At 36.0% G+C, this 72,089-nt stretch overlaps 1 protein-coding gene across 4 annotated transcripts; it reads left to right on the plus strand.

The window, feature by feature from the left end:
* Positions 1-46,460: 46,460 nt before the first annotated feature.
* LOC107954140 (uncharacterized) lies at positions 46,461-49,949 on the plus strand. 4 transcript variants are annotated; one of them, XM_016889614.2, is made up of 6 exons: positions 46,461-46,926; positions 47,211-47,840; positions 47,907-48,160; positions 48,694-48,905; positions 49,039-49,306; positions 49,539-49,949. In XM_016889614.2, exons 2-6 carry the CDS (start codon positions 47,825-47,827, stop codon positions 49,827-49,829), a joined length of 1,041 nt encoding a protein of 346 aa, XP_016745103.2. In that variant the 5' UTR covers positions 46,461-46,926; positions 47,211-47,824; the 3' UTR covers positions 49,830-49,949. The 4 variants fall into 4 exon arrangements, with proteins under 4 accessions (XP_016745103.2, XP_040953525.1, XP_016745102.2 ...); XM_041097591.1 differs by having other exon boundaries at positions 47,211-47,381; XM_016889613.2 differs by having other exon boundaries at positions 47,211-48,160.
* Positions 49,950-72,089: the final 22,140 nt, after the last annotated feature.

A 72,089-nucleotide genomic window follows, 5' to 3' on the forward strand; every position in this document is an offset into this window, starting at 1 on the left:
ATTCTTTGCCTTCTTTGCAGGAGAAGATCCAATTTCTTTTGATGATGCATATCAAGAAGAAATATGGAGGAAAGCCATGAAAGAAGAGATTTGCTCAATTGAAAACAATGATACATGAGAGCTCACAGATTTGTCGCCACACAAGAATTCAATTGGAGTCAAATGAGTGTACAAGACAAAGATGAATCCGAATGGCTCTATCAACAATTACAAGGCAAGACTGGTTGCAAAAGGATACAAGCAAAAGGAAGGAGAAGATTTTATAGAGGTATTTGCTCCAGTTTCAAGACTTGAGACAGTTCGGTTACTTATTTCTCTTGCTGCCCAAAACAATTGGAAAATGTTCCAAATGGACGTAAAATCTGCGTTTTTGAATGGTGTTCTCAAAGAAGAAGTCTATGTTAATCAACCACCAGGGTTTGTCAAGAAAAGGAGAAGAAGAAAAAGTTTACAAGTTGAAGAAAGCTTTGTACGGGTTGAAGCAATCACCTCGAGCTTGGTACAACCGCATCGATTCTTATTTTCAGAAGTGTGGATTCCAGAAATCTCCATATGAGAATACTCTCTACATCAAAGGCAATTTTCAAGGAAGATTCATGGTTGTAAGTGTCTACGTTGATGATCTTATTTTCACACGAAACGATGTGAAGATGTTGAAAGAATTTCAGCACTCAATGATAGTAGAATTTAAGATGACAAATTTGGGAGAACTTCATGATTTTCTTGGCATTGAAGTTCATCAATCCGAGAAAGGAATTTTTATTTCACAAGAGAGCTACGCAAAGGAAGTTCTAAAAAAGTTCATGATGGAAAATGCGAATCCAGTCTCTACTCCATGCATTACAGGTCTGAAGTTATCTAAAGAGGGTGAAGGAAAGCTTGTCAATTCCACCATATTCAGAAGTTTGGTTAGGAAGTTGATGTATCTGACTTCGACAAGGCCTGACATCGTGTATGCTGTTAGCTTGGTGAGTAGATTCATGGAGAAACCTTACTCCAATCACTAGGAGGCTACCAAGAGAATATTGAGATATGTGAAGGGAACCATTGATTATGGAATTTTCTATAAAGTTAATACATTAGTTGATCGCATTGGTTATACGGATAGTGATTTAGCAGGAAGCATTGATGATAGCAGAAGCACTTCTGGTTATGTTTTTCACCTTGGTAGTGGTGCAGTTTCATGGAGCTCAAAGAAACAATCAGTTGTGGCGCTTTTAACTACAAAAGCTGAATATATCACTGCATCTTATGCAGGATGCCAATTGATTTGGTTACGTGGAATTTTGGAGAGTCTTAAGCAGAAGCAGAGCAAGTCAACGATTTTTTTTGTGACAATAGTTTTACTATTTCGGTCACAAAAATCCAGTTCTTCATAGAAGGACGAAACACATTCGCATTTGGTATCACTTCTTGAGGGAACTAGTGAATAATGGTGATCTTCAAGTTGAATATTGCAAGACAAAAGATCAGATGGCTGATATCTTCACAAAGCCTCTAAGTGGACAAGTCTTTAAGAAAAATGTTGAAAGGTTGGGAGTTCGAAGCAAGTTTAATTTAAAGGAGGCATTGTTGGCACATAATTAAATTAATCTTGCACAAATAAATTATGAAAAGTTATGAAGAGTGAAGAGACTTGAAGATAAAAAGTTATACACATGAATAGTTACAACTCCTATACCATTTAAGTTATGTAAATGAATAGTCACAACTCCTTATGTAGATGAATAGTCACTTACAACTCCTATATAAAGAGTTGTATGTGATGAAGAATTTTTAAGTGTGAGTGAAATAAAAATTTATTAGAAAGGGTGTTTTCTTTCTTCCATTAAAAATTATTTCTCTTTTCATTATATTCTTTATCATTTTATTTGTTTTATTTCTCCAAATATTGATCAATTTTCTACAATTATAGAGTAATCCATAGATTTTTAGGATAAAGTTAGCTGATGGTTAGGGGTTACAATATTGTTTTTCCTCTCTTTTTTCTTATTAAAAGTGTATAAATTGCCTATAAATTCTACTCATTGAAATGATCAAGTGAGAAATTCTTCACAATTCTTCTATCCTACTGTTGTCCACTTTGATTTTAACATGGAATCAAAGAAAAAAAATTTCAAATTTTCTCATTTTTTCCAAAAATATCATAAACCCTATATTTAGATTTTATTAATTACCACTTCGACCCATTTTTTTCTCACCGTCCACACTAAGGAGGTCGGAACGTCATCGTTAGTGAAACCTTCCAATCTGATGCCCAGGAGACCTATGCGTGAGCCTCACACGCCTCTCTAAGCTTTTATGAGTCTCCTATGTGCTAGTGCGTGTAAGTTACTCTGCCGGGGTTCCTTTCGACCCTCCTCATTTGTCCCTAGTGTTATTTAGGGCTAGTTAGAATTTTTTTTCCTTAGCTTGTTGGGTAAATTTTGTTTTTGGTTATTAACGGCCCAAAGTTTCTTTTAAGGAATCTTCTTGGTTTTTTCCCCTTCTCTTGCACTTATAAAATGGTAGACAATAAAAAATTGTTGATTCTGGTTCTGATAACCCTTCATTACAGATTAGCCCCATGAACTTGATGAGAACATCTATCTTGCACGGTCTTCATCATGTTTATTATTCAGCAAAGCTAGAGGAATGCAAGGTTACATCACTAGTGATTTGAAAACACCAGAGCCATATAGTCTCACTTTTACTTGATGGGACTTGGAGAACTGCCATGTTATGGCTTAGCTCATTAATTCTATACAACTCATGATTTCCAAAACATATTTGTTGCTCGACACTATAGTAAAAATATGGAATGCAATTCTCTCTTAGTAACAATGCTAAGATTTTTTTAAATCCAAAATAAGTTTTATATTATTAAGCAAAGTGAGAAGACAATTTTTCAATATTTTTGAACTAAACAGCTTATGGTAGAAGCTAGACTATTATTAAGACTTTTAAGCAGATTGTACCAAAGATGTGATGGGTGTGGAATCCATTAAAAATAAATTCTTACTCTTAAGCAGAATATGAACTAGCAATATAAGGAGTAAGGTCAATCCCACAAGGATTGAAGTATCTAAATTTGCTATTCTTTTTTACCAGAATATGTGGTGTAATGACTCAATTCTCGTCGGTGTCGAAAAATTCAATTTCAAGACCAAATTTCTTAAATCGAGTTAGTCAAAACTTTTAATCGAGTGATTACTAGATGTATACGAAATTATAAGATCGAATTACTAAGTGATTAAATTAGATAAATTATTATGTTTAGTATAGGGACTGAATTAGAAGGTTCGTCATTAATGAATAAGGTTAAATTGCAAGTAGTTAGAACTAGATAAATTAGGTTAGTGTTTTAACAACGTCCTTAGTAGATAATAAACCATAATTATAATCTAAATAGTGGATAGGGGTGAGGAAAATCCAATTCGATTCAAAAAAATTGATAAAAAAATTCAAATTTTGAATTAAATATTACAGTTATTCGGATCAACTCGAATAAAAATTTAAAATTTTTAGTTTAACTCGAATATGAATTACACAATTTGAGTTATCTGGAAACCCGAATAAGAAAAGGAAAAACTACGTCGTTTTGATAAATGATTACCTTTTCTAAAGTTAAAAGGCAAAACTACGTCGTTTTGATAAATGTTTACCTTTTCTAAAGTTAAAAGGAAAAACCATTATACTGTTTATATAGTTAAATAATATTGTACTTCGTCTACTAGTTAAATAACATGTCCATGTAAACGTAACATTGAGTATAAATAATTGGATTCTTTAACTCGACTCAATTTGACTGAGAAATTTTTTACTCAATTTGAAAAAATTTTAAATTGAATTCGGTTGCTAAAATAGGAATCGTCAACTCGACTAACTTAAAATTTTTTTACTCGATTCGACTCGACTCGACTTAATTAAATACTCACCCTTAATAATGGATTAGGTTGATCCTATCCATCATTTTCCATCATTTGTTACCAAGTTTATTCCTAACCATTAGATTTAAGTTTAATTAACATTAACTAAAAAATGAAAATTGATAAAAAGATGAATATGTAAGTGTTCTTTTCATTTCTTCCTTCTTCAAAAGGTAAAACCAAAAGGAAGAAAGGAATCTTGCACGCTCTTCTCCCTTATAATGTGAGCCATTTTTAAGGTTAGTGAAGCTTTCTTTTTAATTTTTATTAGATTATTAGTATAAAATATAGTTAAGTACCCATTTTTTAGAATTAGAAATCTGTAAGTGTTGTTTGGATTACCATTGATGAAGGTTTAGAGAAAGGAAGCTTTGAACCATGAATGTTTAGTTGCTTTAAGCTTGAACTAGGGTAAAACCAACTTAGGAATAAAGTGGGTTGTGTAGGGACAAGGTTTGATTCCTCTCATAAGAGTGAAATGTGATCATTCAATTTTGACTGGAAAAAATGAAAATCACATATCAAAAATAAAAACATTTGAAATTAAAAAAATGAAAAAATGGAACATTCTCATGAAAGACATGTAGATGCATGAAATTGTCAAAGCTCAACGTGAATGTGATGATTGATGTTATGTAACGCCCTAAAAATCCCTTATACATTTATTTTTGTAGGTTTGTGACACAAATATATGTCAGATTCAGTGGTTATATGTTTTGGGAGTGTTTAAGAAGTCTTGGGTTCAAGCCTTGACTTGGACAAAAATTTTAGTTTTAATTGAATAAAACCTCTATCACTAACCAATAGGCTTATAAATAAATGTTGGTGAAGTATGTTAGAATGGTTCTGCTGGTCTGATGGTTAAGTGGAGGGAAAATGAGCATGAGGTTAGGAGTTTGAGTACTTGTGCAAACAATGGGATTTATTTTTACTGTTTGTGTCGTGTGGGTGTTGTAGTTTGACCGAAATTCTGAAGAGTTTGAGTGAGGTGTGAATTCGGTGGTTGAGGGGTTTGTGATGGAGTGATTTGGGGAGAAAAATAAGGGTGGAAGGAGGTTGAATAGAACCGAAATTGGTTGTGGCAAATTCGGCTGCTCTCTCTTATTCTTTCAGTTTTCTGACCGTTCTCCCTTCTTTACTTTTCGGTTCTCTCTGCCGATTTTTCCCTTTTGTTGCTATCAAATTCCTTTGGTTCTTGCTTAAATTTTGAACGTTTTTCTTACTCTCTTTTTCTTAGTCGAATCGTATTTGATCTTCTTTCCAAAATTTGGCTTCTTCTTTTCTCTACTAGGACACCCATTCCTGAAATGCTATCGAGATTTTGTGTTGTTTTTGTGGGTGCCGAATTGTTCCTCTTTGCTTTTTATCTTTTCCCCCTCTCGAATTATCTCTCCATTCCATGGTAATAGTGTTTCTTGCCTCTATCTTTGGCAGTTTTGTACGTGTGGTTTCGGTAAGCGAGTTCTTGGTTTTTTTTGGCAAATGGTTGTCGTTAGAGTTCTAATTTTTATTTTCTTTATCTTGTTGGACAGTATCGAATTTTGGAGGAAGAAACCAAATGCAAGTGGAACCTTAGTCGATCATTCTAGAGTCGTGGGTAAGTTTGAAGGTTGCGTATTATAATGAGTTATTCGTTCCTATTCAGTTTGAATGCGTTTCAAGGAATTAATCTGGTGATTTTCAATCAATTGATAGGTATTAGAGTGCTCCATTATACAAACGCATTAAAAATTGTTCAAGTGTAAACACAACTTTGAAAACAGAAATCGGCGAAAAGTCAAAAAATGTAATTGTCGATGCCGTACGGGTGTATGGCCACCCTTATGGTAGGCCGTGTGATCGAATATAGGCGTGTGATCAACGAGGCTAGCCATGTGTGAACCATGGGTCGGATCGAATTGGGTCGTGTGGGCCATACGGGCTCGTGAGCCCCACACAGGTTAACCACACGAGCATGTGAGAATATTAGGCCAGACCGCATAAACCACACGATCAAGGCCATGTTGGGCCGTGTGGGCCACACGAGCGTGTGGGCCTACTTGGGCTTGCAATATGGGCCTGTGGGCCCATTTTTACTGTTTGACTACTAAGGTTCACAGTCGACTTGGGCGATCTCCACATGACTGTGAACCTATTGAAGGTTCGGTAAGTTTACTTAAACCCCTAATTGACTGAAATGACTGAAAGATTGTTATATGCCTATATGAGATAGATATGTATGTTTGTACTTTGAGCATGCTATATACTCTATTATGCTTATACATGATACCATGACATGACTATATGATGCATTGCATTGGGTTGGATATTGATATTGATTGGAAGAAGTGTACTGAAAGGCCTCGAGCCTAACTTACTGGCAGCTCAACTGCAACTACTGTCTAGCGCCGCATTTGGTACTACTTTGGAGTGTAGGGTTAGGTGGGTTAATTATATCTCCACATGGAGTGTAGGGTTGGACGGAGATAGAGTGTAGAGGCTGGCTGGGTAGGACCTGTATATTGATTATTGTTACTGTAATGGGCCAAGGCCCAAACACATGATTGCTTTTGTGCTGAGATGGGCTAAAGCCCAAACTGGTATTGTTTCTGACACTGAAAAGGCTTAAGACCAGACTGTGATTGCTTTCTATTTGTTTGCTTTATATGGGATTACACACTGAGTTTTTGTAAACTTTCCCTTCTGATTTGACTGTACAGGTAATCCCAGACATAGGCGGATCGGTGCGACGGAGGACTCAACGGTGGCCACACGACCTATTTAATTTTAACCTAGTACTTAATTATAATTTTGATTTTATTTTGGGGGTATTTTACGGTAATAATGACCTCTTTGGATTTTTATTTTGAATATAGGATTTATATTGTTTTGGTTTATAACTGTTAGTGATAAGAATAATCGAGTTTCCAAAATGAATCAAACGTTTTAACAAAATATACACAAATACGCAAACTGCCTTAAAAGCTTCCGCATAGATTAAACATTTTGAAAATTTTTTACTGATTAATTAACACGACTTTAGAATTAATAAGAAATTCTTAAAAGTTTCTAAGTGGAAATTGTTTTAAGCAAAGTTACGGTTTTCCAACACAACCTACGATTTTCAAACACACTACCATGTGACATCGCTAGATTCGGCCATAACATCCAGGCCGGGTTTGGGGTGTTTCATGTTATGTGTTATTGTATTCCTTTTTATGCTTTAAAGAACTAGTTTTGAGGTCCTTTGAGGTTCGTTTGTGCTTTAAAGACATAGTTTTTCAAGTTTCATTTTACTTTAAAGACCTAGTTTTGAGGTCCAAATTTGTTTTAAAAGCCTAGTTGTAATGTCCTTGTTTTTTTAGAGGCCTAGTTGTGAGGTTTGTTTTCTGTTATAAAGACCTAAATTTGAGGTCTTTTTATGTTCCAATTTTATTTTAGAGGTCTAGTTGTGAGGTCCGTTTATATCTGAAACACCTAGTCTTGAGGTCCATTTAGGTTTGTTTATGCTTTAGATATTTAGTTTTGTGGTCCATTTAGATCCAATTTCATTTTACAAGTCTAGTTTTCAAGTCTAATTTCATTTTAGAGGACCATTTTTAAGGTTTGTTTTTGTTTTAAAGGCCTAATTTTGAGGTCCATTTATTTTTCAGTTTTGTTTTAAAGGCCTAGATATAAGGTTCATTTTTCTTGAATACTTGATTTTGAGGTCCATTTATTTTCCAACTTTGTTTTAAAGACTTAGTTGTGAGAACCGGTAACACTCCAATTCTGGTGGATCTAAAATTTTGGGTGTATATTAGTAAACAGTCTGTCTAGCATGGTGTTATCCGCCCAAATGATCATTTTGACAAATACGTGTGGGCGTATAGTAACCACCACTTGAGTTAGTAAGATTTTGATTTCATGATATTCTGCTATATTAAGGATATGTTCGTGTTAAGGGATAAAAGGGAAATATGAGATGAGTATTCGCTAAAGGTATAGTACGCCTAGTTTGTATAGATATTGTGTTAGTTAGACTTTAAGTAATCTGGTTAGAAACCAACTATATAGTTTAGCCTGATAAGTCTGATGAAAGGAACTTATTTATATTTTTCTCAAAAATTGTAGGTCAATAAAAGGCAAGTTTTGATACGTATGAAAATTGTTAAATTCCACTAAGCAAGATGAGTCATATTTATATGTGAAAGTGTGTTATGAAAGGGGTTCTTTTTCCTTACTCTTCCTCTTTCTTAAGTGGAAATTACTGATACCTTCCTTAAGTCTTGATGTATATCTTTATCTATAATCTAAAAGCTAAGGTTATGTTATGATTAGTGGCTATTCCATTGATAGGTAAGTATTACTATTATGCATGTTAAATTCTGAAAGAGTAAGTCTATAAAAGGTGCATGAACAATAAGTTGTAAGTATAAGGCTTTGCATAGGAATTTTCATTGCTCAAATTGATGGTAAATTGTATACGAATGAGTCTTAATAATGTTCTTATGTTCTGAAAACAGTGGTTGTTGCTAGTTCGATATAGATATTCGGATCTGGAGTTTTGTTAAACTAAGCCTTATTGGATAATATGTTTTGATATAACAAATTAAAGTGTTTTTGAATAAAAGTAAAGTTGAGCAATTTGATAAAATCAAGTTGAAATGGTTTCAATTGAGTCAAACATTTTCAAATATGTTTTAACCATTTTCAAACAAGTTAGAATTCCTTCAGGACTTGTCTAAGTATTGATATTTTACAAGATATCGATACCCCTCTGATAATCGAAACCAAATTGACATTCTGTTTCTTTCAAACCTTGGTAGGTATCGATCCGGTATCAGTATTTTTTTAAGGTATCGATATATTTTCCTAAGGGATCGATATTCCTACTCCAACATTCATTAAAATCTGCATTAATTACAAAAAAATATCAATACCCCTTAGTATTTCATCTCATTGCTGCATTAATTACTCATTGCTGCAGGTGAAGTTAAAGACCTGGTATTTCATCTCCAACGGCTATATTCACTTCTACAACAACTATAATAGTTGGAAATCAATTAGAGGGTATAAATACCATCTTCCAAAGGTTTAGCAATAACAAGAGCAATGTGAAAAGCTTAAAAATCAATCAAAACAACCTAGAGCTTAATTCTTTAATACCTTTCCTTGTAAACACTTGTGAGCTTTCATTATATTCATTTAGCTTAAGTGTTCTTCTTTGTATTTATGCTTAATTGGCAAACATTTTGATCTTGTGAGGATTGTTTTCTTTGTTTGCTTATTTGTCTTTCTTTGAGAGAGGGTTTATTCTTAAGGTTTGGGTAGAAACTTTAAGGGAGTTGTATCTTAAGATTTTAGTGTATAAGTCTTAAGAGATGTTGAAGCCATTTTTTTGATGAAAACGGGGTCGACTTGGATTTTGAAAACTCAAACGAAAAAAAGGAGTCACCACCAATCTTTTTTTGATGTGGTGTGATCGGGTCACCTCGTTAAAATGGTTGTTTTTAACAATTTAATTTTATTAAAACAATGAGTTTAGTGCACGAAATTCAGAAAAACGAGTTCGGGAGTCGGTTACGTACGAGAAAGGGTTAGCACCCTCGTAACGCCCAAAATTGGTACCTAGCTGATTAATTAATGTCTTAATGTCGAAAATTGAAAACTTTGAAGAAATTTTTTAAAAAAAATACGATCCTTAAAAACTTGAATAACATGGATTAAGATGTAAGAGGATATTTAGCTATTCGGTCCGATGAGAAATTGAAACCCAGCACATTAGGGCACGTTTTCTCAAATTTCCAAACGCAAAACATTGCCTTATTTTAAAATTTTAAAAGGATATTTGGCTATTTGGTCGAACGAGAAAATCAAAACCCAGCACATTAGGGCACATTTTCTCGAATTTCCAAATGCAAAACATTGCCTTATTTTAAAATTTTAAAAGGATATTTGGTTATTTAGTCGAACGAAAAAATCGAAACCCAGCACATTAGGGCACGTTTCCTCGAATTTCCAAACACAAAACATTGCCTTGAAAAAAAAATTAAAAAGGATATTAATATGCGTAATAAAATGTTAATGAATGCAATAATGCGAGCATAGATAATGCAAACAATAGCAACAAAGTAAAATAAAAAGGACAAATAAATAGCATACATGAAAGGATAAATGAATAAACAAATAGGACTACAATGCCTTTCAAGATAATAATGAACACATAGATAAATAAACATCAAATAAGACAACAACAACAACAATAATGAGAATAAATAAAAATAATAAAATAATAAAATATATATAATAAAATAAAAATAATAATAATAGAAAACATAAAATAATAAAATCTATGTATATGTATAACAAAATTTGAAAATAGTAAATAAAATATATATATAAATAATTAAGTAAATAATGATAATGCATATATATGTTTGTGAATATATATTTTTTAAAATATATGTATACGTATATACAAGTTATACAGTTTCAAAAAGTAAAACTAAATAAGAAATATCAATTCATAAAAAATAGAAAATATATAGATATATGGACATGTATGTAAATTACAAAGTATAAGAAATATATATATAAATGTGTATGTATATTTAAGTTATAAAATATGTATCTGCACATATATATTATGAAAATGTACTTATGTATATATTAATAATAAAGATATTCAAAGTTAATTAGTTTAATAACCCAAACACAACAAAAAATAGGACTAATTTGAAACTAGGACAAAGATTCGGGTCCAAAATTCACATAAAATGAAAGAGAAAGAACATTCTGAAAACGCGCGTAATGTAAAGGGACCGAAAGAGTAAATTTCCCTTTTACCAAAGTGACGTCGTTCAGACGATGGCCCAAACGAAAACGCGACAAATCTTAGGGCCGACTTAAAAAATAGGAAGAACTTAATTAATAAAACATAAAAACAACGGAAGGGCTAAACTTGCAATTAGCCCTCCCAACAAAAACACGCGGATCCTCCTTGCGGGTCGGGTCGTTTCTCGGGTCGGCTATAAAACGACGTCGTTTTGTGCTTGAGGGGCTTGGCCCGAAACGACGTCGTTTTGGGGGCCAATAATAACTAAGATTTTTAGAAAAAAAACATTTGGTCTTGTTGTTTCAAAAAAAAAGTTTACAATTCTCTCCCCCTCCCCTCTTTCATCCCAAACTCTAGCCTAAGGTCCGGCTTAATCGCCGCCGTGCCGGTCGCTGCTCACCGGCGCCGACATCGCCGTAGGCTACGGTCAAAAGGCGAAAAGTCAGTTTTTAACATCGTTTCAAAGGCCGTTCGAAGATCGAGCTTTCACGACCCTAAAGTCGAGGTACGAAACCCTAAAGGCCCCCTTCCTCTTCCGTTCTCAGTGACTCGAAGGACTCTGAGGTTGCCACGACCGCGACGACTTAGGTACGTTTTCTTATATTACTTTATTTATTTCGTATATGAAGGAAAGAAAAAAGAAATAACAGAAATGAACCGAAGAAAAGAAAAAAATAAAAAAGTCACCTTTAAAACTTTTTTTCCTTTTTTATTTTTCCAGTATTCGTCAAAGAAAATCAGAACCCCTTTTATAATTATCTATTCTTGGCTTTATAGTCGATTTACATGAGTTTTTTAATCTATTTCCTTTGCTTGTCATGTCTTCCTTGATTTGTTTGCAGGGATCGGCGCAAGTGGATGGAGATGACAGTGGCAGTATGCGGTGGTTGCTGGCAGAGTAGGTGAGCAAAAGACCGAGGGTCAGAAGACCCTAGGTGCGGCGCCTAGGGTTCCTCTGTTTTCTACTAGGGTTTTTCTTGTTTTGGGTTTTGGGCTGAGGTTAGGCTATTGGGCCTATTTAGGTGGGTTTAGTTTGGGTATTTCGGTAATGGGCTTTGGGTATTAGGCCGTTTGGGCCCGGGCAAAATTAGGTTGTATAGCTGCCCCTCTTTGCTCATTGTTGTGTGACGAGAATAGATGAAAGACTAAGAAAGACTAATTTTGCCCGGCCTCGTCAAGCTTTCACCTTTTTTATGCTTCTCTTTTCAAGTAGCTTCATTCTAATCCACTGTGTCTTTTTGCTTCGATCCACTCCACTACAACTTTAGGGAGATACGACTTGTATCTTCAATCCACTCTACTGTAACTTCAGGGTCGAGGTTTATGGTTTAAATTTACTTCCCTACTACCTTGAGAAGATAAGATTCACCATCTATGATCTGTTCCACTACTGCTTAGGGTGACAGAATCTGCAATCTTCAACCTACTCCACTACTGCTTAGGGAGATAGGACTAACGGCTTAAATCTGCTTTTCCACTATCTTGGGAAGATAAGATTCACCATCTTCGATCTGCTCTACTACTGCTTAGGGTGACAAAATCTGCAATCTTCAACCTACTCCACTACTCCTTAGGGAGATAGGACTAATGGCTTAAATCTGCTTCTCTACTATCTTGAGAAGATAAGATTCACTATCTTCGATCTGCTCCATTACTGCTTAGGGTGACAGAATCTGCAGTCTTCAACCTACTCCACTACTGCTTAGGGATATAGGACTAATGGCTTAAATCTGCTTCTCCACTATCTTGGGAAGATAAGATTCACCGTCAGTACAGGAAGGCAAGATCTGCTATCTTCAGTCTGCTCCACTGTCAGTACAAGAAGGCAAGGCTGGTGTCTTTGATCTGCTTTGCTGCTAGTACAGGAAGGCAAGATCTGCTATCTTCAGTCTGCTCCGCTGTCAATACAGGAAGGCAAGGCTGATGTCTTCGATCTGCTTCGCTGACAGTACAGGAAGGCATGATCTGCTATCTTCACCGATCTGTTCTCTGGGGAACATGACCTGTATATTCTATTTTATGAACCTAATTGTGCCTAGTGATTAGGATGACACGATCAGAATGAATCAAATGCTCCTAACTAGAAACGTATGAATGACATTTGAATGAATGTAGAATGTCATGAAAATGATCCCTCAATGTTTGAGTTGTTATTTCTCGTTCTTCATCAAGGCTTCATTACCAATACGTCTGAATGCTATCTTCTTCAACTGGTAATGTTCATATCTTACTTAACCAGATTGCCCCACTATAATCTTTAAGGTTCAATCCACCGTAACCTTTAAGGTTCAATCCACTGCACCTTTGGGACATAAAATTTGAATCATCCTCCTCCTACTGTAATTTAGGAGTATAAGATCTGATTCTCTCAATCCTCTCCTACTGCAATTCAAGGATACATTATCTGAATCTCTTTGGCCTTACACCATTCCCAAGGTGTTGTACCAAATGTTTATGTACAATTGTAAAACTTTCTCTTTCGAGAAACCTCTCCTTATCACTCGATGATAATTGCTTGTTTGTTCATTGAAGCTTTATCACCAACACGACATCCTGTCATTTTTGTTCAATCAATGTTTGGACAACCAAAATCCGAAAGGATAGTCTTAATTTAAACCTTTCCTTCTTAGATATTTCAACTTTTAAACTTGGTATGTTCTAAACAATAGTCCTGTTTCAAGTTCTTGTATTATTTAGAAACTTCTAGAGTAATATGCAAAACTTCCCTTGTGAAAGTATTATTAGTCCATTAATCATTATTCTAATGCAACATGCTTGCAAAAGATCATAACGATGGATAAAAATGGAATTGATTTGGGAGCCTAGTTCGAAATAACTTATCAAAGATAGCAAGAATAACAGAGGAATTGATTGGAACACGTATCTTGAAAAAGAATGAAGTATTCCAAGAACAAAAAATTCAAAATAAATAGTATAAAGATTAGGTGCCCCAGATATCGCAGCTTGAACTTCTCTGTACAAACTCTTTGAAAGACCATTTTGAGTTTGACATGTGTTTAGGAGATCTACAGGGCTTTGTCGATAACCCAAGATGTCGCTTACCCTTTCCTGTTGATTCAGGTATAACAAGATCACCACATGCCCCAATTTGATCAAAATTTGAGCTGCTCTGATCACCTCATGCCCCATTCTGGTCAAAATTTCAGCCGTCCTTTACGGGTTTTTAACTCAAATCCCCTTTGGTCTCAATGCGCCCTTTGTGGGTTTTCACATTGGCCTCTCCTTTTCGTTTTCTTTTCTTCTTCTTTTTTTTTTCTTTTTCCTTTTTTTTTCTTTTTTTCTTCCTTGTTATTAACAATTTTTATTGAATCTGAACTCATAGGATTAGGCATGTCCTTTTAATCCTTTTCGATTAAGATCAACGCTTTTTCAGATAAGGCCTTCCACCTAAGGTCATTCCCAGTTTGTCATGTAGTTCTTTTTATATGGGAAGGGTCCTCTTCAATACCAGGTCCCTCTCGTGGAATTCTCTAGGGCAAACATTCTCTGGTGAGCCTACATCATTTGCATTTGACCACGACGAATAACTTTGAACTTTTCTTTTCAATCGAGGTCGGGTCCAAAACTCAGAGAGAAGGAATCTTGACCTCAATGAGCAAAACTATGATAAGCCAAGGCGTTGCCCCGGTAGAGGTTTTTTTTTTCACGCCGTTCATTTTGGGGCGACATTGTGTTAATCTTGAACAGACTGCAAACTTTTGATTGTTGTTTCAAATTTAGTGCATGGTCAAATATGATCCTTTTTGGCATTCTATATTGACATATGATTTTTCAAGAATTTGCTGGCTGTCGACTTTGTGACATTGGCATATGAAGCGGCTTCTACCTACGAAGATAAATCGATGACCGCTAGAAGCTTTTGGCGATATTGACCTAATGACCTTTATGCCCCACATCACGAATTCCATTGATTCTTTGTAGGGTAGGATTTGTTTTCCATCTTGTTCTACCATCCTCAATAAGTCAGAAAATAGGCTACAATCTATGTCATCTTCAAAGTCATGAGATCCCTCTAAACACATGTCTCACTCAAAAGGAGATTCTAAGTCTGTAGCAGCGTCATTCATGTCGTTGATATTCAGGAACCTATTGTAGGTGCAAAGAATGTACGAATTTAAGAATAATTATATGTACAGTATGATTATGAATGAAAGATTGATTTGGAAGAAAATACAAAAGAATGAAAGACTAAAAAATAATTATTCGTAAAGAATGAAAGAATATTGGCTCAAAAATGATCGTAAAGATGCATTTCATTAAAATAATGACGTTCAGACATGAGCCTATTCCACGAAAGAGTTCTTATTGCCTCTAGGCTAAAAGCAACAAGTGTGTTCTGAATATTACTCTAAGTAAGCTCTAAATACTATAAGGATCTCTTCTGTAGTCTGATTATTCAGATCACTCCTAAGTTTATAAGGGTGGATATCTTACAAGGTCCATCTTCAGTTATCTTTATGTATGGCATTGATGTGAATGTTTCCCAACACTTTTTCATCCATCACATTCACCCCATTATCAATCATGATTGGGTAGCGGATTCCTTACTACGTTTGGTCCTGATGGGTCACCAACTTTTACAATCCCTATCTTAATAAATCTTTCAACCAACTTCTTGAACGTAGTACAATTTTCAATCAAGTGCCCAGTAATTCCAGCATGATACTCGCATTGGGCATTCGCGTTATACCATTTAGGATATGGAGGTTGTATGGGTTTTGGATAGGAGGGAGATACCACATGTGCATCATATAAGTTTTGGTACAGCTCTCTATACGTCATTGGGATGGGTGTGAATTGGGGTCTTTCTTCATTTGGCCTTGGATTGGATTCTAACCTTAGAGAACCTTGATGGTTAGTGGTTACTGCTCTTGCTTGTCCCACCGTGATTGATTTAGAATAGCCTTTGTTAAACACACTTGCATTTTTTATCTCGTGCTCTTTCTTCCTTGGGGCTGACCTCTTGGCGCTTTCTCTCGCTTCTATCTTGCCACATCTTATGGCGTTCTCTATTATTTCTCCAGACATCACTATGTCTGAAAAGCTTTTAGTGGCGCTGCCTAACGTGTGATTGATAAATGGAGCCTTCAAAGTATTAATAAAAAGCATGGATGTCTCTTTTTCCAGAACTAGTGGTTGAACTTGCGTTGCCACTTCTCTCTATCTTTGGGCGTACTATCTGAAGCTCTCACTAGGCTTTTTTTCCATGTTCTGCAATGTGATTCGATCAGGTGTTATATCCATCACGTGTCTGTACTGCTTCATAAAGGCCTGCCCCAAATCCTTCCATAAGTGGATGTTGGCCCGACTCAATTGGTTGTACCATCTAGCCACTGAACCGATCAAACTATCTTGGAAGCAGTGAATCAACAATCGATCATTGTTGATGTATCCCGTCATTCTTCGGCAGAACATAGTGATATGAGCTTCGGGACAACTTATCTCATTATACTTCTTAAACTCCGGCATCTTAAATTTGGAAGGGAGGACCAAATCGAGTACCGAGCTCAAATCTTTAGCGTCCATTCCTCGATGGTAATCAGCATTTTCCATGGCTTTAAACTTCTCCTCTAGCCATTTACACATGTCTTCTAGTTGTTTTGGTAGATTCACTCTTGCTTTCTCTATTTTTGCTACGTCGTCGAGATAAGGAACCATGGGATTGGTAAGATTATCCCCGGGATTAGAACCCGAGCCTGTTTGAAAGTTCATCGACGCTGGGGCACCAACTTGGTATTGGGATCTAATGGTGACAGGTACCCTTTGTGGATGTACCCCTTGCTACGCCTGGATATTAGTTGGGGCAAAACTCGGAGGATAGAGAGGGTCTTCGTGATTATCTCCAGAATTTACCACAGGGCTCTTCCCCTTATCATGCCCCCCAACCACTAACTGCTTTAAATGACTCAATAAATCTCTTTGGGATTCTTCCATGTCTTGCTGTATTTTTGCTAGTTTTTCTTGCATCTGATCCTGCATCTCCTTTTGCAGCTGTTCCAATCTCTCTAATCTCTGATCCATTGCTTTTGTTTTGCGATGGGTACCGTAGTGATATCTAATTGGTAGATCTTTGTTGGTTTCCTGGGTAACTGTCGTAATTTTTTAATTAATTAGGGCTCTTTTTTTTGAAACTTTAATGTATATGATAAAATGCAATGCAGATGAATGGATGCAGAAAGAGACATTGATTCTAATTCAATTTCATTAGAAAAACTCGACTAGAAAACAAATTTCTTTTACATAAAGTGGATTACATATATGGCTTTGCCTTTATGCTCAAAGCCTTAACTCTCCTAAGGAGCCAAGCTAACTCTCGACCCCGATTTGATTCCGATTCATATTTCAAACTCAATAAATCGGCTTGAACAGCTAAGGTTTGCAAATGATCAGCCACTTCCCGCACTTGAGTCACAGCTTCGCCCATAATGTAATCTCTATCTCTAATTTGACTTTGAAAATGATGGAGCTGCTCTTGGCACTGTCCATTACGTCTTTCAAGAAGTTCTACTCGTAATTCAGAATTTTGCAATGCGTCTTCAAGCTCTCCTATCTTTTCCTTCAATTCTTCAATCTTACTCAAACTTGCTCTTAGCTCGATCATAGAGTTACGACTACAGCACAGGTGTAGCGACCTTTCTAACTCCACTACCCGAGCTTTTAATTTTGCTTCTTCATTTCAGCATTCTAACAAATTTTTCTCTAAAGTGTTCTCTCGAGCTCGGGCTTCTTAAAATTTCTTTTCTAACTGATCAGCTTTGGTCTTTTCTTCTTTGATCTCCTGTCGCCATTGCTCCGATGTTTTACCCAACCCTACAGTTCTCATTGACAACTGCAGCTTCTTTTAATCCGTTTTCAGACTGTCTAAATCCTCTTCAGCCTTGTTCTTCCCTTTCCTTAACTTTTCAGCTTCCAACTTGTAGATATCAATATCTAATCCCAAATGCATCTTCTCCTCTTCTAGCTGCTCTACCTTCTTTCCGAACTCCGAACTTCTTTTTTCGAAGTCTTATTTGATGATCTCTAATTCTGATGGAACTAGCGCAAATGCTCCTCTATGGATCGAACGCGTTCTTCTCTTGGCTTAGGGATGTTATCATTGATCCTCTGACTCCGCCACCCATGATATTCGGGAGTTGTCATTACTTCTATGGCAATTCTTTTCATCCGGTGAGTTTGTTTCCAAGCATTAGACATTTCTCGAATCTTTCCCCTGTAGTTATTACCTTTATAAGAAAACTCACACTCGGCCAGTCCTTGCGTTGCCGGTATGAATTGTCTTGATCTATATTGTCTTAACACGAGCAGAGGGGCATATCCAACAGCTCCCCAAATTTCAAGTAAAGGGACCCAGTCGAAGTCCCCACATCGGTATAAAATCTCGTTGGGCACCATCCAAGGAGCTCTCCATTCAATATCTTCATCTTGGAGATTTTGAAGGATCGTCAACCACCTTTCCCCTGTAATGTCATCACGCCTCGGTGTAGCTGCAAATTTTTTCAAAGGAGGATAATTTTCTGAGAAAACTTGATAAGAAATCTTATCCACATTCCAGAAGTGGCTGTGGAACCAAAGTAACAGGAGCTGTGCACAACCAATGAATCTTCCCTCTCCTGTTCTTCGACACGCACTCAAAGATCTGAACGTTTCAGCCAAAATTGTTGGGACGGGTGTGACCCTTCTCTCAAGCTGATCGAACAAATCTGTAACTACTTCGTCAATATGCCCTAACGCTTTAGGAAAAATAACCAGCCCCGTAGATACTCAAAGCAAAAACATCGACTTTCTTCTTCGTATCAGGGTGTGCCAAAATCTGATCTCGCAAACCTTTTCAAGGGATACATCTATTTTTTCCTTTTGGTTTGATTCATGCCGTGACCCATTGCTCGCTTATTCCGGTGATTTTTGTTAACTTCTTTGTAAAAGTCATAACATTGGCAGTTCTAGAATAAATTTTATCCACTTGGATTCTCAGACAACGAAGCAAAGTTGTATACTCCTCCATCGTAGGCACCATGTCTACCTCTCCAAAGGTGAAGCAGCTATAAGCAGAATCCCAAAATTGGGCCAGAGCTCGAAATAAATGCTCATCCACCTTGATGTCGAACAAGTAGGGCAAATCACCATAATTACAGTAAAACAACTGTTTGGCTTCATCATCCCACTGAGCCCAAATTTCTTTCAACTCCAGGAGATTATTCTGAGTTACGTTAACAATAGTGAAATCCCATAATTCTGATGTATACCCCCTCGTCAGACTATCGCCTTTCTCGAGTTATGTTTTTTCTGACCATATTTGGATAACCGCATTATCTTCCACTTTATCAAGAAATTCACTTTCCATGATTGGTTTTTCTATCTAGTAACCGAATGTGAATCAAAGCCTTCCAAAATGAAATGCCATGCAGTCAAAATGCCATGCAGTCAAAACAAAATAACAAGTTAGTACCGAAATAAAATCCAATATAAACAAGAAATAATAAAACACTTATTTGGGTATCTACTACGGGTTTGAAGTAGTTCTACCTAGGGTGGGTTCCTAAGTTCACTATATGTGGTTTAGTTCTAAAGCAAAGGTACCCAACCCAGCAGATTCCTCAATCCTCACCCATTATAGGCTCATATGGACCGAGTTTGGTTCAGGGGAATACATTTCCTATGGATGCACGGAGATGAAAATCTCACGAAGACATAGGTACGGATGTATCCCGAAAGTGATCCACTATCCTGCACGGAGGTGAAAACCTCACGAAGGAGTAGCTTCTCGCTCCCACTTAAAGGATGTGACCAACGGTCATGCAATGCAATGCAAAAAGATACAAAACTTGAATTAACACAACAATTATAAACCACAACGATGAAATTTGTAATAAAATTTGATGAAATGCAATGAAAGGATAATAGATTTAAACCAAGTTTTCATTTTTCGACGAAAAGACAAAAAATAATCAACTCGTGGCTTGACTCTCTTATTTTGTCCCCAGTGGAGTCGCCAAGTTGTTGACACCATTTTTTTGATGAAAACAGAGTCGACTTGGATTTTGAAAACTCAAACGAAAAAACGGGGGTCGCCACCAATCTTTTTTTGATGAGGTGTGATCAGGTCACCTAGTTAAAATGGTTGTTTTTAATAATTTAATTTTATTAAAACAACGAGTTTGGTTCACGAAATTCAAAAAAATGATTTCAGGAGTCGGTTACGTATGAGGAAGGGTTAGCACCCTCGTAACGCCCAAAATTGGTACCTAGCTAATTAATTAATGTCTTAATGTCGAAAATTCAAAACTTTGAAGAATTTTTTTAAAAAAAACACGATCCTTAAAAACTTGAATAACATGGATTAAAATGTAAGAGGATATTTACCTATTCGGTCCAACGAGAAACCGAAACCCAGCACATTAGGGCACGTTTTCTCAAATTTCCAAACGTAAAACATTGCCTTATTTTAAAATTTTAAAAGGATATTTGGCTATTTTGTCGAACGAGAAAATCGAAACCCAGCACATTAGGGCACGTTTTCTTAAATTTCCAAATGCAAAACATTGCCTTATTTTAAAATTTTAAAAGGATATTTGGCTATTTTGTCGAACGAGAAAATCGAAACCCAGCACATTAGGGCATGTTTCCTCGAATTTCCAAACGCAAAACATTGCCTTGAAAAAAAAATTAAAAAGGATATTAATATGCGTAATAAAATGTTAATGAACGTAATAATGCGAGCATAGATAATGCAAACAATATCAACAAAGTAAAATAAAAAGGACAAATAAATAGCATACATGAACCGATAAATGAATAAACAAGTAGGGCTACAATGCCTTTCAAGATAATAATGAACACATAGATAAATAAACATCAAATAAGACAACAACAACAATAATGAGAATAAATAAAAATAATAAAATAATAAAATATATAAAAAATAAAATAAAAAATAAAAAATTAAAAAATAATCATAGAAAACATAAAATAATAAAATCTATGTATATGTATAACAAGATTTGAAAATAGTAAATAATATATATAATTAAGTAAATAATGATAATGCATATATATGTTTGTGAATATATATTTTTTAAAATATATGTATACGTATATACAAGTTATACAGTTTCAAAAAGTAAAACTAAATAAGAAATATCAATTCATAAAAAATAGAAAATATATAGATATATGGACATGTATGTAAATTACAAAGTATAAGAAATATATATATATAAATGCGTATGTATATTTAAGTTATAAAATATGTATCTGTACATATATATTATGAAAATGTACTTATGTATATATTAAGAATAAAGATATTGAAAGTTAATTAGTTTAATAACCCAAACATAACAAAAAATGGGACTAATTTGAAACTAGGACAAAGATTCGGGGCCAAAATTCAAATAAAATAAAATAGAAAGAACATTCTGAAAATGCGCATAAGGTAAAGGGACCGAAAGAGTAAATTTCCCTTTTACCAAAGCGATGTCGTTCAGACGAGAGCCCAAATGAAAACGCGACAAATCTTAGGGCCGAATTAAAAAATAGGAAGAACTTAATTAATAAAACATAAAAACAACGGAAGGGCTAAACTTGCAATTAGCCCTTCCAACAAAAGCAGGTGGATCCTCCTTGTGGGTCGGGTCGGTTCTCGGGTCGGCTATAAAACGACGCCGTTTTGTGCCTGAGGGGCTTGCCCCAAAACGGCGTCGTTTTAGGGGCCTACAAAAAGTAAGTTTTTTAGAAAAAAAAACATTTGGTCTTCTTGTTTCAAAAAAAAAGTTTACAATTCTCTCCCCCTCCCGTCTTTCATCCCAAACTCCGGCCTAAGGTCCGGCCAATCACCGCTGTGCCGGTCGCCGCTAATCGGCGCCGGCGTCGCCTGCGGTCAAAAGGTGAAAAGTCAGTTTTTAACCCCGTTTCAAAGATCGTTCGAAGATCGGGCTTTCACGACCCTAAAGCCAAGGTACGAAACCCCAAAAGCCCCCTTCCACATTCTTTCTCAGTGACTCGAAGGACTCTGGGGTTGCCACGACCGTGACGACTCAGGTACGTTTTCTTATATTACTCTATTTATTTCGTATGTGAAGGAAAGAAAAAAAAGAAATAATAGAAATGAACCGAAGAAAAGAAAAAATAAAAAAAGTCACCTTTAAAACTTTTTTTCCTTTTTTATTTTTCCAGTATTCGTCAAAGAAAATTAGAACCCCTTTTATAATTATCTATTCTTGGCTTTATAGTGGATTTACATGAGTTTTTTAATCTATTTCCTTTGCTTGTCATGTCTTCCTTGATTTGTCTGCAAGGATCGGCGCAAGTGGATGGAGATGACAGTGGCAGTATGCGGTGGTTGCTGGCAGAGTAGGTGAGCAAAAGACCGAGGGTCAGAAGACCCTAGGTGCGGCGCCTAGGGTTCCTCTGTTTTCTACTAGGGTTTTTCTTGTTTTGGGTTTTGGGCTGAGGTTAGGCTATTGGGCCTGTTTAGGTGGGTTTAGTTTGGGTATTTCGGTAATGGGCTTTGGGTATTAGACCGTTTGGGCCCGGGCAAAATTAGGTTGTACAAGAGAGATTGTAAGGTTAAGCCTTGTCCCCAAAGGTTTCCAAATTAGTGAATTTGGAAAATCCTTAGTTGTGGTAAGCTGAGGTAGTAGAGTAGACAATTAGGGCCAAACCACTATAAATCATTGTGTTCTTTGTTACAGATTTTTCATTACTTTCGTCACAATTTCGCAAAGGCCAATTCAACCTCCTTATCGACGATCTTGATTTGACCTTTCCGAGCTAACAATTTTGAATTGCCGTTAGTGAGAATTAGGTGAGTTCTATGCTGACTTCTGCATATATACTGTTCATATCGAGAGATACCTGTAGGAAATTGATTGAACTATAATTCTGAAACTATGAAAAGTATAGTATGTATATAGGTAGTGAATATGATAATTTCAAGTATGTGATGATTGATGTACAAGTATTGTGTAACACCCTAAAACTCAACCTAGAAGTTTAGACTGAATCTCGGAGGCCACATTGATCACCGAAGTGATCGGAAAGCTAATCACAAACGATTTGTCAAAATCTCATTCAAACGCAGCTCCGTTTAATATTTTAGAATTTAATATAGAAAACTTCAAAATACGTTAAAATGTTTGGAAATATAAACCCGTAAAATCAAAAATTCATTCCGAGACAAAACTCAACTTATGGAATTCCAAAATTTAATTTATACCACAGTCCCTTTTTAGTAAGCATAGTCCAAAACAGTTCGAAATTAAAAAGAGAAGACTAATTATTTTGTTTAAAATTGTGACACTTCCGATACCTCCGGTATGCCAAGTCCAGCTTTAGATTACGAGAGTACCTGAAAGGGAAAACTAAGGGGGTGAGCTACACGAGCTCAATGTGAGTTCAAAACTAAACGTAAGAAGCAAAAGACGAAGAAACAAACCAGAATGCTCTCAAAATATTACATGAACAACCGATCAGAAATAAAAAATACGAATATACAATTCACAATCCGCGTTTACAAAATTCCAATCACACACAATACTCAACTACACAATACTAAGTACTTTAGTAGATACAAAATAGTACATGCACCCCATTTTCAGACCAACAACCTGTAAACAGATACAAATGGTATGTAACAAGTCAGAAAATAATCCCACCCATCTAGCCAAACACCTCTCCGTCCCCTGTTCATACCATGAATGAGCTATAAGAAGGTCAACCAACCATGCACACCACATAGGACCTCGAAAGGCCCATCCAACCTTACACACCACGTATGTGGACAAGGCCACTCAGATGATGATATGCAGCAGAGCTGACATATGCATAGTATAGTGTGGTAAACCGTAGTATTGATGAGTTGCAGTTACAACTGCCAAAACAGAACAGATCAAACTTTCTTCTCTTCGCAACCAAACCCAAAATTATAATGCAAATGCAAATGCAAAAATGCACACCATTTGAAGGCAGACATGCATAAACAGAATACAGAATTAGAAATTTTATGCGAATGCTTGAATGCAAATAGATTATTAACTGACTTATAGAAATAATACACACAACTTACTAACAGTTATGCTTTAGTCAAACTGAATCAATGTACACAACTTACAGAAAATCAGGCAGAATTAAAGTGTACAGATTTAATCGACCAAATTCAAAATCAGTTCTAACAGTACTTAACACTTAGACAATCATTAAATTAGAGCAATGATCACAATATAGCATAAGATCGAGCCAAAACAGAGTTTCAACCACCCTTACTAAGGCCTAGCCAAGGTTTGGAACTAGAGGTGATCATGGGTCGGGTCGAGCTGAGTTCGGTTCGGGTTCGAGCCGGGCCCAAACAAAATTTTAGGCTCGTTTTCTAGGTCTGGGCCTGGCCCAGCCCATATTAAATTTTACAACACCAAAATAGCAAATTTTAAAAAGAAAATAGCATATTAAAATTTAAAAAGTATATTTGATTGAAAATAAAAAATATATATTTAATATATAATTCGAGCCGGGCTGGACCCGGGCTAAAAAATTTTTACCCGAAGCCCGACTCATTTTTTAAACGAGCCTCTCTTTTGCCCAAACCTATATTTCGGGCCTATATTTTTAGCCCAACCCATGATCACCTCTAGTCGAAACACACAGGAACACAAATAAGTCATATTCCAGCATAGAACGATAATTTGTGAAACAGAGCCACATGGCCATGTGCCCCAGCCGTGTAGGGGTCAACACAGCTACGTGAAGGAGGCACACGCCTGTGTAAAGGGAGGCACACGGCTGTGTGACTATGACATACGCTAGTGTGACCTAGGAGCATGGCCGTGTGAACAGCCCGTGTAACTCTCTGTCCATTTGTGCTAAAATGTGGTGTAGGGTCGATACGTCTGTGTGGAAGTCTCACACGCCCGTGTGCCCACAGGACACGGCTGTGTGTCCAGAACACACGCTTATGAGGAAATTGAAAAAATTCTAAAGTTAGCCACACGGCTGTATGGCAAGGTCGTGTAGCACTAATTTCATCTAAAAACCCTAATCCCCAACTCCACACGGCCGTGTGAACTGGAACACGCCCATGTGGCCACCCATGTGGTTCTGAAACCACCTTGAAACAGCTTGCAAGTGGCGTAAGTCACCACCAAACTGACCCCGATTGTTTAAACAAAGAAACAGACCAGAAATTGCATGATTTCATATAAACTCAACAACAAAACAGAACATCAATTAACCAATTTCAGAGTTCCACAAAAATTGTCGATCTTTACAGAATCCACTTAGAAATTCTAAACCAAAATAAAAAAGTTCCCGAACACATACTTGATTTTGCAAACCAATCCCCTAAAAGGATCGAACGTCACCACCTACCTAATTGAAATTCGACTGCAAAACCAACTAAACGAATATGTGAAAACCTTTACCCAATGACAAAATCAACAGTACAAAACAGAAGAATAATGAAACGATAGAGACTAGGAATTTTTGGGAAGTACTAAAGAACAAATTTGCAGAAGAAGAAAACCCAAAGAAAAAGAAACAGAAAACATGGGATGAAGAAAACAGAATGTGCAACCTTTTGGGATTTTCTATTTACAAATTTAAAATAAAAAAAACAAAAACAAATCTAAAATAAAATTACTCCCTTAAACACACACGAGGATTCGAACTTAGAACCCAGAGATAAACTAACACACATCCAACCACCAAACCAGTAGGCTCATTTTAACACTAAAACACCGAAATAAACAAAACTTGTTGACCTATTCACTATCCCTAACCAAAACCCTCAAATCTTCTAACCCTAAAATCTGGAATGTCACATATTGAAACGTTGAAGTTTGGCTGAGTATGTATATGTCTGAAACACATGCTATGATATGTGTGTTCTGGTTGGGTGTATGTTAATGAAGTAAAATATTGAATTTAGATTGTGTCAATGCATAAAGAGTCTGTCAAGAGAATGTGTCTGTTCACTGCGGTGGTGTTTGATGAAGCCCGTCGAAACTGAAAACACGAAATTTGAAGGAAAAGTTCATCGCCATGGCACCCTCTGAATACGAACTAAAGAATGGTGAGTACTCAATGGAGTTCTCTACGTGTCCCGGGTTGATGATGGACAAACTTTACGTAATGTGAGTTTAGGCAAATCCATATTGTAAACACGACAACTAAAAATAGCCTTTGTGGTGAACTCTGGTAAAAAAACCTTTGTGTCAAACTCCAAAAAATGGTCTATATGGTGATCTCTGAAAAGAATGCCTTTGTGGAAAATTTTGAATAGAATGCCTTGGTGGCGTACTCTATATGATTGCCTATGCAATGTGTTCTGTTAGACCTATGTGGCGTGAACTGTCAGGAATATCTGGTAAGCTATTGATCTGAATGTTTGTCTCTATGGTAAGACATAAATAAATTCTAGTCATTTTGGAATAAGCATGACCAATATAAGGTATTGATATGCTCTAAAATAAGATTTGAATAAAGTCATGAGGGTTCCGTGAAAAAGAAATATGTATCTGTATGTTGATAAGGGTATTTGTCACAATGAAATGTAAATATGGAAAAGTGGTATTGCATATCCTTCTAAAATTATTCTAAATCTGAGTTAATGTTATTTTGAATTATGAGATTCTGATATAGCATGATGTGGAGTTCATCTGAATGTTATACGTAGTAAATTATTAGTATGCATATGTGTACAAAACTAGATTAGTGTATGTCTAAGTAGGGGTGTAAATGAACAAAATGTTCGATGAACTGTTCGTGAACCGTTCGTATAGCATTCGTTCATGAATAGAGGTATGCTCGTTTCGTTTATGTTCACGAACAAGCTCGTTTATAAGCTCATTTATTGACTTGTTTATGACTCGTTTATTTATTAATGATATTTTCTTATAAAAATTCCATTAGTATATATTAATAAAATCATCTTAAAACTTGTTTATTATACCATTAGTATATATTAATAAAATTATCTTGGTTTTTATTTTTTTTATTTATAATATAATTATTAATAGTTATACTTGACTATTTTATATTTGAACAATATATGTGTGTGTATGTATTTATTGTTTGTTTGTTTATTATTTATTAACATTGTTCGTGAACGTATTCAAATATATGTTCATGAACATGTTCGTTTAATGTTCGTGAACATGTTCGATTAAGTTAATTGAACATGTTCGTGAAAATTAAACAAACGAACATGAACAAAGATTTCAAATTCTTAACGAACACAAACTGAACACGAACAAGCTTAAAAATAAACAAACGAACATGAACAGAGGTTTGTTCGTTCAAGCTCGGTTCATTTACAGCCTTATGTTTGATTGTAAACCAATAGTATGAAATTCTATGTAAGTATCCTCCAAACATATGTATCCGTCCAAGATAATGTCAATGGGCAATTGTTTGAAATAAGAGTATGGGTTAAGGTATGGATTGTTGGAAGTGGTTTCTAAGAGTGTGTTCTATTAAGTAAGTATTATGGCATAACAGATCTGTGAAATATTTGGATGGATTCCTCAGTTAACAAGATATAAAAGATTAAGTATGATAAGGGTATAATAATTGTAGTATAAAGAAATGATAACACTGTACTGGAATTAGTCAAAGTAAATGATGCAGAATATGGTTGACTCATAGCAATTCATACAAGATTGCAAAGAATCCATCAATATATGGTTCATAAGCTCACTAAGTACTCTTGTACTTACAAGATTTGTTATTTCTTTTCAAGTAATTAAGAAGAGACTTTACTTGGAGGGATAACACCAGGAGTGCGCCAAGGTGGTGGCGAAGTGGGCTATTATCCATACAGTGGAGTTATGGCATAGTTTAGGAATACGACCTTTAAATCTGTAATAAATAAATTTTCATTTTGTAGTGATTTAATTTGAGTATATTTATATTAAATATATATTAAACACATCCTTTATTTTCTTATAATAAATTTTTGATTAAAATGTCATAGTACATGTTTCAATAAATAAGTAATTGTAAATTGACATTGTGCGTAATGTGAGTCTTGCGTGGTAACACCCAAATCTGAACCCGGTGAATCGGGTCGGGTTTGGGGCATTATAGGTCCATTTTTGTTTAATGAACTTAAGTTTTGATGTCTAGTTTTGAGATCCTTTTAAGTTTAGAACCTAGTCCGAATTGATTAATGGTGTTATAGGTCATTTTTGCCCGGGCTCAGTACCCAAAACAGAAACCCAAACCCACCTAAAATTAACCTACCAACCCAAAAAAATTACAGACCCAATTACAATAACAGACCCAAAGCCCAAAATCAAACTCAAACCCTAAATCCCAACACCTAACTATTTTCAGAGGAAAACCTAACCCTAGCCCTAGCCTCCGCCCCGCTCTTCCTCGAGCGCAACGCCCACCCTCATCCCGACGCCTGCTTGGCCACCTTGCACCAAAACGGCAAAAAGCCAAAAGCTTCGCCCTCGTCAACACTTCTAGCTGGTCGAACCTGCAACAAACGACAAACCAAAGCAGCAAAAAGAAGAAATGACAGATTTATAGCGAAAAATTGTAACAGAAGAAAAAGAAAACAAAATAGGAAAGTAGGGATTTTTATTTTTGGCTATATAAAAGGCCAAACACAGATTGGTAAAAGGGGGGAGCCCACGAATATTGTATCAAAATCTTTGAAAGAAGGCAATAGAAAAGGAAAGTTTCTAAAGGTGATCTAAAATTTATTTTTTTCGATTTCTTCTTTCTTCTTTCTTTTCGGTTTTCTTCAAGATCAGTTTGTTATACTTCTTTTCTGTAAAAGAGAAAATAAAGAGAAAAAAGGGACCTTACCTCGCGATGCCTCTAAATACGCGCGAAAAGGAGCCAAAAAGCCCTATGCGGTGAGGCTCCGACCACCATTCATGATGGAATCAAGGCGGCGGAGAGGTGTCAAAGGATAGGGCCGAAACCCTAGAAGAGGAGCAGCAATCTTTTTAAAAAAAATTATAAGCTGCAAAATGTCTTTTTTTAAGAAATTTTAGTTTAAATAATAACATAATACGGCGCCATTTTGAGCTAGGGTTCCTAGCGCTCAAACGATGTCGTTTAACGACCATACCCGATGACCCGATCCAACCACAGCTAGATCCGCGCATTTTGGTATGGGGAGGGTTATTTGTGCGCCAGGTCCTCCACTTTTGCGCCTTGGCTCAATCTAGTTTCTGTTGTTTCTTTAAATTGGACCACCTATTTTCTTACGGATTTCATCTTAGTCCACATGCAACGCTGCATTTTGATAGGGCGGGAAATATTTCCGATTAATCCTCCATGTTGTTCGGGCATTGCACATGGGTCCTTATTTGGCTTTATTTATGTTTTTCCCTTGTAATTCTGTTTTAGCTTCGATTTAATCCCTTTTGCCTTTTTTAGCTTACTATTAATTATTATTACTCTTATTATTATAGATTATTATATTTGTTCATATTTTCATTAATCTTTATATGTATGTATTGTTATTTTAAGTTATTATCATATATTAGTATTTAATCTCATTATGTATTATTTTCTCTTTTATAATGTATTATTATTAGTATGATAAATTTATTGTATATTATTATATTAAGTTTTCTTTTATATTATTATTATATATTGATATTTAATTTCATCATGCATCATTTTATATATTTTCTATGTTAATCTAATATATATATTTTTTGTGATCTTATTTTATAATACCTTTTTTAAACCCATTTATATACCTCTGTGTTTAAAAGATTAATAATATTTTGTGCAATACTACGATACATATATATATATTTACCTATAGTATGGATTCCTTTTAAAAGACCCTATTATATATTTTGCTTATTTCAATTTTTTTATTGCTATATATATACCATTATATGAAGTTTTTCGTTCTATTATTTAAATTAACTTATATACATTATTTTAAATATTTATATAATATTGACTTTAAAATTCATTCACCTATTACTTACTTTTATTGATATTTTTATATTTCAAACCTTTGCGTATTTTTACTTACTTTTATTGATATTTTTATATTTCAAACCTTTGCGTATTTTATTTAAATTATTTTATACAAATTTCAATTCCTTTCTTTATTATGTTTTTGTATTAGTTTGCATGATGTTTCGTTCGAGATTAATTTTCCAATTAATTTAGCCTTTAATTGTTGATATTGGTATGGATCTATTATATGGGACTATTACTTGTGTATGTATGTATTGTGTTGCTCATTTGTATGTAAGGGTTATTTGAGTTCATTACATTGACATTCTGTCGTGCTTTATTCGCTTAAAAAGTTACATTCAATATCATTTAAACTTCAAAATTATTTCATTCAAAAGCTTTTGAAAATAAAGGCAATACCCGATACTTGGGATCTTCGAGAGGATTGAGCCCTAACGTGTTGGGTTTCAATTTTCTTCGTTGAATCTAAATAATCGAGAATGCTCTCTAATCAAAAAACATAAATAAAAGCTCATTATCGGGAATTCAATACGTTGTGTCCTAACGTATTGGATATGACATTTTGTTTTCTCGAGATGAGGATTTTTTCTACAAAATAACAAAGGCAATATTTTGCATTTGGAAATCCGAGAAAGTGTGCTCTAATGTGTTGGGTTTCGATTTCTCGTTTAGCCAAATAGCCAAATACCCTATTAAAGTTTCAAAGTACGGGTTTTGGAAACCATGAAGTGATCTTGGTTTCAAGAGTTTAAAGTATCGTATCTTAATGTGATGGATGTGATATTCTTCCGAAACAAGAGAATCCTAAATTCCAACCCACATTATTCAAAAATTTGTAGGATCGTATTTTTAAAATTCTTTAAAGTTTTAATCTTCGACATTAAAGACACTAAATAATCAACTAGGTACCAATTTTGGGCGTTACGAGGGTGCTAATCCTTCCTCGTACGTAACCGACTCCCGAACCTATTTTTTTGAATTTCGTGGACCAAAATCGTTGTTTTAATAAAATTAAATTGTTATTTGAAAACAACCACTTTTCAAGGTGACCCGATCACACCTTATCAAAAAGGATTGGTGGCGACTCCCGTATTCATTTTCTTTTTCAAAATCCAAGTCGACCCTATTTTTATCAAAAAATGGTGCCAACAAGTGGTAACTTTAATTTTTTGGTTTTTCTGTTTAGTTTGTTAGGTTCATTTCAAATATGTTATGAAAAAAATTAATTAAAATAATTATTATTAGAGTTGTGTGACCCAAATTCTAAGAGATTGCTTACAAGTCAAGTTAAACAAAATGTATCTTCTTTCTAGATGATTTAGTATTTATGAGTATAATATATTTAGCATTTATTAGCATAATATATTTGACTTTGATTAGAATTAGGTTCTTTCAACCTATAAATAGATGTAGTCGAAACTCCTCTTGTAATCATTCGAATTTGACATAGTGAATTTTCTTCTCCTCTGCCCGTGATTTTTTCCCCAAAAGGGTTTCCACGTAAAAATCTATGTGTTCTTTATTTTTATTTCTTTTTTCTTTGTGATATATTGTTTCTATTTTTACAAATTGGTATCCGAGCTTTCGGGTTGTTCATCTCGATTACGATAATGGCGTCTTTAAAGTATGAAATTTCACTGTTGGATTGCAACACCAGATTTGTGTTGTGGTAGATTAAGATACAAGCAGTTCTTACAGATGGATCTGGAAATGCCCTGCTAGGGATAGATAAGATGCCTTAGACATTAACAGATGATGAAAAGAAGCGTAAGATCGAAAGGCGTTAACATAATTACATCTGTATTTGTTTAATGAAATTTTGCGGGATTTGATGAAGGAGAAGACCGTTATTGCATTATGGAAGAGGCTGGAACAAATATGTATGTTAAAAAATCTAACCAGTAAGTTGCATATGAAGCAGCATCTTTATGCTCATCGTTTGGAGGAAGGTGCGTCTATGCACGAACACTTAACAGTGTTTAAAGAAATTTTCTCAAACTTGGAGGCCATGGAGGTTTAGTATGATAAAAAAGATCTAGGGTTGATTCTACTTTGTTCGTTGCCCCCGTCTTATTCAACCTTTAGAGACACAATTTTATATAGACTCGAGTCTCTCACAATTGATGAGGTTTATAATTCTTTAACCTCATATGATAAGATAAAGCATCTTGTGGTTAAACCCGACTCTAAAGGAGAGATTCTCATTGTTCGTGAGAGACAAAAACAGAATGCTGATGATGATCTTGGAAGGACACAGGAATGGAATCCTCACGGTAAATCTAAGGGTAGATCGAAGTCTTCAAACAGAGGTAAAACTTGTAACTTCTGCAAGAAGAAAGGGCACATTAAATTTGAGTGCTATAAGCTACAGAACAAGATCAAAAGGGAGACTGCGAATCAAAAGGGAAAACAACCAGAAAATTCTGGTGAAACTGATGTTGTAGAAGACTACAGAGATGGTGAACTTCTAGTCACTTCTGTCAACACTTCTCAAGTGAGCGAGGAGTGGAACCTTAATTCGGCTACACCTTCCACATGAGTCCCAATTGGGATTGGTTTACAACTTACAAAATAATGTCTAAAGGTGTTGTTTTAATGGGAAATAGTGCTTCGTGTAAAATTGTAGGTGGGAACGATTAAAGTTAAGATGTTTGACAGAGTTGTTAGAACACTTAGTGACATACGACATGTTCCAGAATTGAAGAAAAATTTAATTTCGTTGAGTACTCTTTATTCAAAAGGGTACAGATACACAGCTGAAAGTGGGGTTTTGAATATTTCCAAAGGTTCCCTCGTTCTGATGAAAGGGCAGAGAAAGATTGCCAAGTTATATGTTTTGTAGGGTTCTATTGTTACTGGTGATGCAACTGTCGCTTCCTCTTCCTCTTCACTTGATAATATTACTAAATATTGGCATATGTGTCTACAGTATATGAGTGAGAATGGCATGGCAGAATTGAGCAAAAAAGGACTTCTTGATGGGTAAGGAATTTGCAAACTAAAGTTCTGTGAGCACTGCATTTTTTGGAAGAAAAAGAGAGTTCGATTCACTAAAGAAATCCATAACACGAACGGAACGTTTGAGAATATTCATTCTGATTTGTGGGGTCCATCTAGAGTGCCTTCGAGAAGTGGAGCTAATTATATGCTAACTTTTATTGATGATATTTCAGAAAAGTTTAAGTGTTCTTCCTGAAGTAGAAAAACGATGTGTTTTCCACATTTAAGCCTTGGAAAACTATGATTGAAAAACAAATGGGAAAACAAATAAAATACCTCCACACAAACAATGGTTAAGAGTTCTGTTCTAATGAGTTTAATAAATTGTGTAAGTTAGAAGGGATCGTGAGACACTTGACACTTCGTCATACTCCACAGTAAAACAATGTTGCAGAACGAATGAACAGAATGATCATGGAAAAGGTTCAGTGTATGTTGCCAAATGCCAACTTACCAAAGTCATTTTGGGCCAAAGCATCTTCTACTGCATGTTTTTTGATCAACCAATCTCCATTCGTTGCCATTGAGAAAAAGACTCCACAAGAGGTATGGTATGGTAATCCTGCTGACTATTCTGATTTAAAGATCTTTGGGTATCCTGCGTATGCTCATGTTGATAATGGAAAATTAGAACCGAGATCCATTAAATGTGTCTTTCTTAGTTATAAAGCTAGTGTAAAAGGGTATAAGTTATGGTGTCCTACAAATAGAAAAGTTGTGATTAGCAGAGATGTTATTTTTGATGAAACTACTTTGCTACCTAATTTATATCTTAAAGACTCTTCCAATAGAGAAAATCAAAAGCAAGTGGAGCATCAGATTAATCCAGAATCTACAATAGAGTCGACTCCTCAAGCTAGTACAAAAATTTATAATAGAGTTGTTTCTTTACCGCAATACTCTATCGCCAAAAATAGAAGTAGAAGAGAAATTAGACCTCCAAAGAAGTATGCCTTATGCTTTAAATGTTGCTAAAGATATAAATGTAAACCAAGATTCATCTAATTATTCTGAGGCGGTTAGCTGTGAAGACTCAGAAAAGTGGATGTTTGCTATGCAAGAGGAGATGGAATCACTCTACAAAAACAGAACATGGGATCTTGTGAAACTTCCTAAAGGTAAAAAGGTTATTCTTTGTAAATGGGTGTTTAAAAAGAAAGAAGGGACTCCAGAAGTTCAAAAACCTAGATATAAAGCAAGAATTATTGCAAAGGGTTACAGTCAAATTTCAAGAGTGGACTTCACAGATGTGTTCTCCCCAGTTGTGACGCATAGTTCGATTCGAGCTTTGCTTGGTATTGTGGTCATGCATGATTTGGAGTTTGAGCAGTAAGATCTAAAAATTACATTTTTGCATGGAGAACTTGAGGAAGATATTTACATGTAACAACTAGAGGGTTTTACAATATCAGAAAAAAAAAAACTATGTTTGCTTGCTGCAAAAATCCTTTTTATGGTTTGAAACAGTCACCAAGACAGTGGTACATGAGGTTTGATTCATTTACAACTTCTCATGATTTCAAAAGAACTAGTTTTGACAGTTGTGTTTACTTTTAAAAAAAAAGTGATGGTTCTTTTGTGTATCTACTCTTTTATGTTGATGACATGTTGATGGCAGCAAAAGATAAATGAGAGATAAGAAAGGTCAAAGCCCAACTAAGTGAAGAATTTGAGATGAAGATTTAGGACCAGCAAAGAAGATATTTGGTATAGAGATTCTCAAAGATAGAAAAGCAAGTAAATTGTACCTAAGTCAGAAGGGGTACATTGAGAAAGTTCTTTGCAGGTTCAATATGCAGAGTGCTAAGTCTGTTAGTTCTCCTTTAGCAGCTCATTTCAAACTTTCATTGGCTTTGTCACCACAATCAGATGATAAGATTGAGTACATGTCACATTTTCCATACTCTAGTGTAGTGGGATCTCTCATGTACGTTATGGTTTGTTCACGTCCAGGTTTATCATATGCAGTTAGTGCAGTTAGCAGATACATGGCGAATCTCGGTAAAGAACATTAGAAAGCAGTTCAGTGGATTTTAAGATACTTATGAGGTACTACTGATGTTTGCTTACAGTTTGGAAGAATTAGAGCTGGAGTCATTGGGTATGTTAATGTAGATTTTGCTAGAGACCTTGATAGAAGAAGATTTCACAGGTTATGTCTTTACAATCGGAGGTTGTGCAATCAGTTGGAAAGCCACTTTGTAAACTACAGTCGCTTTGTTTACCACTGAAGCTGAGTACATGGTGATTACTGAGTACATGGCGATTACTGCTCTTTGTGATATTGTTGTGAACAAAATTAGTACTCATGAAAATCCTGCAAATATGATGACTACTTCCTATAACCAAGTTTGAGCACTGCTTAGACTTGGTTGGTTGTTGAAGTTAAACCCTTAAGGGGTTTTATGGAAGAGGTGAAAAACTTGTTCGTTGAGAATTTGTGTCAATGTGGAGATTGCTAGAGTTGTGTGACCCAAATTCTAAGAGATTACTCGCAAGTCAAGTTAAACAAAATATATCTTCTTTCTAGAAGATTTAGTATTTATGAGTATAATATATTTAGCATTTATTAGCATAATATATTTGACTTTGATTAGAATTAGGTTTTTTTCAACCTATAAATAGATGTAGTTGAAACTCCTCTTGTAATCATTCGAATTTGACAGTGAATTTTCTTCTCATCTGCCAATGGTTTTTTTTTCCGAAAGGACTTCCACGTAAAAATATGTGTGTTCTTTATTTTTATTTCTTTTTTCTTTGTGATATATTGTCATTACCGACATTCTATTTTTACAATTATGATTATAACTATAATCACCATACTTGAGAAAAAAAGACTAAATAAGTATCGAATACTCCCAATATGCCCAACCTATATTGACTGGCTTTATACAAAGATCTTGTAGATTAAGTGCGAATTACTAATTACTTGTTATTGCTATCAAAAGATACTAATAATTAGCTAAACCAGTTGAGTATACTTTTTTGAGGAGATTAGTTGATACCATTAACTTTAAGAGATGGAAGTTGACATATGATACAGGCATCATATCCACCCTTGATACCCACTTCCCCTTCAAAAATTCATTTTATAAATTCATGCATATATTTTATGTACGATATTATTAATTTTAGAGACCTATACTAGCTCTTTCCTCGATTCTCTGCCTAGCTTTGGGTAAAATTTTATACTTAATTATATATTTAATTAGAATAATTAATTAATATAATTATTGATTAATGATGTGCATATGCAATAGAATGATGGGGGCCTTCCCAACACTTTCCTTTGAGAATATATTTGTTGAAAGAAAGCAAGCTTTTTCCCTTCTTTTGAATCATTCACCTTTAAAATGTTATCATATGTAATTACTATAAAAACAATACCTATAAATTGATAGATAGATATATTATACCAACATTTTAATAGTTAATATAAAATTAAGGTTTAAGGGTGAAAAATTCCTCAAACTTTTTTCAAAAAAAGCAATTAAGCCTCTGTTTTGTTTTGTACTCATTTAGGTACTTAAACTTTCAAAATGCATAAAAAAGGCCCTTAAATCTTTACAATAAAAGCAATTAATCCCTTTTTTTTACGATTTTTATATAAAAATTATAATTTTTAATAATTTTATAATTTTATATTTTTATTAAAATTTAATAATTTTCTCAAATTTATTATTTTTATAGTTTTTTCTAATTTTTAATAAAAGTTTGGGCTTAATTACTTTTTTGAAAAATTTTGAAGGTCTTTTTGATTCATTTTGAAAGTTCTAGTACCCAATTGAGTGAAAAAAAAGGCAAGAGTTTAATTGCTTTTTTTTTTGAAGAAGTTTGAGGGCATTTTTTTATGCATTTTGAAAGTTCAAGTGCTCAATTGAGTAAAAAAAGAAAAGAGGGGCTTAATTACTTTTTTTGAAAAAGTTTGAGAATTTTTAACACCCTTAAGCCTAAAAATAATGTTTTCCTTATTTGATTTAGCTCCTAAATTTATTCCTTTTTCACTTTAGTCTTCAAAGTTTTTTTACCTTAGATCACGACTTAGAATTATTTTTTGTCAAGCAGTTCAGTTCTTTAATTTATTTGATTTTTTAGAATTTTGAAGAAATTTATTACACTTGGTTCAACTTGAATTTCATTTTATTCGATTTAATTTGAAAAAAAATCAAATCAAATAAAAATTATAAAATAGAACTCATCAACTTGATTAACTCAAAATTCTTTCGCGCTATTTGATCCAACACTCATCTCCTACTAGCCACTTATTTCCTCCACATACAAGATATTATTATTTCATAATTTGCAAATTTAAAAAAATCTAAAAATTATAAAAAAAAGAAATTAAAAAATTAAAAAATATATAGAAATATAGAAATCAAAGAATATATTAAAATTTTAAAAAATTAAACAAAGAAATATACAAAAAAATAAAATTTAAACAAATTATAAACAATATATATAAACCCTTTCATTCAATTTTAACTAGATGAGTGTTTTAAAAATTTAAAAATTAATCAATTATATAATGATGATATCGATTCGGTTTGATTCAGTTGAGTTTTTTTTAAAAAAATTTTGAACTGTTCATTTCAATTTATTTCGATTTAATTTTTTGTTCTGAATTTTTAGGCTTATTTTAAGTGTGATTTTTAATTATTATTTGATAAAGTTTTAAATTTTTTTATAAATATTTAGAAAAAAAACGATGTGGTCGTCGGGATTCAACCTATTACGCTGAATGGCATGTTGGAGTCGCTCTCATTTTCGAGCCTAAAATCTGACAGCCTTTCAAATCTTAAGCAAGATTGTTTTAAGCCTTCTTTGATTCGCCAACCCTAATTCCTAACTCTCGATCACATTCTAACCAGGAGTAGAGATCTCAATTTTCTCCCATAGCAAGCCCCATCTTTGTCTGTAATTGTCCAATTACCAGGTTGGGCTCCAATTATTTTGACCTCATTTTGGTCCCAAGTGATAGCCTTGGACTTCTTAAAGGCAAGCCCATAGAGTGGACTCCCCAAAGCTTCTAAGGTTTCCTTCACGAGTTCTTAGTCCATGGAGAAATTGGGCCTATTACACAAAGGTTCAAACTTCTCTAAAACTGTTGTGGTGGTTTGAAAATTAGATTTAGAGAGTGATCTCAACATACATATTTTAAAATCATATTTTTAAAAAGTTTTAGGGTGAATCATGAAAAATCCTCCTACAAATTTCGTCCCCCAAAGCTTTAATAAGTATTAAGGATGAATTTCATTCTTATACTTTCGGATCAATACCATCCTTTTAAAAAAAAATACTAAATCTTTAATCATGTTTTCATCTTATGGAGTGTGCCTCGCATTTCAAATGAAACAGAGTCGATGTCGTGATGAGGAATAATTGATGTCCTGACGACACAACACGCGACGTCCCGACAACAAGAACCTGTCATCCTAGCAATGCAATGCATGGCGTCCTAATGAACCAAACACGACATCACGATATAGCAACATGTTCCCTACGAAACTAGGTTTCTTATCCAAGTTAAACTTTGTTATCTTTTTCCAATCTAACTCTGATTATTCTAGGGATGTTTTAGTCATATTTTCACATGAATTTCAGCCTATAAATAGGTCTTTTAGCAACCCTAGATAATTTTGAATGATACTAACAAAATTAAGAAAGTTTGTGGGAATTTTGGGAAAACTTTGTAATTTTGGGTGTAGGGTTTGTTTGTTTCTCCCTCTTGTACTCCTCTGTAGTTTTTGCCATTTTAGTAAAGTTTTCTTTGCTTGTGGTTTTTTATCCTCTTTGGAGGAGTTTTTCCATGTAAATATTTGTGTCCAATTTTATCAATTTTTCCTTCGTATTCGTTGCTTAATTCAGGCTTAACCCAACAAACTAGTATTAGAGCTTGGTTCGGTTTTCGCATACAACCCGTTCAGAGATGGCAATGAGTTATGATATTAAGAAGTTTGATGTGATCACAAATTTTAGTTTGTGAAAAATTTGGATGACGATAATTCTAGTTCAGAACGGTCTAAAAAATATCGTTCCAGGGTGAAGGCCCGCCGATGTGAATCAGACATAATGGGAAGAGCTTGATGATGAGGCACTGTCTGTTAGATCTGGTGCCCTAAGTATGGTATTTTCGTCTAAGTACACTTGTAGTTTTTCGAACAGAATAGTTAATAAAATTATTCATTAATTACATTAATAATTTGTATATTGTCCTCTCGTGGTTTTTGCACGCAAAGCAAAATGAAAGCAAATGTTTCTCACTAGTTGTCTAATGTTAACTAATATTAAGCGGTATTACATGGTCAGGTCATAATACGAAAAAACAACTTGTATTAGTAGATGAACTTAAACATGTCATTAGTCTAATCAGAAATGAGCAAACTGATTGAACGACTAATATGTCGTCTATCAAGTCCAATTGGCAAAATGCCTTATCTTGGGCATTAGAGCAGATAACTCAAAAAGATAGAGACATAGATATGACTAACTAGACTGACAGTACATCGGATAGGATCCAAGCAGGGTAGATCCTGAATCTGTTTATGGATTTATTTATTTGTGACATTCATAGTATGACATGCCTAAATCTTGAGTGGATGGTGAACTATGTATGCGTGACTTGTACACTTTTATATAAGTAAAAGCCTGAGTTCAAATAAATAAGGAACTGAAAGCTGATGTGTTGGGTTTACGACTTCTGCAGTATATAGCGTCATTTACAGCAGTAGAATTCGTAGCCCAAACCATGGGTAAATGATATCCTTTCATTGGCATTACATGATTGATGAAAAGTAAACGTTGCCACGGTGATGAAAAGTAAACGTTGCCACGGGTCGTCCGTCTTTGTTGTGGATGACTTGACCACTATTTGTTAGTGATTGACTTTTCATGAAGGAAGATGTAATAGTTACCATGAGATAAAATAGAATCATATTGGGAGAACATATTTTATCCCAAAAAGATCAAGGATATCCTATGAGGGTAATACACTAATGACAAGGTCATGAGACGAGCACTTAGTAGTTGTTTTCGTAATGGTATGTTATTAGGGAGAGCTTAGTCACGATACTATAATAGAATGACTTCGTGACTAAATGAGTTTATAATTAATAGGTGAAAATCAGAACTTAATTATAAATCATTTGAGCCTCAACTACATATGTTCAATCAATCCTTCCGTTAGCTCATTGAAACTAGAAATAAATTACGTGTTTGAATAGAAATAAACGGAATGAATAGGAAAAGAGAAATAGGAAATATTGAAGAATGATTATGGTTTTCTTTGAAATAGAGAAATGTAATCATTTGGAAATAAATGTAAGTTTCCAAAAATGGAAATGGAAATTGAAATGATCCATTTGCAATCCTATATGGATTACTTAAAAAATGATCGAAAGGATAAGTTTATAATTTTGGACTGTTTTGAAGCGTGAAAATAAAAATAAATCATTCGGTCATAGTGAACATGTTGAGTTGTGAAATATTGAACATATTTTCTTAAAATTTTATGATGGGCAAAATCGTCAAAATTTTACCAAGGTAAAATCGTCAAAATTTTGCTAAGGGAAAAATAAAGCCTAGTAAGTACTTACAACTACTAAGTGCTGGATTACATTATAGAGTACTAGGTTAAAAAGGCCTAGTAAGTACTTGTAATTGGATCCGATGTGAAAGAGGCCCAAAAACCCCTCATGGACATGAAAAGGGCGACAACCTTAATAATAATACTAGAGTGTGCCATCCATTCTAGTCCTATTCTAAGTAGGATGTTATTCCTATTCTAAGTAGGATGTTATTTTTCTATTTGAAATAAACCACTACAACTCAACATGGGTTATACCTTCTCTTCCTATAAATAGATAGCACCGGTAGAGCTATAGACACAACTTTGAGAGATTGTTATTCTGCCAAAAAATAGAGAGAATTTATTCTCACCTATTACATATATTTTTTCGGAATAATAATTCTATTGGTTTTTATTAAGAAGAGAAAATTTTTGTTTTCACCCCAAAATAAGAGAAAACTTTTTCTATTTCTGTGTTTTGATTCAATTGGTTCGAGCCCACACTCAAAGTAGTTCGTGGTACAAGAATAGCGAAGAAGATCATTTGGTTGAAAGCTAGGAATAAGGAACGTCCGCTAAGTCAAAAACACATGTACGAATTCAGTTAAAGTTTATTGTTATAAATATTACAAATCGGGTCGGTTTTCAAAATTTTAATTTTTTACTGTGCAAAAAAACCGTTTTCAAACCGGGTTTTTTCCAACACTATCAACACTTCAGTTGTGCGTCACTAACAATGTATTGTAAGAGGTACTTACGAAGAAGACAACAATAGTCTTATGGAGGAAATTGAAAGCCCTTTATATGACAAAGTCCCTCGCAAATCGCCTGGTATTAAAACATCAATTATACATGTTTTATATGGTAAAAGGTGAGTCTATTAGGTTTCACATCAATGAATTTGTTACTCTCTTTAATGACTTGAAGAATGTCGAGACTAATATAGACAACGAAGGTCAAACTATGTTATTGCTTTGTTCTTTACCATTTCCATACAAAAATTTCAAGGGAACCCTGATTTACGGTAGAGAGAGACTCTCGTTTGAGAACATAAAGGGAAACTTATTAAGAAAAGATAAACTCAACAACAAGTTAAGTTCAAAGAACAACTCAGATCGGCAAGCCTCGTTTTGGTTGCTAGAGGAAGACAATAATCTAAGGATTCGGGTCAAAGAAGATGAAGGGCTAGATCAAAATCAAGAAATTACGACAAGTAGTGTGGTTATTGCAAAAAGATGGGTCACAGTAAGTCATAATCTTATAAATTGCAGAACAAAAATAAGAGGGCCATCCAAAACAATGAGAAAGGGGAGCAGAAAGTTGATATAACCGATGCTAGTGTAGATGAGGACAAAAGTGATAATTTATTACTAGTGTCAACGATCGAAAGGTCTAAGTTCACATCTGAGTGGGTCTTGAATTTAGGGTGTTCCTACTATATGTGCCCTAACAGGGACTGCTTCTCCACATATAGTTCGATTAAAGATGGAGTTGTGATTATAGGAAATAACTCACACTACAAAATAACCAGCATTAGTACCATTCATATTAGGATGCATGAAAGATCAAACATTATCAGATGTCAGACATGTGCCTGATTTAAAGAAGAATCTCGCCTTTTTGGGTATTCTATACTCGAATGGTTGCAAGATCATTGTCAAATGATTTAAAAGTTATATTGTAGAGCTTTTATTTTGATGATATGATATAAAGTTGGCAGCCTATACATTTTGCAAGGTTCAATAGTGTTCGGTTCGATAACAATTACTGAAATAGAGGCGAGATCGTCACCATGTCACGATGAGAACTCTTTTGGCATCACAACGACACGGAAAAATTTACTTTTTACGGATTCTGAATCAACCTAGTTGTGGCATATGCGACTCAGTCATATGAGTGAAAAAGACATGACCGTTTGGAATAAAAAGAGGTCTTCTTACAGGCTTCGGAGTTAGAAAGTTTGATTTCTGTAAGCATTATGTTTATGGGAAGCAGACTCAAATTAGCTTCGATTCAGCTATACATAATACTAAAGGGACCCTTAACTACATTCATTTCGATTTATTAGGTTCGACTCCAGTCATCTTCAATGGAGGTAGTAGATATCTTCTAACTTTTATTAATGACCACTCTAAAAAAGTTTAGGTATATTTCTTGAAACACAAGAATGAAGTCTTAGGGATCTTTAAGCAATAGAAGACCTTACTTGAAAAACAGACTGGGAAGTTTGTAAAGCGGCTAAAAATGGATAACGGTCTCGAGTTCTATTCAAGTGAGTTCAACAATTTTTGCAAATGGAAAGAAATTGATAGACCACACAATTGTAGGTACCTTGCAACAAAACGAAGTTTCCGAACAAATGAACAAAACATTACTTGAGAAAGCTCAATGTATGTTTTCCAATGCAGGCTTAGAAAAGGAGTTTTGGGGCAAAGCAACAAACCTAGCAAGTTATTTAGTGAACTGGTCTTCATATCGAGCTTTGGATGGAAAGGTTCCTGAAGAGATTTGATCAGGTAATCCTTTTAATTACTCTAACTTTAGAGTATTCGATTCTCCTGTTTATCCTCAAGTTAGTCAGGGAAAGCTTGAAAATAAGGGTTATGAAGTGTATTTTCTGGGTTTTGCTACTGGGATAAACGGCTATAAGTTATGGTGCCTAGAAACGAGTAAGATCATCGTCGGTAGAGATGTTACATTTGATGAAACATCGATGATTTTGTCAAAAAGGGGTTCGTATTTTTCTGGTTTTTGCTGTTTAGATAAAAGACTATAAGTTATAGTGCTTAGAAATGAGTAAGGTCATCGTTAGTAGAGATTTTATGTTTGATGAAACATTGATGATTCTATCAAAAAGGGGTTTACTAGGTCAAAACAACATAGAAAAGCCGAGTGTTTCAAGTAAGGTGGAGCCAAAAAAACAAACAGCGACATCACGATGTCGTAAAGATCGACGTCACAACATCACAATGAACAAGGGTAACATCTCGACGAAGAGAATCTTCACATCGCAATATCACATAGAAATCATGAAACGGATGCCTTTTTGAAGCAATAGACGGTTTTTGAAGCCTCTCCATCCCAATCAGAGACCCTTCAAGATTATAAGTCAGCCCAATACAGAAAAAAGCGAGAGATCAAACCATAAAAAAATATTGTGAAGGAAATCTAGTGGCATATGCACTAAGTGTTGCGAAGAGCATTGATTCAGCCTACCCTTCGAAGTATTTAGAGGCAGTTCGGGCTTTTGATTCCAATTAGTGGCTCGTTGCTATGGAAGAGGAGATGGAATCCCTTCAAAAGAACGATACTTCACAACTTGTTAAACCACCCATCCAAAATTAATCGATTAAAAACCATGTTCAATTCTAAGTTTGAGATGAATGATCTTGGTGCAGCTAAGAAAATTTTAGGGATGAAAATTTCGAGAGATAGACACTCTGGGAAGCTGTTTTGTCACAATAGAGATACATAAAGTGGTTTGAATGCAAGATTCTAAACCAATTAGTACTCCCTTAGTTGCACACTTTAGACTTTTGGCTTCAGATTCACCACAAGCCAAAGATGAAGAAATGTACATGTCTTTGGTTCCTTATTCTAATACAGTCGAAAGTCTAATGTATGCAATGGCTTGCACTTGTCCCGATATTTCACATGCTGTTAGTGTAGTAGTAGATACATGACCAAACTCGACAAATTATTCTGACAAGCTATTAAGTGGATACTTAGATATTTGAGGGGGATTTCTAATACTTGTTTAGAATTCGAAAGATGTTTAGTAGGTCTAGTCGGCTATGTGGACTCGAATTATGCTGGAAACCTATACAAAAGAAGGTCTTTCACAAGTTATCTGTTCGCTTACGGTAACTACATAATTAGCTGGAAAGCCACCTTACAGGCCACTGTGGTATTATCAATTACAGAGGTAGAATATGGCTATCACAAAGGCTGTGAAAGAGGCCATTTGGTTGAGAGGTCTATTCAAAGAGCTGGTTAGTAAAAACGACAACTGTTGTATATTGCGATAGTCAAAGTGCCATACATCTCACCAATGATCAGATGCATCATGAAAGAACAAACATATGGATATTCGGTACCACTTTGTTCGAGAGGTGATCATTCAATAAGATGTTTAGATTCACAAAATCGGCACAGAAAACAACCTAACAGACATGATGACAAAAAGCCTTCCGATTTCCAAGTTCAAGCATTACTTAGACTTGGTAAACATTTGACAAAGATCAAGTTAGGCCCTTAACGGGACTTAGCAAAAAAGACGTTTCGAAAATATGAGTTAAGGTGGAGATTTGTGGAGTGTGCCTTGTATTTCGGATGAAATAGAGCCGAAGTCGTTACGAGGAAGAGAGGACGTCCTGACGACACAACACACGACATCCCAACAAAAAGAATTCGTTGTCTCGACGACGCGATGCATGGCGTCCTGACAAGCTGAACACAACATCATGTTGTGGCGAGGTGTTCCCTACGAAACCATGGTTCTTCTCCTAGTTAAACTCTGTTATCTTTTCCTAGTCTAACTTTGATTATTCTAGGAATATTTTAATCATATTTTCACATGAATTTTAGCCTTAAATAGGCCTTTTAGAAACCCTAGATAGTTTTGAATAATAACAACAAAATTAAGAGAGAATTTGTGGGAATTTCGGGAAAACTTTGTAATTTTGGGTTTGAGATTTGTTTGTTTCTCCATATTGTACTCCTCTCCAGTTTTTGTTGTTTTAGTGAAAATTTTTTTACCCGTGGGTTTTTATTCTCTTCGAAGGGGTTTTTCCACGTAAATATTTGTATCCAATTATTTCAAATTTTTATTCGTATTCGTTGCTTAATTCGGATTTAACCCAACACATCTCTACATAAAAATTCTATATAAATGCATTTCATCCTCAATATGAATTTTTATTTAGTAATGTATTATTATATATTTTAATCTAATAATAAAAGTTCTTAAAATAATTAGTTACATTTAAAATAAAAGTAATAAACCTAAAATAAAATCTACAATATTAAATAATATTATATTTGATATAGCGTCAGTGCATGAGTCCCGTGCATTATCAATAAACCATAATTTATCACCTTGTTAATTAACAAAATAAAGAAAATTAGATGATTTAAAAATAAATATTAATAAATTTATTTAAACCTAAATACAATTTTCTTTTCTTCTTAACTCTCCCATGACTTCATTCAAGACCAAACTCTCCTTCACCTTATTTCCTCCCATTCAAAGACAGTAATCTAAAAAGAAAATATGTTGAAATTAACTACAACACATTGAAGTCCAATTGACAGTAGCTGAGTATAAGAATTAATAATTTATAGTTGAAACATGTGAAGTAATTGGCAATATATTTGAAGGAAATTTGTGAAAATTTGAAACAGCAATATTTTGAGACTAACAACAATAGCTTTGGGTGGCAACAAAGCAGTAGCCTAAATCGAAGCCAAAGATTGGAGCTATGGCAACAATAATTGGAGCACTGCATTGACTACCTTTGAAGGAGAGTAATCGATTGAAAATAGAGACGACAACAATTGTAGATGGAAGGAAAAGCTCATCCTCTTCCTGTAATTTTTGAAAATTGAATTATCTTATAATAGTAAAGTGATCCCTAAAAATATTAAAGAAATTAGTGCAGTTGGCTTCTTTCAAATCTAAATCATTATTTTCAAAAAGGTTTCTATCTCCATCAAAATAGCTTCTCTTCATTAAACATTCCATCAAATTAGAAAAAGAAGAAGAAGAAGAAGATAAATAGCAAGTTTCTCATCTTTCAGTAGAGATGGAAGCCGATTGGGTAAGTTCATAACTTCAAAAAATATCTAAAGAAGAAAAGAAAATTGTCATTAATTTTTAATTAGATTTAAATAAATTTAGTAATATTTATTTATAAGTCTTTAAATTTTTTTCATTTTATTAATTAACGACGTGACAAATTGTTATATCAAATATAATTTATTTTAAATTTTATATTTACATATAATTATATTTATATATATCCAAAATCATATTATGATATATCCACTCTTGCATTTTCAAACTTGAAGTTTTTAATACAGCAATTAAATAGAAAGTTCAGTGATTAAAAATATTGCATTCTAAAAAAAATTACGGATTTAAGCTTTAAAGACACATGCTTGAAATGGAAATCGTGTACTTCCAAACATAAATTATAAAACAAACATGAAGCAACAAAAACAAACCAGAATAATCTATCACCCTTATCTTCAACAGTTACTTTGCTCAGGATAAAGTTTCGAATTTTCACCAGATCAACCTTGGCATGGTTAATTTCGGAGAACGTAATGGTAGGGGTAATATCACCTCATTTTTCTAAACAAATTAAAATCATTATTATCCTTATAATCTTTGACTCACTGGTGCACAATCTTACAAAGTTCCAAGCTTGAAACAACAGTCAAAATGATAGATTTGGAGACTAGTAGTTTTAGTATTGTTTTTGTTGGACGCATGGCACGTTTCTTGCAATGATAAATATCATTTGGCACTATCAAAAACAGTAAGAACTTGGGTCCTTTTCAGCAAATGGGATTTTGCTTTCTTATAATTATTTGAAGTCGTGACCGGATCAAGAAGAAGGTCTGAGCTGCATCTGCCAGAGCTCACACCATAGCTAACAGAGCCAAATCCAGTTCATTTCCAGGTTGGGGTTTTTAGTTTCCTTTTATTTCTTCATCTCTTTCTATCTAATTGTTTCTTGGAATTTCTGGATATTATCTATTTATTTCGGATCAACTCTTTGTTTTAGAGTATTTATGAGTAAAATGATATGAATGGTTTCCTATTTGTTAGTTACTGGCTACTTAAGAAACTGCCAATTTTGATTTGGTTGTCATGAACTTGAACTACTGGAAATAAATCTTATTTGAAAGTTGTAATATGAAATATTGCGATATTTATGATTGTGCTTTCTCTTAATTTCTGCAGGTCCTGAACTAATTAGTCATTAGGTTTTTGTAGCTAACTTTCCTACTTTGGCTGCTGCTGTTGCTTCCTTCCTATTCTGCTGTAGTTCTAGTAGTGTTGGCTGAGGGAAGTTTCATTGATCCCCAAAAAGTGGATTGCAAAAGACAGATATTTGTCTGCATTAAGGACATGGTTGCATTATCTAAATTTCACATATACTATTGGATAAAGGCTTGCTTGATTATGTAGGGTTTATAATTTGAAAATCACCCATGTTTTAAGCACATAAGCAATCAGCTTCCCTTTAGATCCCCTTATTCCGTGAATAGCTAGCTGACCCTATTTTTTCCAGAACTTGAAATCAATCCGTCTGTTTGGCTCTGTATGTTGTGGCCTGCTTTCATTCCATCTACTTTTTTCTCAAGAAAAAAACATAGAAACTTAGAAGCACTAAACAATGGCTGAGGATTTCCCCATTATTATTCTGTTAAAGTGATACTGTTGCTTGGTTTTCACTTATGGAGTACAGTTACCTACGAATTCTCGAAGAACCCCAAGAGCCATAAGCACGTTTTGCTTACCATTTTCTCTGTTCATACTCTTTCAACATTCCCTATATTTTCAACTTGCTTTGGATGAATATGAAACCGGGTAAAAATCTTCCTCTTTCTTGAATTATGTGATATGATGGATTTATGGTGTTCTCTCCCTTTGCAGCAATGATTGCCCCTATAGCGGTAGCTTTGACAGTGGGCCTCCTGGGATGGACTTATCGAGCATTAAAGCCGCCCCCTCCAAAGATATGTGGCTCACCCGATGGGCCTCCTGTCACTTCTCCCAGAATTAAGCTCAGTGATGGGAGGCATTTGGCTTACAGGGAAGCTGGAGTTCCCAGGGAAGAGGCTAAGTACAAAATAGTTGTCATTCATGGCTTTGGCAGCTCCAAAGATCTGAATTTACCTGCATCTGAAGTATGAACTTTTGTTTATTTACAATTTTGCATACCTTATCATATTTTGTTCTAAACTTGTTAATGGAGTTTTTACTTTGTTACAAATTCTGAAATTTTACATGGAAGGATGACCGGTAGTTTGCATTATTGCAACAGACTACGCACTACATTTATGAGAACTTCTATCATCTCTAGGGGACATGATCTTTGTTACCTTAAACCGATATCAAGATACAAAATAGGTTTTATGTTTTGTTCTTCTTCTATCATCTCTAGGGGATATGGTCTAGTAATATATTTTTAGAAGTCTTGTGTTGCAAGTGTAAAACTATATATGGTAATACTTGAGAGTTGCTAATTTAGTGAAAGGGTATGAGTGAGACTTCTTCCGTTTCATCCCTGGAAGATCCCTGCTTTGGTGCGACATGACTAGTTTATGATCCATTATGTTGTTTCAGCAATTGCTTGAGTTTAGTTTTTATCTTCAGAAAGCTTAAGTTTTTTATTTGAAAAGAAGATACTGTGACTTCAGCATTATGGTTTGGTTTTCAGGAACTTGTAGAGGAACTCAGGATCTATTTCCTTTTCTTCGATAGATCAGGTTATGGAGACAGTGATCCAAATCCATCACGCTCAGTGAAGAGTGAAGCATATGATGTTCAAGAACTAGCTGACAAGTTGCAGATTGGTTCTAAGTTTTATGTGATTGGGATCTCAATGGGAGCATACCCTGTTTACAGTTGCTTAAAATACATACCTCATAGGCATGTTGCTAGATTTGTTTACAGATTATAAGCTTCTTATTTTTTTCTTCCTTTTGACTTTGCAGAATTCTTGCTTTCTAATTCTACTAAACGGAAGAAGTTACTTTGGCAATGGATTTTCTCATTTTTACAGATTGGCAGGAGCTTCTCTTGTAGCTCCCTTTGTTAACTACTGGTGGCCTTGTCTTCCTGCAAATTTATCGAATGATGCATTCAGTAGGTTGCTTGCACAAGACCAATGGTCATTCCGAGTTGCACATTACACCCCTTGGTTGTTCTACTGGTGGATGTCCCAGAAATGGTTCCCTTCACTAAGCATTCTGGCTGGAAATATGGCGATTTTCAGCCAAAGTGATTTGGAGATCCTGAAGAAGTGGTCCGAAGCTCCAAGTGTCGGTCAGGTTGTTAAGTTCTTATAAATTGATTCATCATTAGAAAGAAAAAGAAACTGCTATAGATTAATGCATCACTAAATGTTTTTCTTAAAGTCCCTAAGCACGCATTGCAGACCCGTCTTCAAAGAGTTATTCTTAGACATTACATTCCACCATTGAATACATAAGTTATTTAATTTGCATGATATCACTGCAAGTATCTCCAACTTATGTTGCTTAGCGACATGTCTGACTGCAGGAGAAGATTCAGCAGCAAGGTGTTTATGAGTCGCTGCATCGAGATATAATGGTCAGTTATGGAAAATGGGAATTTGATCCCATGGATCTAATTAATCCTTTTCCAAATAATGAGGGCTCGGTCTATATTTGGCAAGGTTATGAAGACAGAATCATTCCATTTCAAGTAAATCGTTATCTCTCCGAAAAGCTTCCATGGATTCATTATCATGAAGTTCCTGATGCTGGGCACCTTCTGATTTTTGAGAGCAAAAACTGCGAAGCGGTTTTACGGGAACTTGTGCAGAGGTAAGACCCCAGTATATGTACATTATTCGGTGAATTGTTCAATGTTTTGGATGTGTTTTACGGGATACTTCGTTTATCATTTGTAAGATGCTCTACTAGAAATTTAACTGAAACCAGTAATATATATGCTAAAATCTGCACCTTTTTTCTTCTTTTAACCTTAAAAGGAGGAACTTGGTTTTAAACAGAAACCAAAAGTGGTTATATAGTCGACCAAGATGGTTTGATTGAGTGGTCTTGATTAACACCCGTTCATTTGATATTCAAGAATTTGCCCATACACATTCAGCTCCAACCTAAGTTTCATGTGATTGAGAAACAAAACCGTAAGAACTCCTGAATTGATCCCTTGAAAAGAACCCACATATTTTCTCTTTAATCGAAACTTCTGTGGATCATGCAAAAACAGAGCTCCTAAGTCCGAAGTACATTTTAAGAAACCATATGTACAAACGGCAAATGTAGTAATTTTTTTCAAAACTTTCAAAAATTGGTTTTCAATCAAATTTTAAGCTGAACTAAATGTTATTTACTTGCATTGAGTGTTTAATCAATGGCGTTCTGTATCGATGAATTTGATCCAATGCAGCACAAAATTTCATTTCTTCTGTTTACTTGTGGGAACGTCTTTAAGATGCACTAGTTTCAACTTCAAAATATTGATTTTGATCATCTTAAGTATTGAACTCTTAGACACCCAAAATCTCGAGAATCATTTGGTAAAATAAGAGGCAAATTATTCTTATTTTTCACAAGGAAATCAAGTTTTTAGTATTGTTAGAAAAATAAATAAAAAATGTGAAACAAGAAAAGTGAAAGATAATATTAGAAAAATATGAAGGTTTTGAGGCGTGTAAAACACTTTCTTTAATGTTTTTATATGTTTTCAAGATACAACACAACACTAAACACTCTAAAAGGAACATGAAAAATGATTAGCAGAGAAGTCATTTATATAGACAAATGTATCTTTTCACAATATACCTTTTTATATCTTTTAATAAAAAACTCTTTAATAATATTATTTTGTTTTACAAAATAACTCTACATAAAGTTATGTCTTTATCGAACTTCACATACAAAAGTTATGTATTTACAATACAATTTGTTGTGAGTGATAGCATGGGACAACAAGAAGCTTAGCATGAGCAGCAATTCCAGCAAGTCCCCATGATGATGACCAAGCGTATCAAGCAACAAAGCCCAAAAAGAAGCACTTGACCAAGGGTGCCTTCTAGAAGGTTGAACGATTATGTATTGAGTGCCATGTTAACTGAAGCTAGGTTAAAGGAAATCTAACGATACTAGTAGTAAAGAATTGTTGAAAGTTGTCAACAATGCAACAGCAAGCAAATGTCCACAAGAATGCAGCATCAAGCTAATGTCCATTATGTATTTTGGTTATTAAACTTTTGTAACATGTGACTTTTATTGGTTTGATTGTAACTTTTTGTTTAGCTAAGGATTAATCAAGTACTTAGTTGATTTAGTAACTTTTTAGGTTATCATTAAGTTGATTTTACAGCTTGGATAGTAGCACAAGTTAAGTTTGTTTTCTTCTAATGTACTTGAACTACTTATGTACATGTTATATTGCTAATTGAAGTAATGAGATAAGTCAACACTTTTCTCTCATCCAACATCCGTTTTGCTTCTATTTTTCATCTTTTAAACATAAGTTTTTGGTGTTTTGATCTTTGCATACTGATTTAAACTCAACAAATGGTATCAAGAGCCTGTTATCTTTGAGGGCCTTTTGCTATGTGTTTTTCCTTGAGTGATTCGTGCTTGAAAGAAAAGAAACAGAAGTTGTTTTTGTTGGTTTTTTTAGTTGTTGCAAAAGAATGAGTTTCTCACCACCACCACCACCTGTCTTTGCTGGTGAAAACTATAACATTTGGGCTGTAAAGATTAAAACATATTTGCAGGCTCATGATCTGTGGAGTGTTTTTCAAGTTGACACAGAGCCACCACCTTTGAGAGCTAATCCAACCATAACTCAAATTAGGAAGCACAATGAGGACTGTGCCGAAAAGTATAAGGCTATGTCATGCCTTTAAAATGGAGTTTCAGATATGATCTTCACAAGGATAATGGCTTGTGACACTCCAAAGCAGGCCCAGATAGACTCAAGGAAGAGTTTCAAGGGTCAGGCAAAACCAGGTAGCAACAGTTGATCAACCTGAGAAGGGACTTCGAGAATCTGAAGATGAAGGAATCTGAAACCATCAAGCAGTATTCTAACAGGATTATGGCTACAATCAACAACAGAAGGCTTCTTGGAGATGATTTTAGTGACAAAAGAATAGTTGAAAAGGTCATTACAACTCTTCTAGAGAAGTATGAGTCAAAAATTTCTTCCTTGCAGGATTCTAGGGACCTATCAGCTATATCCTTAACTGAGCTGATAAATACTCTCTATGCACAAGAGTAGAGAAGAGCAAATAAGATGGAGGAGCATTCTGAAGGAGCCTTTCAAGCCAGAAGCAAAGAAAGCTCAAGCTCGAGCTCAAGCTACAAGGGCAAGAAGCCTTGGTCAAAAAAGAAAGAAAAATGGAAAAAGGATGCTGCTAAAAGGAAGTTTCCACCATGCACTCACTGTAAAAAGTCCACTCACTTAGAAAAATATTACTGGTACAGGCCAAACATTCAATGTAGAAGCTGCAAACAACTTGGCCACATTGAAAAAGTTTGCAAGAACAAAGCAAAAACACAACCACAATAGTAGAATCAAGCTCAAGCTACTGAGGATGTTCAAGCTCAGGCGGAGCATGTTTTTACTGCTTCTTGTTTTGTAAGTTCGAGCAAAGTCAGAAAGAATTGGTTGATTGACAATGGCTGCACTCATCACATGGCATCAAATAAAGACATGTTTAGGGAGTTAGATACCAGTTTTGTGTCTAAAGTCAAAATTGGGAATGGTGAGTTCATTAAGGCCAAAGGCAAAGGCAAGGCTGTGATTTGCACTCAATCAAGTAACAAAACCATTTTAGAAGTTCTTTTTGTACCTGATATTGACCAAAATTTAGTTAGTGTTGGTCAGTTGTTAGAGAAGGGTTACTCCCTTATTTTTTAAGGAAAGACTTGTGTGATCAATGATTCTTTTGGTCAAGAGCTAGTGACAGTAGCTATGCATGACAGATCCTTCACTTTAGATGTGAATCAATTAAAAGCAAAGGCACATACTACTTTGACTGATGAATCATGTTTGTGGCACAAGAGGTTGAGGCATGTGAACTATAAGTCACTTGGTTTACTGCATAAGATAAGCCTAGTTGAAGACATGTCCAGGATTGAGCCTAAGAATGATGTATGTGAGGTCTGTCAGCTTGGAAAGCAGACCAGACTACCTTTTCCTATTAACAAAGCTTAGAGAGCTCAAGAGAGGCTCCAATTGGTCCATACTGATATTTGTGGACCCATGAAAACCTCCTATTTGAATGGTAGCAGGTATTTTATGTTTTTTATTGATGATTGCACCAGATTTTGTTGGGTGTGTTTTCTGAAACAAAAGTCAAATGTGGCTGAGTTCTTCTACAAGTTTAAGGCATTGGTTGAGAATCAAGCAAGCTCCAAGTTGAAGATATTGAGGTCAGGTAATGGGACTGAATATATGTCTCAAAATTTTCAAAAACATTTGTGATAAAGCTAGAATTTAGCATCAATTAACCACCATCTACACATCATAGCATAATGGTGTTTGTGAGAGAAAGAACAAAATTGTTCTCGATATGGCCAGGTGTCTGTTGTTTGAAGGGAAAATGCATAACATTTTTTGGGCTGAGACAGTAAATACCTCTGTGTATTTGCTCAATAGACTGCCAAAAAATTCATTTAAAGGCAAAACACCATTTGAAGCTTGGTTTGGACACAAGCCAACTATCTCACACTTGAAGGTATTTGGCTGCATATACTACACTCTTGTGCTAGCTGAAAAAAGGACCAAGCTAGAAAAAAGGTCCATGCTTGGAGTCTTTATTGGCTATAACAGCATAAAGAAAGGTTATAGAGTCTTTGATCCATCCACTAAAAGGATTGTTGTGAGTAGAGATGTGAAATTCAATGAGGGCAACTGTTGGAAATGGGATGGAACAGATGCAAGTCTATCTGATCAAGACCAACAAGATCTTGACCTGGAGCATGTTAAGAATGAAGCTGAAAGAGGATGGATATGATGATGTACTTGTCAGAGGTACTAGGACTATTATGGACATCTATAAAAGATGTGATATGACCATTGTTGAGCTTTCCAAATTTGATGAGGCTGCAAAGGAGGGCTATTGGAAAGAAGCAATGGAGGCAGAAATAAAGATGATTCACAAAAATGACACATGGGAGCTGGTTGATAGGCCAGTAAACAGGAAATTTATTGGTGTCAAATGGGTGTTCAAGACCAAGCATAATGCAGATCGGTCACTAAACAAGCACAAAGCAAGGCTGGTTGTGAAAGGATATAGTCAACAACATGGTATTGATTTCTCTAAAACCTTTGTACCAGTTGCAAGGTTGGACACCTTAAGGCTATTATTTGCCTTAGCTGCTCAAAAGTTATAGAAAATGCACCAACTGGATGTCAAATTAGCTTTATTGAATGGACTTCTCAAGGAAGAGATCTTTGTTGAGCAGCCAGATGGTTTCAAAGCTCTTGGTGAAGAGCATAATGTTTACAAGCTTAATAAGGTTTTGTATGGCCTAAAATAGGCTACAAGGGCCTGGTATGATAGAATTGATGCCTACTTGTCAAGGCTGGGGTTTGAAAAGAGTATCAGTGAGCCTACACTCGGTGTGAAAAAGGGTGAGAAAGAGACCTTGTTGATTGTGTCTTTATATATGGATGATTTATTGGTTACTAGTTGTAAGTGTAAGTTGATTGAAGAATTCAAGAAGCATATGCAAGAGGTTTTCGAGATGACTGATCTAGGATTGATAAGCTACTTTCTTGGTATGGAAGTACAATAGAATGAACATGGCATCTTCATAAGCCAATAAGCTTTTGCTTAAAAAATTTTAAGCAAGTTTTGCATGGAAAACAGCAAGCCTGCTAGCACTCCTGTGGCACAAGGAGAAAAACTCTCCACCAACAGTGACTATGCACGAGTGGATGAGAAGAGCTATAGAAGTCTAGTTGGTTACCTGCTCTATTTGAAGCAACAAGGCTAGATATCATGTATGCAGTCAGTATTCTATCGAGGTTCATGCAATGCTGCAATGCTGCTCATTTCAAAGCAGCTAAAAAAGTCTTAAGGTATGTTAAAAGGACCTTAAGCTATTGAGTGAAGTTTGAGAAGGTTGAGAAGCTAAAACTGGTTGGCTATTTAGATAGTGATTGGGCAGGCCCAGTTAATGACATGAAGAGCACATTGGGCTATTTTTTCACTCTAGGCTCAGGAGATTTCTATTCGAGTTCTAAAAAACAACAAACAGTAGCTCAATCCACTACAAAGGAGAGTATATTGCAACTGATACTGCTGTTAATCAAGCCATTTGGCTAGGAAGCTTTTGAGTGATTTGAATGTTGATCAAGAGGAAGAAACAGAAATCAAAGTGGATAACCAATCAGCTGTTGCTATCGCCAAGAATCCTATATTTCATGCCAAGACCAAGCACTTCAAGATCAAGTATTATTTTGTAAGGGAGGCAGAATTGTCAAAGGAAGTCAATTTGATTCATTGCTGCTCAGAGGTTCAGCTCGCAGACATTTTGGCCAAGCCATTGGCTGCTACAAGATTTGGGTATTTGACGAAAGAAATTGGAGTCTGTTGTTTTGTAGGCAATGAGAAGTGTTGAAAGTTGTCAACAATGCAGCAGCAAGCTAATGTCCATTATGTATTTTGGTTATTAAACTTTTGTAACATGTGACTTTTTGGTTTGATTGTAACTTTTTGTTTAGCTAAGGATTAGTCAAGTACTTAGCTGATTTAGTAGCTTTTTAGGTTATCATTAAGCTGACTTTACAGCTTGGATACTAGCACAAGTTAAGTTTGTTTTCTTCCAATGTACTTGCACTACTTATGTACATGTTATATTGCTAAATGAAGTAATGAGATAAGTCAACACTTTTATCTCATCCAACATCCGTTTTGCTTCTATTTTTCATCTTTCAAACATAAGTTTTTGGTGTTTTGATCTTTCCATGTTGATTTAAACTCAACAGGAATGGAAGATACTATTTAGGAATAAGGCATTAAGGGTTGGCTATGCAACTGGCTATGCTCTGGCAGTTTTCTCTTCCCATCTTTTTATTGTTTCCTTTCTCATTTACCTTTTCTTCTCACGTTTCTCATGAGCCGAGTTATAGAAATTTGTGTAATCATCAATTTTTCAAAACAAATATGCAAAAAAAATTCCTTCAATCATACAAGTGTTTACATATTTTTCTTGTTAGCCACAATATTGATGTTTTCATCGTTTCCCTACAAAAATGGTAGAGTATCAAACCTGTTTTCGAGTTTTGGATGATAGCGTCAAGGTTGTTTAGGAATCTAGCTCCCTTCTTCACAAGGATCTTGATGCTCTGACTTCACTAGTTAATGATTAGAAGTGGTTGCTGTAGGAAGTGTTGAGTAAGGCTTTGCCCTTTCTATTCAGAAACATGTCTCTTCTTCGATGGATTCTAAGTAGGCCATTCCTTTTCCCACCAATGTTTCTGGTTCTACACCTCTTGGGCGACATAAGCTTACTTTGGTTAAGATGGCGTGTTTCTCTAGTGTTGACCTCGATTGCTAGGTTATGCAAGCTAAATGATAGTTTGATTTGTATAAGATCAAAGGAGATAAATGGGTTACCATTTCTTCCTTCTATTTTGACGATGACACCTCCAACTGGTTTGATTGGATGTATTAAAATAATTAGTTGGTCGGTTGGACTACATTTACAATAGCCATTCTAAAGCATTTTCATCCTAGATTTGAGGCTATCACCGATCCTACAACCCACTTGACTTATCAAATTTTTATCCATTGTTTCATCTTGAGCTTGCATTCAAATATCAAAAATTATATTTTGGTCTATCGGCTCACTTCGTTGAAAGATGCTATGATTTTGGCCCAACTTCATGAGCAAAGAATTGTGCTAGAAAAAGAATTGCTTAAACGTCCTTAGGTAATTTGAAGCCCTTGTTACCCATTTCCACACATTTGCCATTACCATTACTTATGGTCATCACCATCGGCCATCGTTATAGCCACCCTCCCAATAGCAATAAGGTTTCATTTCACCACCTTACTCCAACTAAAGTCGCACACCATTGTTCTCAAGGTTTTTGCTATTATTGTGATGAGAAATGCTCATGGGACCATAAATGCAAGGCTAAGCCCTAATTGTTGCTTTAGGAGTATGATACCAACTGGCCCCCTCCAATTGAACCATTTGTGCCCATTGTGGTCATTGCTTCTAATTCCGATTCCGCTCCACTACACTCTTCCACTCATTCTCAATCAATTATCTCTTATAATGCTTTGGTTAGGAGTTGTGTGACAGCCCAAAATTGACCCTAGCCGGGAAGTGGTTTCGGGACCGCTAAACCGAGTCACCGAAAGGTTTGAATGTGATGTTTATTGTCTAGAATATGTAATCATGAATGTGTAAAAATTTCAAGCTTCGATTTAGTCGATTGCATGTGAATTTAGTCAATAGGACTTATATGAGAAAATTTTAAAATGTGATAGGTCAATGCATGAGGACCTATTAGTGCATGTGGAAGAAAAAGGGGACTTGCATGTCAAATTCCCCCTCCCTAATATGTAGTGGCCGGCCATGCTATAGGTGGAAACATGTCTCCAACATGTTATGCTAGTGATGCATGTTAAGAATAATAAAATAATAAGCATGGTGATTAAATAATGAAAGAAGGGTGATGGAGAAAAAAAAAAGTACATGGTCTCACCCCCCCCTTGTTGCCGTGAATTGAAGAAAGAAAACAAAAAAAAAAAGAGTTCATTCTTGAACATCCTTGGCCGAATAGAGGAAAGAAAGGAAGGGGAAAAAGGCTTGAGAAAAATCGGCTATGGTGGTGGTTAGACTAAGGTATGTTTGATGTTGTCTTTGAGATGCATGCATGTTTTAAATAGCCCATGTTTAAACTTTGAATCTTGTTGATAACATGAGCAATCGGTCATGAGAAAGTGTTCAAGGAAAAGGTTGTTGATGAAAGAAATTAATGTGTTAAGGGATTATATGAAACTTATTCATGTTTATATATGTTATATGCAACGAAAATGGTTGATGATTTTGGAGGTGATTAGCTTGAATCGGCCACGGTATATCCATAAACACGATCTATGCTTGTTATGTTACTCATGGTTAAAACAATTCGGCTAGGACATTCGGCCATGGATGGTTGTATTTCTTTGATGTTGTTTTTGATGCCTTAGGGCATTGAGAGTTGATTATAGATGAGGTGAGCTTCTTGATTTAAAAATTTGATGGATGTTAAGCTAATTGGGCAACCAAAGGTTCAATATTTTTGTTATGAGGTCATATGTGCATTCGGCCATGGTCTTTGCTTGAATATGAGAATTGTAATGTGATTTTCCTAAATTGTCTATGAATTTGGTTGTTGATTTCATGGTAATGGTATATTGAATCCATGAGAAATTAGTAAGGTTGCATTCGGCAACTTACTTGAAATTAAAAATCGATGTCTAAGCTTAGGTGATTTCGATGATGATATATGTGTGTATACATAAGTATATTTAGTTGATTCGGCTTTGGTAGTTGCATGAGATTATTAGCCGAATATACTAACATACATATACATGTGAGATTGGATTGTAAATATTTAGCAAGGTGGTTAAACTAGTTAAATTATTGATATAGCTCAAGGAGCTAAAGGAGGTGAATCGAGCAAAGGCAAAGAAAAGGTTATCGAGTAGCCGAGTTGGAACCGTCTTACCCAACACGAGGTAAGTCATTAAGCATGTAGTTGGTATTATTTCAATGGTCATAATGTTGTGTATTGATGCTGAATGGAATGAATAAATGTACATATATATATGCATGTACGTATGTGATGATGAAATTGTTGAATGAAATAAATGAGGTGAGATGTAATGAGTTGTTGATCTCGGCACTAAATGTGCGGGATAACCATTTATGACCATGAGATTGGTGCTAAGTGCGCGGGATTAAATTGTACAGCACTAAGTGTGCGATTCTACTTTGTTGCACTAAGTGTGCGAAATGAATATGATGCACTAAGTGTGCGAATTGACCATGCGGCACTAAGTGTGCGGGTTTGACTATGTAGCACTAAGTGTGCGATTTGATTACGTGGCACTAAATGTGCGAGTTGATTATATAGCACTGAGTGTGCGGGCTCAATATACATTCGTGAATCATTATGGACACTATGTGTGCGACACTATTGAGCTGATCGCGGACAGCGGATCGGGTAAGTGTCTTGAGGACATGGCTAATATGTGCTATGCGTATACTTGGTGTTGAGCTCGGTAAGTTGAACCTATGTGACAACTATACTTGAAGTCACGTACATAAAAATTTATCGTAGGATGGGTGAAAGGCCGTTTTGTGGTTTGATTGTAACGAAAATAAATTGATTTATGAAAATGCTTCAATGTCCTATTGATGAGTATATGAATTGTGAAGGCATGAATTGATATGAAATTGAATCGGTAGGTTGGTGGAACTATGGTATGGTTCGGTATGGATGGAGTAAATTGTCTCATTCCATTTTATTCCTCTTGTGATAATGTTATTGATGTATAGTAGAGCATTGCTTATGACTTACTGAGTTATAAACTCACCCGGTGTTTCCTTGTCACCCATTATAGGTTGCTTGGACTCATCAATTTTTGCGGGGTCGGGCCGTCAACGAAGTCATCACACCAGATAGCTAGTTTTGGTACTTTCTTCTTAGTGTGCTTAGAAGATCATTTTGGCATGTATAAGCTAGTATGTTGTGTTTGAATTATGGCATGTAAACTTTAAGCCATGCGAAAATGGCACGAATGTTCGATTGAGTTGGATCGAGGGTAGGCATGAAATGGACCTAGTTACTTTCGTAACAGATGCTGGCAGCAGCAGTGTCATGAGATTGAAAAATCACTAAAAATAGTAGGAGTGGAATTAATTGATGAATAAATTATGTAATCGAAGCTCGATGAGTCTGTTTTCATGAGGAAGTAACGAAAAGATCATATGGGCAGTATATTAAGAGATAATCAGATTTTAGTGGGACAGGGCCAGAACGGTTTCTGGATTCCCTGCTCCAACTTTGGAAATTCATTATAAATTAACCAGAGATAATTAGGGGTCGTACCATATATGTGCAGATTCCTCTCTGAGTCTAGTTTCCATAGAAACAAACGGCAACAGTATTGAAGCCCCGTGCAGGGAGATATCCCAGTCGTAATGGGCAAAGGTCAGTGTAGTCGACCCCTGCAACTTGGGGAACTTTGACTAATAAACTGTACTAATTGGCCCAACCAAAAATTCTAGAAAAAATACATAGATGGGCACATGAGTCTAGTTTCTGGGAAAAATTACGAAACTGATTTTCGAGTTACGAAACTCAAGATATGAATTTTAAAACGACTAGTACACAGATTGGGCAGTGTCTGGAAAATAAATTTTGTAAGAGGGTAAAGCCAGTCAACACCTCGTGTTCGACCCCGATGACGGTTTCGGGTTCGGGGTGTTACATTTTATTGGTATCAGAGCTATGGTTTAGTCGGTTCTAGGACTTCCATAGCACGTATGAGTCTAGCTATACATGCCATAATGTTAATGTTTAAAAGGGTGATGACTTCTGACGGTTGAAATGTTTTTGTCTTGATTAGTAAATGGATCCCGGTGAAGAAAGAACCCTAGCGGATGACGTTGAGAGCGTAGCGGCTGCTCCTGCACAAGGGACGCCGCCTGTTGAACCCCAGTCATCTGCGAATAATCAAGGTGAGGGGGCTAAACAAGCCTTCTTTACCATGATGAATGAGTGGGTCGCGCAATATGCCCGAGCCAACCCGGCTGTCCAACAATTCCCAAATTTGAATAACCCACCCCAAGAGCCTGTAAGGCCGTCAGTCGCTGATCCTGTGAGGCTGAGTAAGCTACCTGTAGACTTGATTAGGAAGCGTGGGGCCGAGGAGTTCAAGGCCATAGTAACTGATGATGCCGAAAGGGCCGAGTTCTGGCTTGATAACACCATTCGGGTGTTCGATGAATTGTCATGCACACCCGATGAATGTCTAAAATGTGCTGTATCTTTGTTGCGAGACTCAGCCTACTATTGGTGGAGGACATTGATTTCCATAGTCCCGAACGAGCGAGTAACTTGGGACTTCTTTCAAACGGAATTTCGGAAGAAATTTATTAGCCAACGGTTCATTGACCAGAAGCGTAAGGAGTTCTTGGAACTCAAGCAAGGCCGTATGACTGTATCTGAATACGAACATGAATTCGTAAGACTTAGTAGGTATGCCCGGGAGTGCGTAGCTGATGAGGTTGCTATGTGCAAAAGATTTGAGGAAGGATTGAACGAAGATTTAAAGCTACTAATGGGTATTCTGGAAATAAAGGAATTCGTAACACTAGTCGAACGAGCCTGCAAGGCGGAGGAACTTGGAAAGGAGAAGAGGAAGGCTGAATTTGAAGCTAGAGATTATCGTAAAAGATCGACGGGTAAAGCTCCGTTCTCAGCTGTGAAGAAGTTCAGGGAGGACATTAGTAAGTCGAGGGCGACTACGGGAATTTCCATCAGGGCAAGACCATCGATGGGCTCCCGAGCTACTTCGGTAGCTAGTGTGGGCAATAATCGGCACGAGAAACCTGAATGTCCCCAATGTGGAAGACGACACCTAGGTGAATGTTGGGGCAAGTCTACTAACAGGGCCTGTTACGGATGCGGTTCGAAGGACCACTTCATTAGAGATTGCACGGAGCTGGATGAGAAGAATAAGATTCAAGGTGCAAGACCTAGTGGAGTGACATCTAGAGGTAGACCACCGAGAATTTTGGAGGCAGGGGTGGTAGTCAGAGGGGGCTTCTGATACGGCCGATCGCGCCGAGAACCGTGCTCCTGCTAGAGCATATGCCATTCGCGCACGAGAGGAGGCATCCTCCCCGACGTCATCACTGGTACCTTCACTCTCTTTGATACTAATGTGATTGCATTGATTGACCCTGGTTCTACTCATTCATATGTATGCGAAACCTTAGCAACCAGTAAGACTCTACCTGTTGAGTCTACTGAGCTCGTAATTCGAGTATCAAACCCTTTGGGTCAATGCGTACTTGTTGATAAAGTGTGTAAGAGATGCCCTCTATTAATCCGAGAATCCTGTTTTCCGGCTGATTTGATGCTTTTGCCGTTCGACGAGTTTGATGTTATTCTTGGTTTGGATTGGTTAACCGCGCATGATGCGGTTGTGAATTGCAAAAGCAAGACTATCGATTTGAGGTGCGCAAATAACGAAATAATCCGAGTTGAGTCTGCGGACTTAAGGGGGTTGCCAGCTGTAATATCAGCAATGTTGGCCCAGAAATATGTAAGGAAAGGGTGCGAAGCATACCTCGCGTATGTACTTGATGACAAGGAGTTAGAAAAGAAACCCGAATCGGTGCCGGTGGTTTGTGAATACCCGGATGTTTTTCCTGAAGAGTTACCGGGTTTGCCACCTGTTCGGGAAGTAGAGTTTGGAATTGAGCTTGTACCTGGAACTACGCCAATTTCGATCGCTCCGTATCGTATGGCACTAACTGAGTTAAAAGAGTTGAAAGCTCAGTTGCAAGAATTGACGGATAGAGGTTTCGCTCGACCGAGTTTCTCGCCTTGGGGTGCACCAGTATTGTTCGTGAAAAAGAAGGACGGAACCATGAGGTTGTGCATTGACTATCGTCAACTGAATAAAGTGACGATAAAGAATAAGTATCCGTTACCGCGTATAGATGATCTGTTCGATCAATTAAAGGGAGCATCGGTGTTTTCAAAGATAGATTTGAGATCGGGTTATTATCAGTTACGGATTCGAGATTCGGACGTACCCAAAACTGCTTTCAGAACGAGGTACGGTCACTATGAGTTCTTAGTGATGCCGTTTGGGCTCACTAATGCCCCTGCGGTGTTTATGGATTTGATGAATCGGATCTTTAGGCCGTACTTGGATCGGTTCGTAGTTGTGTTTATTGATGACATCTTGGTCTATTCAAGAGATGAGGCCGAACATGCTGAGCATCTGAGGCTAGTGATGCAAATTTTGCGGGATAAGCAGTTATATGCTAAGTTCAGTAAGTGTGAGTTCTGGCTAAGAGAGGTTAGCTTCTTGGGTCATGTGGTATCCGCATCGGGTATTCGGGTTGACCCGAGCAAAATTTCAGCCATACTTAACTGGAAGCCTCCGAGAAACGTTACCGAAGTCCGGAGCTTTCTAGGGCTCGCCGGTTATTACCGACGATTTGTCAAAGGTTTCTCGATGATAGCCACACCAATGACGAAGCTACTTCAGAAGGATGTTAAGTTCGAATGGACGGAGAAATGTCAGAAAAGCTTCGATCAACTGAAAACTCATCTGACTAAAGCTCCAATTTTGGTGCAACCCGAATCGGGTAAAGAGTTTGTCGTTTATAGTGACGCATCCCTACTCGGGTTGGGTTGTGTATTGATGCAAGAAGGTCGAGTTGTGGCCTATGCGTCGAGACAATTGAAGCCACACGAGAGAAATTATCCGACCCATGATCTCGAACTAGCCGCCATTGTGTTTGCATTGAAAATATGGCGACATTATTTGTTTGGTGAGAAGTGCCATGTGTTTTCGGATCACAAAAGTCTCAAATATTTGATGACTCAACGGGACTTGAATCTGCGACAAAGACGTTGGCTTGAATTGTTGAAGGATTATGAGCTTGTCATTGATTACCACCCGGGAAAGGCTAATGTGGTTGCGGACGCCTTAAGCCGGAAATCACTGTTTGCTTTGCGAGCGATGAATGTACACTTGTCTGTTCTACCTGACAATGTGTTAGTAGCTGAATTAAAAGCCAAACCATTATTGACTCATCAAATTCATGAAGCTCAGAAAGTCGATGATGAATTAGTTGCAAAACGAGCTGAGTGTGTTCCAAACAAGGAATCGGAGTTTCAGATTGATGATGATGGTTGTTTGAGGTTTAGAAGTCGTTTGTGCGTTCCAAGGAATTCGGAACTCATTCCGATGATCCTGAACGAAGCCCATTGTAGCCGAATGTCAATTCACCCGGGGAGCACGAAAATGTACAACGACTTGAAACGTCGATTTTGGTGGCATGGTATGAAGCGAGACATCTCCGACTTTGTTTCGAGATGTTTAATATGTCAGCAAGTGAAAGCGGAACATCAAGTGCCTTCAGGGTTACTTCAGCCGATCATGATACCCGAGTGGAAATGGGACCGAGTCACAATGGACTTTGTGTCCGGACTGCCATTGTCCGCAAGTAAGAAGGATGCGATTTGGGTTGTTGTTGATAGGCTGACTAAGTCGGCTCACTTTATCCCCGTGCGTACGGATTTCTCATTGGATAAACTAGCCGAGTTGTATGTTTCTCAGATTGTGAGATTACATGGAGTACCTATTTCTATCGTGTCGGATAGAGATCCGAGATTCACCTCGCGATTTTGGAAGAAATTGCAAGAAGCTTTGGGTACCCAGCTGCATTTTAGCACCGCTTTTCATCCCCAAACCGATGGTCAATCCGAGCGGATAATTCAGATACTCGAGGATATGCTGAGATGCTGCATCCTTGAGTTTAGTGGTTCATGGGAACGGTATGTACCTTTGATTGAATTCGCTTACAACAATAGTTTTCAATCAAGTATTAAGATGGCACCTTACGAGGCTTTGTACGGTCGTAAATGCCGTACACCATTGTTTTGGACCGAGCTTGGTGAAAGTAAAATTTTCGGAGTTGATTTGATTAAAGATGCTGAACAGAAAGTAAAAGTAATCCGTGAAAGTTTGAAGGCAGCCACAGATCGTCAGAAATCGTATGCGGATCTGAAACGGAAGGACATTGAATATCAGGTGGGAGATAAAGTGTTCCTTAAAGTTTCGCCTTGGAAAAAGGTACTTAGGTTTGGCCGTAAGGGCAAGTTGAGCCCGAGATTCATTGGGCCGTACGAAATCTCCGAACGAGTGGGGCCAGTTGCGTATAGATTGATTTTGCCCCCTGAGCTTGAAAAGATTCACGATGTCTTTCATGTTTCGATGCTTCGACGCTATCGATCTGATCCGTCGCATATAATTAGCCCATCAGAGGTTGAAATTCAAGCCGATATGAGTTATGAAGAAGAACCGATACGTATCCTAGCTCGTGAGGTGAAAGAGTTGCGAAACAAAAGGGTTCCGTTGGTTAAGGTGTTGTGGCTCAAACACGGGATCGAGGAAGCAACCTGGGAACCCGAGAGCTCGATGAAGGAACGATATCCAAACCTATTTACTGGTAAGATTTTCGAGGACGAAAATTTCTTAAGTGAGGGAGAGTTGTGACAGCCCAAAATTGACCCTAGCCGGGAAGTGGTTTCGGGACCGCTAAACCGAGTCACCGAAAGGTTTGAATGTGATGTTTATTGTCTAGAATATGTAATCATGAATGTGTAAAAATTTCAAGCTTCGATTTAGTCGATTGCATGTGAATTTAGTCAATAGGACTTATATGAGAAAATTTTAAAATGTGATAGGTCAATGCATGAGGACCTATTAGTGCATGTGGAAGAAAAAGGGGACTTGCATGTCAAATTCCCCCTCCCTAATATGTAGTGGCCGGCCATGCTATAGGTGGAAACATGTCTCCAACATGTTATGCTAGTGATGCATGTTAAGAATAATAAAATAATAAGCATGGTGATTAAATAATGAAAGAAGGGTGATGGAAAAAAAAAAAAGTACATGGTCTCACCCCCCCCTTGTTGCCGTGAATTGAAGAAAGAAAACAAAAAAAAAAAAAAAGAGTTCATTCTTGAACATCCTTGGCCGAATAGAGGAAAGAAAGGAAGGGGAAAAAGGCTTGAGAAAAATCGGCTATGGTGGTGGTTAGACTAAGGTATGTTTGATGTTGTCTTTGAGATGCATGCATGTTTTAAATAGCCCATGTTTAAACTTTGAATCTTGTTGATAACATGAGCAATCGGTCATGAGAAAGTGTCAAGGAAAAGGTTGTTGATGAAAGAAATTAATGTGTTAAGGGATTATATGAAACTTATTCATGTTTATATATGTTATATGCAACGAAAATGGTTGATGATTTTGGAGGTGATTAGCTTGAATCGGCCACGGTATATCCATAAACACGATCTATGCTTGTTATGTTACTCATGGTTAAAACAATTCGGCTAGGACATTCGGCCATGGATGGTTGTATTTCTTTGATGTTGTTTTTGATGCCTTAGGGCATTGAGAGTTGATTATAGATGAGGTGAGCTTCTTGATTTAAAAATTTGATGGATGTTAAGCTAATTGGGCAACCAAAGGTTCAATATTTTTGTTATGAGGTCATATGTGCATTCGGCCATGGTCTTTGCTTGAATATGAGAATTGTAATGTGATTTTCCTAAATTGTCTATGAATTTGGTTGTTGATTTCATGGTAATGGTATATTGAATCCATGAGAATTTAGTAAGGTTGCATTCGGCAACTTACTTGAAATTAAAAATCGATGTCTAAGCTTAGGTGATTTCGATGATGATATATGTGTGTATACATAAGTATATTTAGTTGATTCGGCTTTGGTAGTTGCATGAGATTATTAGCCGAATATACTAACATACATATACATGTGAGATTGGATTGTAAATATTTAGCAAGGTGGTTAAACTAGTTAAATTATTGATATAGCTCAAGGAGCTAAAGGAGGTGAATCGAGCAAAGGCAAAGAAAAGGTTATCGAGTAGCCGAGTTGGAACCGTCTTACCCAACACGAGGTAAGTCATTAAGCATGTAGTTGGTATTATTTCAATGGTCATAATGTTGTGTATTGATGCTGAATGGAATGAATAAATGTACATATATATATATGCATGTACGTATGTGATGATGAAATTGTTGAATGAAATAAATGAGGTGAGATGTAATGAGTTGTTGATCTCGGCACTAAATGTGCGGGATAACCATTTATGACCATGAGATTGGTGCTAAGTGCGCGGGATTAAATTGTACAGCACTAAGTGTGCGATTCTACTTTGTTGCACTAAGTGTGCGAAATGAATATGATGCACTAAGTGTGCGAATTGACCATGCGGCACTAAGTGTGCGGGTTTGACTATGTAGCACTAAGTGTGCGATTTGATTACGTGGCACTAAATGTGCGAGTTGATTATATAGCACTGAGTGTGCGGGCTCAATATACATTCGTGAATCATTATGGACACTATGTGTGCGACACTATTGAGCTGATCGCGGACAGCGGATCGGGTAAGTGTCTTGAGGACATGGCTAATATGTGCTATGCGTATACTTGGTGTTGAGCTCGGTAAGTTGAACCTATGTGACAACTATACTTGAAGTCACGTACATAAAAATTTATCGTAGGATGGGTGAAAGGCCGTTTTGTGGTTTGATTGTAACGAAAATAAATTGATTTATGAAAATGCTTCAATTCCTATTGATGAGTATATGAATTGTGAAGGCATGAATTGATATGAAATTGAATCGGTAGGTTGGTGGAACTATGGTATGGTTCGGTATGGATGGAGTAAATTGTCTCATTCCATTTTATTCCTCTTGTGATAATGTTATTGATGTATAGTAGAGCATTGCTTATGACTTACTGAGTTATAAACTCACCCGGTGTTTCCTTGTCACCCATTATAGGTTGCTTGGACTCATCAATTTTTGCGGGGTCGGGCCGTCAACGAAGTCATCACATCAGATAGCTAGTTTTGGTACTTTCTTCTTAGTGTGCTTAGAAGATCATTTTGGCATGTATAAGCTAGTACGTTGTGTTTGAATTATGGCATGTAAACTTTAAGCCATGCGAAAATGGCACGAATGTTCGATTGAGTTGGATCGAGGGTAGGCATGAAATGGACCTAGTTACTTTCGTAACAGATGCTGGCAGCAGCAGTGTCATGAGATTGAAAAATCACTAAAAATAGTAGGAGTGGAATTAATTGATGAATAAATTATGTAATCGAAGCTCGATGAGTCTGTTTTCATGAGGAAGTAACGAAAAGATCATATGGGCAGTATATTAAGAGATAATCAGATTTTAGTGGGACAGGGCCAGAACGGTTTCTGGATTCCCTGCTCCAACTTTGGAAATTCATTATAAATTAACCAGAGATAATTAGGGGTCGTACCATATATGTGCAGATTCCTCTCTGAGTCTAGTTTCCATAGAAACAAACGGCAACAGTATTGAAGCCCCGTGCAGGGAGATATCCCAGTCGTAATGGGCAAAGGTCAGTGTAGTCGACCCCTGCAACTTGGGGAACTTTGACTAATAAACTGTACTAATTGGCCCAACCAAAAATTCTAGAAAAAAATACATAGATGGGCACATGAGTCTAGTTTCTGGGAAAAATTACGAAACTGATTTTCGAGTTAGGAAACTCAAGATATGAATTTTAAAACGACTAGTACACAGATTGGGCAGTGTCTGGAAAATAAATTTTGTAAGAGGGTAAAGCCAGTTAACACCTCGTGTTCGACCCCGATGACGGTTTCGGGTTCGGGGTGTTACATTGTGTGAGCAGACCCATTTATGGCTTGAGTGAGCATCTATGAAAAGGAAAAAGAAAGAAATGGTTTCGACCATGTATTTAGCACACTTTGCGTGTGCTTCCCGCATATCCAATTTTATTCTAAGTGGTTCAACGGGCATGAAAAGTGGAAGAATAGTAAGTTTACCAAAAGCTACGTTAAGCATTCATGAAAATGTATGAATTGTTAACGATCAAAGCGTGGAAACTCAGGACTAGGAAAAGTGTCACGCCCCGAATTTGGGCCTAGATGTATTGGGCCTTGAGTATGGGTCTGTAAGGAGGTTGTATATAAGCATTTAACTATGCAAGGAAATGACACAATTAAATGTCTGCTTTGGTGGTTAATGGCTCTAAGAAGTGTTGGAGAAATCTTGGGTTTCAAACTTGGGCTTTAACAAAAATTTTGGTTTTAAGTGAATAAAACCCGGGGTGCTTGGATGAAGGCCTTTTAAATTATTGTGGTAAATAAATGACACAAGGAAGCATGTGGTCTAGTGGTTTTGGCATCATTAAGGTTGTAAGGGAGCTTGGGTTCAACTCTTGGCCCTTGCAATTTATTTTAGTTTTTCTTTTAAAGGAACCTGGACTTTGGCCTATAAACCTTATAATTAATTGAGGCTAAAATGGTGACAAAAAGAGCCTTGTGGTGTAATGGCAAGGTGGCGTGTTGTGTAACTGTGACGTCTAAGGTTCAAGTATTGGGATGCACAATGGGGTATTTATTTTGCTATTTGAGCTGTGCAGGAAGTGGAGTTGGACTGGAACTCTGTGGTTGAAGTGGTCATATAAAAATAAGAAATTTTCCTAATGGTTGAAAGTAATCCCACATCGGGAAGCTAACATGGGAATTGGTGAATTTAAATAGAGCGAACCAGATGAGTTGGGGAAGGGAAAAAGTGATTAAGACTCAATGCAGGATGTGTCAAAGTTGGTGATCACACCCAAGTGGATAAATTGCATGATTGTGTAGTAAATATTGGATTGGACTATGTGAATCTCATATTTGTAGGCTAGTATTACTGAAATATCCCTGTAGGAAAGAATTACTGAAATGCCTCTATAGGGTAGAATTACTAAAATACCCTTGGTTTACAAAATTGCTGAATACCCTTGGTTTACAAAATTACCAAAATACCCTCAATTAGTAAAATTACCAAAATACCCTTGATTTGGAAAATTACAGAAATACCCCTAATTTACAAAATTACAGAAGTACCATTGACTTTCAAAACTTACAAAAATACCATTGGTTTGCAAAATTACCGAAATACCCTTGGTTTGTACATTTACGAAAACACCCTTGTAGGGTGAAATGACTAAAATACCCCTAATAGGTAAAAAGACCGTTCTGCCCCTCTAGGGTATATGACTCACTGATAATACAATTTGATTGATTTGACTATATTTTGACTGAGAATGTATGACTGTGATTAGACTGTTGTGATTATGATTTGTATGATTTTTTATGCCGTGTGTATATTTGCTGCATTCATATAATATTATGTTGCACATGGGTGGGGATTATGAAACGGAGGAAGAAATTGAGGATCACATGGTTTCTTGATGACCGTAGATCCACCGATTGAGGATTGCATAGTTGCTTGACGATCGTGGATCCACCGATTAAGGATCGCATGGTTGCTTGATGACCGTGGATCCACTGCTGGCTTTTAAGCCCAACATATGATTATTGACGACTCTGTGTCGATCATATTTACCCGAGGCTGTGTGCCGACTATATTACGGTTGCTGATGGCTATGTGCCTAACATGATAGAGCTACCGATGTTTTAAAGCTAATTATTCTGATTATAGCTTTGCGCCAACCTACATATGGCTCTGTGCCAACATGATTATGGCTGCGTGCCAAACGTTTTTGCCTAAGGCTATGTGCCAATATATGATTATTGATGACTCTGTGTCGAACGCATTTACCTAGGGTTGTGTGCCAGTTATGTTACTCTAGTTGATGGCTATGTGCCTAATATAATGCAGTTATCGATGGCTTTGTGCCATTGTGCCATTCTGCTTATGGCTTTTAGCCGTCCTGTTATCTGGCAACGTTGCTGCGATGTTTACAGCTATGTGCTGTCCTATTTACGGCCTTGAGCTGTTCTATTGACTTAGTGTCGCAACCGATGCTAACATTGCAAGTGTAGGGATGACGCGAGTGATTTATTCCTCGCAGGTAGTGCAGGGTTGGACGGAGGCAAGTGCGGGGTTGGATGGGATAACATGCATCCATACATTCACACATTATGTTTTGTTATTAGTTTGGGCTAGGCCCAACTGATTCTGTTATGGGCTGTGACCCAAATGTTACTGTAATAGGCTTTGGCCCACGTATGCTCTGAACTGGACTGTACTATTTCTGTTAACAGGCTCTAGACAGACTATTTCTGTTTTTATTTCGGGATACTGACTGTTACTCTAGTAAGGGGATTACACACTGAGTTTTCATAAACTCACCCCGTTTATTAACTGTGCAGGTAATCCCTAGCGTTAGGTGGATCGGTGTCGCAGAGGGACTTAGAGACGGCCACACAACTGCACATGTTTTTCAATTTCGTTTATTTAGTTAAGCACTTTGGTTTTTATTTGGGTTGTAATAAGGCCTTTTTATTTTCTTAACTTTTTATTTGGGAAGTTTATTTAGTATGTTTAATATCTGTTAGAAGTAGGACATGGTTTTCCAAAACAATAACTGTTTTCAAACACTACGTTTCCGCAACATTTTCAAAATGCTTTCACAACTTAACTTTTTAACATCAAGTTTTTAGTAAGTAATTTAAAACTAGCTTCTTCAACTAAAAGAGATTTTGGGAATAAAATTATGTATTTTTCAATGAGCCATGTGTTGAAAATAAACTAACGTAACTGGGATTTTACTCAAGTTTTCAAATAAGAAGGGTTTTCAATGAAAACAGGGTTTTCAAAAAACACTTCAATGTGACACGTCAGATTCGGGCCTAACTTCTAGGCCAGGTTTGGGGTGTTACAAAAAGTATGATTTAAGTAATGCTACATTCATGTACTATACCTTACCATGTGATGATATTGCTAAGTCATGTGTTTAATCACTAACTTGTGTAGTTGATGATGATTAGGCTTGTCCCAAACTATGTTGGATTGATTCATATTTTATGATTATGCATTAAAATGGTAAGTTATGTTCATGATTTATGAACTTACTAAGCATTATGTGCTTACATCGTTTTTCTTTCCTATATTTTTTTAGATTACCGAAAGCTTGATAGGTTTAGAAGCTCGTCAGAGACCTATCACACTATCCAGCGACAATATTGGTAGATTTTGATGTTTGTTTATGGTTATAATTGCATGTATAAGTGAATTGTGTTTAATGAGATAGTTGTTATGTTTGGCTTGTAAATGTGGTATTATGGTTGGTGACCTTTTGGTATGTTGATACTTTAATGGTTGGTGTTGAAATGGTCAAGTGAATGTATGTTTTGAATGACCAATTTGGTATGTTTGAATGGGATTTGGCATGTGGTCATTGTGGTAAGCTTGGTATGGAAATAGGCTAGAAATGTATAAATAAGGAATGACTAAATTA

This window comes from Gossypium hirsutum, chromosome D07, assembly GCF_007990345.1.
Source record: "Gossypium hirsutum isolate 1008001.06 chromosome D07, Gossypium_hirsutum_v2.1, whole genome shotgun sequence".
In the NCBI taxonomy this organism is placed as follows: Eukaryota; Viridiplantae; Streptophyta; class Magnoliopsida; order Malvales; family Malvaceae; genus Gossypium; species Gossypium hirsutum.

Coding starts and splice junctions, on each gene's coding strand:
- LOC107954140 (XM_016889613.2), top strand. CDS start 47,885: ATGGTGTTCTCTCCCTTTGCAGCAATGATTGCCCCTATAGCGGTAGCT. Junction 48,906..49,038: donor TTAAAATACATACCTCATAG/GCATGTTGCTAG, acceptor TCATTTTTACAG/ATTGGCAGGAGCTTCTCTTG. Junction 49,307..49,538: donor AAGCTCCAAGTGTCGGTCAG/GTTGTTAAGTTC, acceptor GTCTGACTGCAG/GAGAAGATTCAGCAGCAAGG.